This window comes from Mustela nigripes, chromosome 11, assembly GCF_022355385.1.
Source record: "Mustela nigripes isolate SB6536 chromosome 11, MUSNIG.SB6536, whole genome shotgun sequence".
NCBI lineage: Eukaryota > Metazoa > Chordata > Mammalia > Carnivora > Mustelidae > Mustela > Mustela nigripes.
Window position 1 is genome coordinate 35,003,662 of NC_081567.1, and position 72,089 is coordinate 35,075,750.

The following is a 72,089-nucleotide window of genomic DNA, read 5'->3' on the forward strand; positions in this document are numbered from 1 at the left end:
GACTCAGTTAGTTAAGCGTCTGCCTTCACCTCAGGTCATGACCCCAGGGTCCTGGGATCCCAGGTCCCTTCAGGCTCTTCTCTCTCTCTCAAATAAATAAATAAAATCTTTTTTAAAAAAAGCTATCTAGGAAACAGGGGCACCTGGGTGGCTCAGTGGGTTAAAGCCTCTGCCTTCAGCTATGGTCATGATCCCAGGGTCCTAGGATTGAGCCCCACATCAGGCTCTCTGCTCAACAGGGAGCCTGCTTCCTTCTCTCTCTCTGCCTGCTTCTCTGCCTACTTGTGATCTCTGTCTGTCAAATAAATAAATAAAATCTAAAAAAAAGTTATCTAGGAATTCACCTAACCAAAGAGGTAAAGGATCCGTACTCTAAAAAATATTAGAACGATAATGAAAGAAGTTGAGGAAGACACAAAGAAAAGGAAAAACATTCCATGCTCGTGGATTGGAAGAACAAATATTGTTAAAATGTTTATGCTATCCAGGGCAATCTACACATTCAATGCAATCCCTATCAAAACACCATCACATTTTTCATAGAGCTGGAACAGATAATCCTAAAATTTGTGTGGAACAAGAAAAGATCCCAAATAGCCAAAGGAATGTTGAAAAAGAAGACCAGAACAGGTGATATCACAATTCCAGACTTCAAGCTACATTACAAAGCTATAATCACCAAGACAGTCTGGTACTGGCTAAAAAACAGGGACGCCTGGGTGGCTCAGCTAACGATCCCAGGGTCGAGTCCCTCCTCAGGATCCTTGCTCAGCAGGGAGGCTGCTTCTCTCTCTGCCTGCTGCTCTATCTGCTTTTGTGTTCTCCCTCCCTCCCTCTCTCTCTCTGATAAATAAATAAATAAATAGATAAATAAATAAATAAAATCGTGATTTAAAAAAAAAAAAAACAGATACATAGAGCAATGGAACAGAACAGAGAACCCAGAAATGGATCATCAACTCTATGTTCAACTAATCTTTGACAAAGCAGGAAAGAATATCTAATGGAAAAAAGTCTCTTCAACAAATGGCATTGGACAAATTGGACAGCCACATGTAGAAGTATGAGATATATAGAGAGAGATATACATATATCATGAAGTATTTTATATATATGTGTGTGTGTGTATACACACACACACACGTATAAAATAGAATATTACTCAGGCATCAAAAAATTAAATCTTATCATTTGCAATGGCTTATAATATAGCTTGAAGTCTGGAATTGTGATGTCCCAGTTTCGGTGTGAGGAGATACCACCTCACACCAGTCAGAATAGCTAAATTAAACAACTCAGGAAACAATAAATGTTGACAAGGATGCAGAGAAAGGGGAACCCTCTTATACTGTTGGTGGGAATGCAAGCTGATACAGTCACTCTGGAAAATTTGGCTCATGTCATAATCCCAGGGTCCACATATCAAGTCATGCATTGAACTCCCTGCTCAGCAGGGAATCTGCTTCTCCTTCTGCCCTTCCCCCCTGCTCATGATCTCTCTCACTCACCCTCTTTCTATCTCAAATAAATAAATTAATTAATTAAAATCTTTTTTAAAAAGTTTAATATGTTCATTCACACAATATGATGCATTAACTCTGTAGAGAAAGAGATCTATAATATGTGGCTAAGTGAAAAAAAGGAAATGGCAGAACAATATAGAAGATATTCATGTGTTTCTGTAATTATGCATATGAGTGTTAAGTGGGCAAAGAAAAAAAATCTAGAAAGTCCCTACCAAATTGTTAGAGGGTGAAATTTCATGAAGAATAGAAAACTGCAAGTTTTCTCATGGCTTAGGTTTTTTTTTTAATTTTTACAAATTAACATGTAGTGCTCTTACAATGTGAAAAAAATGTGGTAAATTTACATTAAAAAATCACTGAATTATACACTTAAAATCGGTAAATTTTATGGTATATAAATTATGCCTCAATAAAGCTGCTTAAGAGAAAAAGAAGTTACATATTTGTTCAACATTCAACAATATTTATTGAACAACTACTATGTGTTAGGCATTCTTCAAGACTTTAGTGGAAAAATAATAAGAAAGATACAATTCTGACCATTAGGAAGCCTACATTCTAATGCAAAACATTTTACCATATTAAAATTATCTTCTTTTAGAATACTTTATTTGTAGTCTCAGGTACATAAGATATATAATGGAAAATAAATATATATCTTAGGCATAATACCATCCTTGGCATTCTAGGACATAAGAAGACACACGGATAATAGTAACATTTTACCCTTGAAAAGCACATCTAGGGGTGCCTGGGTGGCTCAGTGGGTTAAGCCGCTGCCTTCGGCTCAGGTCATGATCTCAGGGTCCTGGAATCGAGTCCCGCATCGGGCTCTCTGCTCGGCAGGGAGCCTGCTTCCTCCTCTCTCTCTCTCTCTGTCTGCCTCTCTGCCTACTTGTGATCTCTGTCTGTCAAATAAATAAATAAAAAATCTTTAAAAAAAAAAAAAAAAGAAAAGAAAAGCACATCTAAATTTCCAGGTGGTTTCCTACCCATCCCCTGACCAATTCAACAAGAATCCAGTAAGGAATCACTCCTGCTCACAACTAAGGAGACAAACACATCAAAGGTATATAGCTGAGATGAGAATGAAATTATGAGCCAACCAGATGTCACCAGGTACCACATAGTGAAATGCCAAGAGTGTGGCCCAGAAAGTAAGCCTCAGAAAGGTCACCATGGATGGAAGAGCCCCAGAAAGCTATAGAGGATGGGGGTCAGGGACTGAGGGGGATCTGTCCCAGAGGGAATGAAAAGGGACATCTATCCTGAGCCAAAACACATGAAGGGCCTCACATTTAGACTTTCAATATTATCTCCAAATGAGATTATATGGAAACACAAAGATCCATAGAAAATATTGAGAGAAAAATGATTCCATCATCCAACCTTAAGCTTGTGTCCCATTGCCAGACCACATTGTCTGAGGTAAACTATGAACTGAATTATTCTTATGAATCCTATAATTATACTAAAAAGAGAACAATTAAATTACATTTATTGTATGCATGTGTAAGTGTGCCAGAAGTTTAATTTGTCAAACATACATTTTTTAAATATACTACAGCTTTTTTTTTTTTTTTTTTTAGAGAGAGAGACAGCAAGAGAGGGAACACAAGCAGGGTGAGGGGCAGAGGGAGAAGCAGACTCTCCACTGAGCAGGGAGCTCAATGTGGGGCTGGTTCCCAGGACCCTAGGATCACGACCCAAGCCAAAGGCAGACACTTAACAACTGGGCCACCCAGGTTCCCCTACTACAGCTTTTCTAATCCCATTTTGGAATTCTTCCTTCCTTCCTTCTCTCCCCCATCCTTTCTTCTTTTTCTCCATCTTCTTTAACTTACTAGAATCCTCCAAGACTGGACATGGCCCAGACGTCTCTTTGTTCCTACAAGGAGCTCGGGACCTGAGCTGGTCCCTAAAGAGGTGAGAGCAACAAAATTTGCCTCCTCCCTGAGAGAACCTAGAGCCCTGGAGGCCTCTTGGATTTGTGGGGCTGGCAACCAAACCCTGAGGAGGCAGAGGAGGGGCAGACACAGTGAGGAGTCTTTTTCGTTGTCTATATAGTCAGGAAATTAGCAAACTTTTTCTGTAAAGGGCCAGAAAATACTTTGGGCTTTCAGACCTGATGGTCTTTGTCTCAACCACTCAAGTTGACATTGTATGTGAAAGCAGCCACAGACCACATGCAGATGAAGGGGCACAGCTGTGTCCAAATAAAACTTTATTAACAAAAACAGACTTTGGATCAGATTTGCCTCATAGACCACAGTTGCCAACCCTTGCAGTTAATGATAATATGAGCTTTCTATTGTGATTTGATTAAAGAAAACTTGCCCCTCCTGGCCACTTAGAAAACAATGGTGCTGGTTTATTCATACGCACCTGGAGGTCAGGCCATATCTATAAAGGAGGTGATAACAAAGGGAAGGTAATACAAATAGAAATGAAAATCTGGATGATCCTAGTGATAACATAAAGGCATCTTATATTAGTTTGATTAAATAATTATAGGTTAATGCTCCTCTCCTCCTGATACTCTTAATTGCTATATTCTATTGCACGTAAGACACCATCAGTTTAAAATGCAGTATTTTTTAGGAACCACCAAAAAAGATAAGACACTGACAATTAAACTATAACATGTCACCTGATTTTATATATATATGTCTTAGAACCACTGAAATAAAGTATGTTCTCCCTTGACTAACACAAATTTCATGACCTAGGATTATATCTCCTCTTTTAAACAGCTTTACTAAAATATAATTCATAAAAGTATACAATTCAATGGTTTTTAGTATAGTCACAGATTTATGTAAACAACATCACAATTAATTTTAGGATGTCTTCATTACCCCAGAAAGAAACCCCACCCCCCTTAGCCATCACTCTCTAATCCTCCCATATCCCCAACCTAAGCAATCACTAACCTACTTGCTATCCACCAACTGACAGATGATGGTATATCAAGACAAAGGAGTATTATTCAACAATAAAAAGAAATAAAATACGGTAGAAGCTACAACATGGATGAACCTTGACAACATGGCGTTGAGTGAAAGAAGTCACATGATTTACAATCCTATTTATATGACATGTTCAGAATGCATCTCCTTTTTTATGGATCCAATCCCAACTAGATGCTATAGTAAGTAACAGTTACAGACTCATAATATCACATACGTCAGTGATTGGTGTTCAGTGATCAGAATCAATCTGTAGACAGAGACAAGAAGATAAATGCAACAATAAACTCTTCAGGTGAGAGTAATAATAAGCAGACAGGGAGGGGGGATTGCAGGAGAGGTGGAAGGATTCTAATTTCTGTGTCTTGCCTCACAGAGTCAAAAAATACTGCCTACTGTTGATTAGTAAAGAAATAGAGTGTGTTATCTAAAGCTATAAAATTAATCATTAGGAGAGACAGAGATAAAAATGGGGGTGGGTGTAGGAGAACAGAGCATGAGCTAAGTCTACATCTTTCATTCCTATTTGTTTCAATCATTCCACAAATATTTATACTGACTTGAAGGCACAAGGGGCTGCGGGTCAATAAAATTTTTTAAGATGATGAAGAAATAAGAGTATGAGCACAGTTTAGACCCATGAGGGGACCTCCAGAATAAGTAAAACCAGTAGTGGTTAACAGCAGTTACTGAGGAGTAAGATGCAGGTTGGAGAATAAAGATGGGGGTGAGAGGGATATTTTACTTTTCATTTTTTTCTTCCTCTATATCATTTGAATTCTTATTACTACGCGTGGGTATTGTTTTTGTAACAAAAGAAACCATGTATCTATTCATATGTGTATTATTCAATATATATTATATAACATGGTGATGTGTAATTGTATACATTATTATATATTATACAATCATTAATTATAATATATAAAATATATCTATTTCTTTGAATATAAAAAGCTCTCCTGGCTTTTAAAAATCCCCTGTTTAAGAAGAAATGCTTCTGGGTGGGTAACAACCTAAGTGTTGTCATTTAACCCCTAAAACTTGTTTCACCCAAAGGTCGCCCAGGAGAAAGGTGGAAGAGATTTACAGGAGTCAGACACAAGAAAGACAAAGGGACTCCCATAGATACACTGATTCCAAGTCATTTTGATTAAGGCTGGTCCTGATTTGGGGCCAATGTGGATCTTCATTTTATAATCGGAAACCTAGAAATAGGTTCAGATTTTAAACCCTTCCTGTCTTAGGATCTGGCACTTTGGGGGGAAAGAAAATTCTCACTTGAAGGCTTAAAAGGCTTTTTGATAGAAGGGAGCAATTTGCAGACCCCTTGGAGAGATGGGGTGGCACCCAAAGTAGCCTTGCCTACCCGCCTGTGGGTCAATAGCTCCTCCCTTCCAGGTGGACAACTCTTTAGTGGCTGTTATGAGACATCACCTGACATGCTGAAAGCCTAAGCGGGGTTCCCGTAATTGCCTTAACTCTTTACCCCATCTTGCAACCATAGCCTTCAGCCACATGACTTTGTATTTCTCTCAATAAAGAGGTGAAGCCTATTTCCCCACCCACTGACATGTGCATGGCCATGTGACTGGCTTTGGCGAATGGCATGTCAGAGATCTGATGTTATTGAAGGCTTGAAAAGAGTTTATGTGATTGGGCTCTGTCATTACCATGAGAGGAATATGCCCAGTCTAACCCACTGGTCCCAAAATAAACGGGGAGACAAACAAAAGGTGTGGAACAAAACACATCCCCAAGCCAAGCCCTATCTGGATTATCCCACCCCCACTTGACCCTCAGACACAAGTAAGAGGAACTGGGTGGGACCTGGAATCAAAGCAGAACCTACCTCTTTCTCTTTGTGGGGCTGCACAATTTCATCTCTGTGTGTGTCATATCTCCCCCTCCAATTCCTGGTTGTGAATATCTGATTGGCCCAGTTTGAATTCAGTGGTCACTTGAGCCAATCACTTATGGCCAGGAGTGGGCTTTGGTGGCCAGCTGATAGCTCAGCAGGAACCTGGGACCAGCCAGAAATACACAAAGTTGGACACCTCCATATTGTATCTGCCATGTGCAGACCTGGGGCTTGGTGGCCCTCAAAAATTGTATATTAATTTGAATTAAATAGCCTAGAAAAAGCTCTGGCTCTGTGTCTGTGTGAATTATCAATTCTTTGCCATCAAAACTGAGATTTCCTTGAAGGCACTGTAATAGTTTGCCAGGGCTATCCTAACAAAACATTACAGACTGGGCAGCTTAAACAGCAGAAATTTATTTCTCACAGTTCTGGATGTCGGAAGTCCAAGATCAGGGTTCCAGCAAGGATGGTTTCTGGTGAGGTCTCTCTTCTTGTCTTGCAGTTGGCCACCTTCTCACTGTATCCTCAGATCATTTCTGTGTTCATCCCTGGTGCCCCTTCTGGGTCCAAATCTCCTCTTCTTTTACGGACACCACTCAGATTGGATTAGGACCTAATTTTAATTTAATTACCTCTTTAAAGACTCTCTCTCTAAATACAGTCACACTTAGAGGTACTGGGGGTTAGAGCTTAGGTGTGTAAGTTTGAGTGGGGGGGTGCAGTTCAGTCCATAGTAAGTACAAAGGGCTTTGGATTTAGCCTGAGGACCCACTACCCCCCAGGTGCCTGACTCCTAAGCAACATGGGCTGCATTTGGTTTAGAACATTCTGGTCCCCACACAGGCCCTTCTAACCTCTAAAAATCTCTCTGTCCCTTCCCCTAGGGATTCTCCCCATTGTTAAAAACAACCACCATCAGAAAGACAAAACCAGAGAAGATTAAACCATTCCTAAACTGTACATTCCCAGACCACAGACTTACAAGATGTTTTAACTATGGATAAGGCTGCGGTGGCTTTATGAGGGGTGCGAAGAAGAAAATGATCTTCTTGGATTTCATTTTCATTTTGGTTTAATGAGGTAAGAGACTCTCTTTTTGCAAAGTAGGGCAGCTCACTGCTAGACAAGGGATTTGGGTAGGGGGATGCTGCTCTGCTGTTTCCAAAGTTAGGAAGCTGGGCCCTTGGTATATAGTGGAGAGGTGGGGAGCGGGGTGGGAGGGGGGTGTTTGCCAATCAGAGTCCTAGGAACCGATTGAGAAGGCTGGGGCATTTCTCTCTGAGAGCTAAAATTAAGCAGCGGCAGCTGCAAAGTTAACATTTGCGAGTTTCAAAGCCAGGCAGTGTCAAGACTTGAATTAAACCAGTGAATGCTCTTTTAATTGGACCCAGCTTGAGACAATTCTGATCATTTCCTGGGACTGAACGCCCACATCCTGTTTTAAACTTGGATTCTTAAGAGAGTGGCCCTCAAACTTTAGACTGCTTAGGAATCACCTGGGAAGCTGTGGGACAGGCAGATTCCCCAGGTAATTCCTGGCCCAACCCACCCACCCCTGCAGATTCTGCCTGTTCCCAGAGCATGTCTTTCGCAAGTAATAGTAAACATTCTTCTCCTGGATCAGGACCCCACCCTCAAGCAATTTTGACTCCTCGCCCTCTTCTACCTTTCCTAGGACATGTAATCGCTACCATACCCCAGCAATCAATATCTCCCTGAACCAGAACGTTTGCTCTCCAGGGATTTTTGTTTGTTCATGCTGCATCCCAGTTCCTAGCACAGTACCTGGTACACAGTATTTGCTCAATATTAGTGAATGAATGAATGAATTAAAATCTTGGAGTCTGTGCTGTTCTTTCTGCTGAGATATAATATTAATCGTTTGGAGGCACAATATTAAAATGGAATTAGCAGATAGTGCCTAACAGGCAGAAAACTTTCTTGTATTTCCCCTCCCCCATTCCCTGCCGGGTATCACCATCATCAATCTGCCCAGCCCTGAATTAACAAACTGATACAAAACATTTCTCTTTTTAACAGAAATGGATTATCTCTGCTAAACAAACATGCCTATAGACCTCAGAGGAGTCCCAGCCCTCCAAAATCTAGCTTAGGGAAAGTGAAAGCTGTCTGCTTTCCATTTTCTGTGATCTAAAGTCTAGAGGAGGGATGGAAGGCATGGACAATAGGGGGTCTGACTGTTCACAGCCGATTTGGAATGCCAGAGACAGGGAAAGTCCCGTCCTATTTGTCCAGGACAAATAAATGCAAAAGAAACACTATTATTTCTAAGGTTCCTATAACTTCTCCCTATCCTCAAGGGTATGGATGGGGCTCAAAGTGATTGGAAGAGACTTGGAAAATTATTTTGTTATTTTTGGTGCTCATAAGACCTTTCTGTAATAAGCCCTCTCTGAGTCTGGTGGGAGAATGACCTGATTCCCATGTATATGCGAGTTTGATACTCTGCTAATCACATTCTCTGAATTTACATTACCCCAGGACCCTTGGGGCCCAGCTCAGGAGCAGGGTGAATCTTGGGAAACAGAAAAGGTTAAAAGGGTTCAGAGACGCTAGTACACACCAATTAGAATGGCTAAAATACAAAATACTGACTATACCAAGCACTGATCACGACGCAGAGCAACTCCAAGTCTCATGCATTGCTGATGGGAATGGAAAATGATGCAGCCATTCTGGAAAACAGTTTGCCATTTCTTTTTAATATATATTTTTTAAAGATTTTATTCATTTATTTGACAAAGAGAGATCACAAGTAGGCAGAGAGGCAGGCAGAGGGTGGGGGGAGCAGGCTCCCCGCCAAGCAGAGAGCCCGATGCGGGGCTCAATCCCAGGATCCTGGGATCATGACCTGAGCGGAAGGCAGAGGCTTACCCCACTGAGCCACCCAGGCGCCCCCAGTTTGCCATTTCTTATAGAGTTAAATAGACACTTATAATATGAACAGAAATTTCATCCATAGGTATTCACCCTAGAGAAATGAAAATTTATGTTTATGTTTATATAGGAACCTGAACATGAGTGAATGTTTAAAGCAGCTCTGTGCATAATTGCCAAAAACTACAATAAAACCCAGATGACCTTGAGCAGGTGAAGGCTAAACTGTGGTACATCCATACAAGGGAATAGAGTCAGCAATAAAAAAGAAGTATTGATACACAACAACTCATGATTCTCAAAGTCATTATGCTAAGGGAAAGAAGATAGTCTGGAAAGTTTACATACTGTATTTCATTTGTAGAACATTCTGGAAAAGACAAAACTATAGGGACAGAAATCAGGTGGTTGCCAAGGATGAGGGGTGGAAGGAGGGTGAGACTACAAAGGGATGGCACTAGGGAGTTTTGGCAGGTGTTAGAGCTGTTCTGTATCCTGATTGTGATGGTGGGTATATGAATCTATACATGTGTTCATAGAACCATTCATAGAACTGCACATCCCCAAAAAAGTCCATTTTACTGCATGTTAATTCTAAAATTAAATTTAAAATGAATGTGGCAGAAAATTTACTGATTTGGACTAAATTTAGTTTTCACACAACTGTGCAGGAGTAGGAGCTTGTCAAATAAAGTCAGTGCAGATACAAAGAATCAAGTGAGTCTCCCATTCCCACTTAGAGCCAGGGTTGCAACTATGCCTTTTACAACTGGTTGGGAAAACATGGGGGAGAAGAAGGGGAGAATACAAAGGGAGAAAAAGAGAAGATGTCCTAGAAAACTAGTGCTTCCCCAAGCTCAGTGGGCATGCAAATCAGCTGGTGGTCTTATTAAGATGCAGGTTCTGATAGGGAGGTCTTGGGCAGGGTTGTGAGTCTGCATTTCTAAGGAGCTCCCAGGTGATGCTGCTGCCATTGGTCCAGGACCCCAGGGTGAGGAGTCAGGTGCTGGGCAGGAAGACTTTGCACTTAGCAAAGAGATTCAACAATAAAGGGGTATATGTATGCAGATCTGCCTGGGCTTGCTGGTAAGTCTTGCCTGAGACAATGTATGTGAGAGCATTTTGAAAGCTTTTGAATGCTATACAAATGCAATGTGACAGGGTCATGAAACATAATGCAGTGTCGATCATCATCACAAAACTATGTACGTAAGGAAGGGGTTCAGACTAAACCCAACCCAAGCTCAGATTCCATCCTCCCTGACCCACGCCCCCTGTCCCACCACTTATCCCTTGTCTGAGTCACAAGGACCCTGGTGTTGGGCAGATTTTCGCAAATCCATCAGCAAGACTGTGCAGCATCAGGTTTTATGGAGAAATGTTGAAGCTCATCAGTTGGCTTCTGAAGCCCAGGTTGGCTTATTAACATACAAATAACTGAGTTTTCCTTTTCAGAGCTTCCAGCACAGCCATGCTAATGAAGCTATTGCTTTAAAAGTCCATCTCCTCTGAAATGTCTAATTAATCTGATCCTCGTGAAGGTGCACAGAACAATGCGTCTGCCGAGCCCAGCGGGGCAGAGAGAATGAGGCAAGGCTGCTGATGCGGGGCCAGATGTTTCAGATGCCGGGAGACCCAGACAATTAACATGAGCAAGGCAGGGAAAAAAGGGCTGTTCCAGCAGTGTTTTTCAAACTGCAGGCCATGACCCACTCGTGGGTCATGAAATCAATTCAGTGGGTCATGACCAGCAACTCTTTTTAATCAAAAGGAAAGATAGGAAGGGGAAAGAGAATAAAAGGGAAAAGATGTGAATTGCATACAGTAAAGGTAAGTATTGTGTGAAGTCAAACGCTATATATATATATTTCACACATACGTATAGACTGAGTCACCAAGAAAATGCATTTCTTATAACACACATATGCCACATATATATACCACTTTGTTGTACGCCAAGATTGCTCTAAGTGTTTTGAGAACATTAAACCATTTGATCCTTGTAGGACAGATATTCCTAATGAATCTTACGGTTCAGGAAACTGAAGCACAGAGAAGTCAAATGACTTGTCCAAGGACACACAACTAGGAAATGGCGATTGGTGTCTGTCTGATTTCAAAGCCTACAATCTTCAACAAAACTCCAGGTCTCACAGACCTCACACCCTCAAATGTTCAGAGGAGAGTGCCACCTACACAAACTGGAATAATAACAGCTAACAAAAATCACTGCCACGGGTGTGTGATTCCAACTCCAAATGTTCTGCACGAATTGTCACAGCTAACCCTCAAAATAAATAAAATGAGGCAGGCCCTGTTATCTGCATTTTTCCAGTTCACAAACTGAGGTTTGGAGAAAGAAAATGATTCATCCAAGGTGACGGAGCTCATAAGTGTTTGGGGCATCCAGGATCTCAGCTGATCCTTGAAGGATGGGGAAGATCTGGAGGCTCAAGTGTCCCCTTGCACATAAGCTCTAAGAAAATAAAAGCGCTTAAGCAGGAGCATTTCCAATGCACTAGGAGCCTCTTTGCTTGGGAGGGACAGATCAGTTCAAGCTGCTCCGGAGACCAGCACTGCTGGGGACATAAAGGACACTTCCGAAGAGAGGAGTAATGGCACAGAAAGAAATACTCAACCCAGACACTGATAGTGAGCGTCTCCCCCTCTCCCAGTTTCCAGCCCAGCACCCAGACCTAGGGCTCATCCTACTCCCAAACCCTACATGTGTGCACACACATGGAAGCTAGTACACCTCTGCTGTCCCCAGCCCTGGTGCACACACACTTGAATTAGAATTGTATCTGATGGGCAGTCTGAAAGACCTATCACCCATCCACATTTCTGGGGTGTTTTCTACTGCTTCTGGCTTCGCTTTTATCGTACTTTTTCTCAGAAACACCTAGAGCTGGAAGGAACCCAAAGTGCTCTTTGTTGTGAACAAAACCTGGTGTGAAAAATATAGTTAAGAGCTTGAGCTTTGCAATCTGACATGTTGGAGTTCAGGTCCCATTTATGGCCATGGGAAGCATGTGTTACTTAAGTCTCGGTGTGTTTATCTGTACAGTGGGGATAGCTCAGGACCTACAGTAGGCAGTGCAGATGACGGCGAAACGAGAAATTATATAAAGGGCTTAACAGGGTGGCTGGACACTGGTAGTGCTCAGTGGGCGATTAGTGATTAATGTAGCTATAAGAAAGTACAACAATGTATGAGATCCCTTCTCCCTCTCTACATGAAGGCAGGCCCAGAACCTTCTCCCCTGACTCATCACACAGAACCACAAAAGCAGCACATCATGCACATTCTCTCCTGCTGCCAGTGATCCGTATTTCCATTTACCCCAAACTCCACCAGTAGTCCCAGGTGGAGCAGAAGGATGGACTGTGATAGCCATTATCTATTACAGAATAATGAACCACCCCAGAACCTAGTGGCTTAAAAAACGTGATCTATTAGGGCACCTGGGTGGCTCAGTGGGTTAAGCTGCTGCCTTCGGCTCAGGTCATGATCTCAGGGTCCTGGGATCGAGTCCCGCATCGGGCTCTCTGCTCAGCAGGGAGCCTGCTTCCCTCTCTCTCTCTGCCTGCCTCTCTATCTACTTGTGATTTCTCTCTGTCAAATTAATAAATAAAATCTTTTTTAAAAATAATAAATAAATAAAAATTTAAAAAAATAAAATAAAATAAATTTTTTAAAACCTGCAATTTCTTTAAAAAAAAAAGTGATCTATTATTTCTATTGTGATTCTATTATTTCTCATCATTTGAACCCAGTGATCACCTGTGGTGATTTTGTGCCCTCCGCCCCATCCTGAAGACATTTGGCAATGTCTAAAGACATTTTTGGTTGAGGGTGTTACTGACATCCAGTGGGTAGGGGTAGGGAATGCTGCTCAACATCTTACAGTGCACAAGACAGCCCTCCTCCCCCAACAAGAAGGATATCTGACTCTAAATATCAACAATGCTGAGGTTGAGAAACTGTGCCTGCCAAAATACATCTGGTCTCCAGTGCTTAGAGCCACACAAGTTAAGTAAATGTCTCTAAGACCCAAGAAAGACACAGGCCAGCACAGAACCTAAAAATCAAAACCTCAGGGCACCTGGGTGGCTCAATGGGTTAAGCATCTGCCTTCAGCTTGGGTCATGATCCTGGAGACCTGAGATCGAGCCCGGTGTTGGGTTTCCTGCTCAACACAGAGTCTGCTTCTCTCTCTGCTCCTTCTTCTGCTCTCTCTTTCTCTCTCTCTCCCTCTCTCAAATAAATATATCAAATCTTTAAATAGAAATAATAAATAAGGGCGCCTGGGTGGCTCAGTGGGTTAGGCCGCTGCCTTCGGCTCAGGTCATGATCTCAGGATCCTGGGATCGAGTCCCGCATCGGGCTCTCTGCTCGGCAGGAAGCCTGCTTCCCTCTCTCTCTCTCTCTGCCTGCCTCTCTGCCTAATTGTGATCTCTCTCTGTCAAATAAATAAATAAAATCTTTAAAAAAATAAAAAAAAATAAAAAAAAAAGAAATAATAAATAAATAATAAATACCTATGCCCACAGATGGAAGGTCCCAGAAGCCATATCACTCTGCCACAGCAGAGGGCAGCTTGCAGCAGTGATAAGCCAGAGGCAGGGCAGACACTGAGCCAGCACCAGGGAGATTAAGAAAACAATGGGTTTAGCTGTACACATACATCCCAGAGCCCCATCATGGCTGAAGCTTCCCGGGGACTCCCTCGAGCTCCCTAACCCCCCTCTATCCAAAGCTCATAACATCAGTCTGTAGTCCTAATACACAGAGAAAGGCCAAAAGACCCCCCTGCAGACTCCAGGCTACTTTCTGATAGCCACACAAGGAGACCCCATGCCTATATCTGCCCAGAAACATTGTTTCTACATCCTCTGTAGAAAGATTCAGAACTAAGGTGTCTTAGGGGCACCTTTCTCTCTCCCAAGACACATCTCATAGACTCTGCAGCAAAAAGGACAGAAAGTCTAGTGTCTGAGATGTGATGAGTTTTATGGAGATTCTTGAGCCTTCTAAAAGACTTCTAGGGAAAAGAAAATAGTCTTTGGAGGGTCTTATTTTTTGGACCTACTGTTTTCTATTCTGGGCTTTTTATAAACCCAGAAAATCACTAAAACTGCTCAGCACACTTACTTCTGCTCTCTGCCTAAATATTAGAAGTTCTACATACACACCAATGTACTTCCCAAATCTGTGCCTTTCCCCAGAATGATGTGCGTGCCACCCAATCTTAGCTCATTCTTACTTATCCTTCAAAATACAGTGCAGGCACCATCTCCTCCAGAACCCTTCTTTGAACCCCAGAATGGGCCAAATGAGTTTCCTTTGTGTCCTCAGAAGCCCTGCAACACACCTATGACAGAGAGAGAACACTGTTAAGTGTTCATCAAATTCTATTTCCTCTTCCTCTTGGGTGCACAGCTAAACTACATTTCCCAGCCTCCCTTGCAGTGAAGTCATGTGACCACATTTGGGCCATTGAAAAGTGGGAAGAAGTAATGCACAGCCCCTGTTGAAAGATGATGGCCCATGAAAAGCTCCCATTCTTCCAGGTTCTCTTCCTCTGTCTGTTGGACAGATACAGAGAAAGCAGCAGAGAACACCAAGGCCCAGAGGATGATGTAGGCACAGAACAGAAGAAGCCTGGATCCCTGAAAGACTACATGGAAAGCCATTCAACCAATATCCACCATGAACTGTCTTGTGGGCAACAAACTTCTACTGTGAAATTTATAGAGATTTTAGAGTCATCATTATAGCAGTTAGTGTGGCTTTCCCCACCTGATACAATACCTGTCTTTGCACCTAATATAAAACACTGAATGGGTCCATCTCCCCAGCTGAGCTAGAAACTCAAGAACACAGTCCCTGTAGCCCCAGTGGTCCCTCTACCTCCAGCAGAGAACTTGACCCAGAACTGGTGCCCAATAAGAGTGTCTCCAAGAGAGATCCTAGGACTCCCAGATGGAAGATCAGAATCTAGGAATAAAAACAGCCCCAGCATGCCTGTAGTTAAAAAAGAAGGAAATGAAATGGCCAGTGGGAAAGCAGATGGTTAGAGCTTATCTGGAGAGATTTGTAAACCAGAGACAAATCAAGAGCAAACTCTGAGGGCAGTGGATTATTTAGGAGGGGCTGCCTGGCTCACAATAACTCTCTTTCTCTGGAAAAAATACCCTCAATCTACAAAGGTGGGTCTCTCTCTCTCTATTAAATGATATTTGTATTTCATGACCCTCTGCTCTCGCCACTAATTATATCTGTGGTGGATATTTAACCCAAACTAGACCAATCCATCTCTCCTTGGGAATCTAGAACTGGGATAAAAAGATGGCCAAAACATTTCAGCAGGGCAATGAAGACTGTGACCTGCAAATGTGGAAGCTGTGGACCCACACTCCTTCCCACAGACAGGGAACAGAGCAGCCAGTCTACAGAGAAGGAAGATAAAGCAGATATGCAGAGAGTGGCAGAAATGAGAGACGGAGAAGATGCCAGATCCCTGAACATTTTCTAATCCCCAGTCTGGTCCCTTCCAGAGGGCTACCTACATTCCAGCCCTGGATTCCAGGAGTGTGTATTTTTATTGCTGTGTAACAAGTTACTACAACTGCAATGGCTCAAAACAACATCCATTTATTTGCTCTAAGTCCTGTAGGTCAGAAGGCATGATGGGGCCCTCTGCTCAAGGTTGAAATCAAGGTGTTGGCCAGACTGAATTATTGTCTACAGGTGTGACAGAAAATCTACTTCCAAGCCCCTTCTTGTTCACAAAATTCAATTCCTTTTGGACTATCATGAGCCACTCTCAGCAAATACAGGTCACTTGTATTCCTTGCTATTAGACCACCTCCCTCTCAAGTCATCAACAGTGGGCCGGCCCAGTCCTTCTTGAGCTTCAAATCTCTGACCCGCCCTTCTGCAACCAGAGAAACTTTCTACTTTTAAAATGTTCATGAGGGGCACCTGGGTGGCTCAGTGGGTCAGGTCGTGGTCCTAGGGTCCTGGGATTGAGCCCCGAATCAGGCTCCCTGCTGAGCTTCCCTCTCTTTCTCTGTCTGCCTCTCTGCCTACTTGTGATCTCTGTCTGTCAAATAAATAAACAAACAAACAAAAAAAATCTTTAAAAGGTTCATGAGATAAGGCCCACCTGGGTAATTTCCCTATCTTAAGGTCAACTGATTTGGGACGTTAATTATGTCTACAATATCCCTTTACTATAGTAGCTGGATCTGCATTTGAATAACTGTCTACCATAATGGGGAGCTTCAGTCTCCCTGTGATAAATTCTCCTTTTCGGCCTAGGCCAAGACAAATAGCTTTCTATTATTTCCAACTAAATAATTCCAATAAATCCAGAGTGAAGGGTGGGGTCAGGGCCAGCTTACCCTGAATGGGAAAATGTGAGAGGCCAAATTCAGTAGTGCTGGCCATGTTTAGTATCAGTAGGTAAAAATAACCTGGTTAAAGTGTCTTAGCTGGAATCCAAACCTACAGATATATATGTGAATTTCCCAGAACATGACTCTGCTCTATTTTATAAGTGTTGAAGCCTAGGGCTACCTTCATAGACCAGCCCTCTCCTGTTTCTTATAAAGCCAGATTTAGAAACAGAAAGTAGAATAAAAGTTACTGAGCACCAGGAAGAGGGAGGAAAGGAAAGTTATTGCCTAACAGCTGTGGATAGTCTATTGAAGATGATGAAAAAAATTTTGGAAACATACAGTGGTGATGGATGTATAACAGTAGGAATGTACTTAATGTTACTTCACACTCAATAATGATTTAAATGGAAAATTTTATGCTATATATATCTTATCACAATTTTTTAAAGTTTAAAAAAAGGAAAGAACAATACGATATCTGACAAAGACAAGAGGAGAAGAGAAAGTATCCTTGAGGAAATCACACTTGGTTTGAGATTTAAAGAATGAAGAGGAATTAACTGGGTAGAGAGAGCATTCCTGGCAAAGGGTGGCATGTGCAAAGGCCCTGTGGTGCGGCAACTATGTTTCAGTCAGCCAGTATGGCTGGAACAGAAAAAACAAGGGAAAGTGTGGTGCAGATGAGATCTCTGATGGCTAAAGAAGGGTAGGACTGGAGACTACAGGGGCCAGGCAGCATCTATCACAAAATTCCACTTTGTCTACCAACAAGTGACTCTCCAAATTCAGGAGCATAAGTATTATGACGGCCTTCTTTCTACTCTGGCTTCAAGGGGTTTCTGAAGGTTCTAGATGATGTGAAAGCATAGTGTTGGACATCCCAGTGTGACCACTTTATGTGGTCTCAGGAGAAAGACAGGAGTTCCCACCCCTCTGCCTGACTACCAGAAGGAACACGCAGGACCACAGCTCAAGCAATTACCTTCCTGGTGCTCTTAAAGAACATGTTCACCACCAAAGCAAATTTTAAAAGCCTTAAATTAATTGCCTACAAAAGCACTCAGTGCACTTAACAAGCAGAGTCCCTGCTAAACAAATGTCAGACATAATTGTGACTCTTGTCCCCTGCCACCAGCCAGCCCCTGATGTGGAGGGGAGTCTTCCCAGCAGAAAACGCCTGCAGGGGCAATTCAGGACCCAGCTACACAGAGACCACACCCCAGGAGCTGCTCTGAAAAACTCCAGTCATCTCAACTCATGGGAACTGAGAAAAATCACAGCAGTACCCTTTAATACTGTTTATTTAGATCTTGGCAGAGAGGAATTCTAAGCACATCCCTCTGTCTCCATTTAATCACCAGTGATTACGCAGCCTCTGGGGCAATAATGGTGGAATTAAACACAGAAATGCTAATTCTGACTTAAGACATTTCACCTGGACAGATGGGTGGCCTTCTCCTTCTTTCTGCAGCAGACAGACCCCAATGAGAGTGGGGCCCATACAGTGCCTCCCACCTTACATCAGGGCCATTTGCCCCATCAGCCCCGGAGCTCACCAAACATTTCTATCTGTACATATCTTTTCATATATTTTCCCAATAATCCCATCATGATTCATGAGGCCTAAGAACTCAAATAAATTTCCAAGCAGATAAAACAGCATCTGATGCAAGCAGCTGGTTCCTCAAAATGGTTGGCATGAGAGAGGGCATCTCGCAGAGGCCCACGGTACCCTTTCCAGAGCCACAGCATAACGACTTTTGTGGGCCTGAGCTACTCTGGTCTTCACAGGCTACTTTTCTCTATCAAATCGAAGCAAAACAAATAAACAAACAAACAAACAAAAACAATATATATAAATGTTTTATATTAATTAGATTATGTGTATTAGATATATAGATTTTTGATCTATTGACATAAAGACAAATATATCACTATTATATATTGAAATATTTCTTCAACCTAAAATTTCCTTTTACTTCTTCTGATTTTAAAACAAATTAGAGCATTTTCAGTAGCCGTAGGCCCTGGGCCTGCTGTGCCTAGTAAAGAAGACAGCCCCAGTGCTTCCTTTCTCCAGATGCTCCAGGAAACAGGAGAAGGATGCTCAAGTGCTCTAAAGGCAAAGCCAGCACACACTATGGGTGGGGGCTCTGCTGCTCTGCCTCCCCGCAGTCCCCCTGGAGCACCCTGAGCTGTGCCACCCCAAATATCCCTAACAAACAACAGGTACATACCCACTTACAGGCAGATTTTCTCTAGGGCCAGAAATTACATGTTCTCAAGTCAGAGTATATTAGACCCCAACTCCATCCAGTACCAAGTAAGTGACCTCACCCAAGTGACTCTAACTCTCTCACCAGGCCATGGTGAGAGTGGGGAGAATAAGGTACCTGCCTCACCAAATTGCCAGGAAGACTTAATGAGATAACACTGGGAAAGTGCTCCATGACTGATAGATGGCTTTGTGTAATTAGTGGTCGTGTTGTATTCTTAGGTCATGGACCCCTCTTGATAATCTGATCGGGAACTCTAACCTCACCCACAGAAAGGATATCCAAAATTTTCCACACATTCCAGGGGAGCCTAGACCATCACCTCCTACCCCCCAGTCTCTAAAACCTACCAACCTATGGATCATCTTCGACTCCAAGGGGCCCAGGTGAAAAAGTCCATATTCATATGACCCTATTGGCTCTGTAGCAAAGGGCTTGAGGAACAAGGTAAGCCCAGTTGAGACTCATGTCCACCCTAATCTCCCCTAAAACGAGAGTGGCACTAATACAAAGAGTCACAGTGCTATGCAGACAGCCGTGTCCAGGGCAGCCTTGTCACCTGATCCTTGCTCCCCTCCTCAACTGAATGACCTGGGGCCACCCCAGAAGGCTGCACAGAGGGGGAGGGGGCCATGCACTGCAGTGAATGGAGCAACAGACATGCACTCAAATCACACCACTTAGCTGTGCAGGACTTTGAACAACTAGCATCACCACCAGCCTTCATTCCCTCATCTCTAAAGTAGAGACATGGTATCCATCCTTCAGGGTGGCTGTGAAAACAAAATTAAATCACTTATGGAAAGCAACCAGCCAGGTACCTGGCACAAAATGGAAGCATGTGTCCTTGCTGGGCCAGCCATGCTACCTGACACACTTGGGGGGAGAGTCACTAAACAGCAATCAACACAAAAATGCCTGCTACTCCTTGTGCCAGAGCATGCTAAATGTAGTCACCCGCATGAGAAGCAGCAAGACTGGATCCAATCCTACGGCTTGCAATGTCTGCCTTTTTGCTTCTCTGTTCCAGGCTTGCACTGGAAATACTCTCTGATTTTTCTGTCCAAGGGATCTAATGAAGTTCGACACATATCTGCTGGTCACATGGGCCCTTCCTCATGGAGCTCAGTGTCAGGCCCTATAAAGGATGACATGTCCCTCTCTGACCCCCAGAGCCTTCCAGGGGGATCTAATGTACCCCATGTCATCTATAATTTAAGTCAGGTCTTCCCAACCTGGAGAAAATCCATTCCTACTTTCAACAGCCCTGGAATACGACTGTCTGTATGTTCTAAGATGTGTCTCAAAGACCTTCTCCTCCCACCCAAGTAAGTTCCAATCATAACTTATGGCCCAAATTTAATCAGAATCTCCCCAACATGATTTCTATGTTAGTTATGTCTACCTGGTTATTTTTATATAATAAAATAACCAACTGGCCATTTGTGTAATTCATGTGGGGCTAATTCATGTAGCCGCCCACCCCCAACACTGACTCAATATCTCACTTACTCAATAGGTGTCAGGCACCATCCTAGGCACTGGGAAATCCAAAAAGTAACCGAATATGGTTCCTTCCTTTGCAGGCTCACAGTTTACCAGGGAGGACAGATGTGTCCACAAGTTATTACAGTGCTTGGGTCAGGAGCACATGAGTCTAGAGGAGGAACCATATCAGAGCGACTTCCTGTGAACAACTGGGGCTCGCCAGGGCTGTATCTGGATCGGTTAACAAGGAGGGGCCAATATCTCTGTCATTATTCCCAGTTAAAGGGGTAGCTTGTCTATATGAGTTCCTTCTGAAAAATAATGCAAACCACCAAAGAGTTTATAAAAGTGGTTTTAACAGCAGCAGAGCTATGTATGAGAGTTGAAGTGGCTCTAGACCCTCACCAGCACTTGGTCTTGTCAGTTGGTGCTTTTCATTTTAACCATTGTATGTATGCGTGGAGGTTTTAACCTGCATTTTCCTAATGAGTAATCATGTGGGACACCTTTTCATACATACTTACTACGACTTGGTTATCTTTTTTATGAAATGCCTAGTCAACTCTGTGCCTATTTTTTGGCTGTGGATTATTAGTCTTTTTCCAAGTGATTTATGGGAGTTGGTTACATATCTTAGATATGAATCTTTCGTCAGATAAATATATGACAATGGTTATGCTCTCTTTATGCCTGCCTGTTTGCTCTCTTAAAGATGTCATTTGATGAAAATAGGTTCTTAATTTCCTTAAGGCCCAATTATCAACTTTTCTTATGGTTAGTGTGCTTTGTTCTAAGAAATCTTTGCCTACCCCAAGGTCATGAAAATATTATGCTATCTATCAAAAATATTATTTTTTAACCTTTCACAGTAAGATCTAAAATCTACCTAGAACTGATTTTTTTAAGACTTTATTTATTTATTTGACAGACAGAGATCACAAGTAGGCAGAGAGAAAGGCCGAGAGAGAGGAGGAAGCAGGCTCCCTGCTGAGCAGAGAGCCCGATGCAGGGCTCAATCCCAGGACCCTGAGATCATGACCTGAGCCTAAGGCAGAGGCTTTAACCCACTTAGCCACCCGGGCACCCTAGAATTGATTTCTGGCTTATGATTTATGTGAGGTAAGAGTCAAAATTAAATTTTTTTCCCATAGAGATCATCAGTGGACGCTAGGTCATTTACTGACAAGTAACCCCTCCTGCCTGTAGAGCCTCTTTTATATTTAAAAAATAATAATAATAAAAAGTCTGTGTGAGAAAAAATAAAAATGCAAACTCCAGATATTTAAAAAGAAATGATGATGGTGTCACAACCAAAAATTAATTTCTCAAGTCTGTCAAGATCCTACTATTCATAGACAGTGTCACTCCAGGTGAGCACGAACCCCCCCCCCCATTCGTGGATCTTATAAGTCAAAGATTTATTCTAAGTTTATAGCAGTATGTGGTGTGGTCTCTGACCACACATCTCTAGCCCAGCCAAAGTGACCCTGACGGGTACAGTTAACCCCCACAGTGGTGCGGAAACAGACTCAAAGATGCTGAATAGCATACCCATGTCCCTGTACTTGGAAAACAGCAAAGCTAGAATTCTAACAGACATCTGCCTAATCCCAAAGTGCACACTTTTCATCTCTACACTCTGCTGCCCATCCCTGGGCAGACTGAGAAAGAGTCTAGAGGAGGAGATATTAAAGCTGAACCTTAAGAGAAAAATAGGAACAGTACATCCATGGTTTTCTGCTCAAAGTAAGCAGAGAGGAACCAGCAGCTCACTCAAAATCACAGGGCCAGAAGGAGAAGTTCCAGCTTTAGCTGAAATATGAAAACGGCTCAAAAAAAGATGCCTAAGATACATCTAAAAAAGGCAGGCAGGTACACAAAGTCTTTAGGAATCAGATGAAATGGGGTTTTATATGACTGTGCATATCTATACACATATGGTATAATCTAAGAGAACTACCTTTCTTAGGTTCCATCATTTCATAAAGTCACATCCCCATACATAATAATTAACAAACATTGGATGATATTACCAAATGTGAGATGGTTCAGACACCTAAAAAGCATAACAAAGCATTATGAACCCCTAGGTAAACTTCAGGATGAATTAACAGTGATGCTACTCACTGTGGAGTGCATACACTAAATTCTATCTAGTTTTGTCTGAGAATGCAGTCATCAATCACTAGCTATATCTAAGTGAAAAATAATATACAAAGAGAGACAGAAATACAGAACCTGAGAGACATTTTTTCACCCTACGTGGGACATGTGGTTCAAAATTGCAATAAAGTACATGTTCATCTCCTCCTAAAAACCCACTAACATAATAGTGATGGAATTTAAAAAGCCAGACACTCGTAAGAATTAGAAGAAAAAGAACCCCCATTAAAGACAGATTTTAATAAATCCCTGGAGCATGTTTGAGGAGGTGATACCAGGAAACAGGGTGGAGGAAACCAGCCAAGACAACATGAGAAATGAGAGGGAATGGCCAAGGAGGAAGCTAATTGGCCTTCAAGCAGCCCAGAGAGCCATAAGCCCTGAAAATGCCAAGCACAGAGAGACCCCCGACATCCAGCAGGGAAGTCCCAGGATTATAGCTGTGCAGTATAGACTGGACCAATAGGGATCAAAAAGGGTGAGAAAGAAAAGAAAGAGGAGAAGAAAGAGAGAGAGAGAAAGGGGGAGAGAGAGAGACGGAAGGAGAGAAGGAAGGAGGAAAGACAGGGAAGGGAAAAAGGAAGGAAGGAAGGGAGGAACAGAGAGGGTAAAGGGAAAGCAGGGGAGAGGAGGGAATGAAGAAAGGTAAGGAAGGAAGGGGAGAAGACCTTGACCATATATTTAAAATAAGAAAAATCTTGAAAAAAATTTAAGCCACAAAGAAGGCAAATAGTTTGGGAGGTGGGGTACTGTAAACTCCAGAAAAAAAATAACAAGAAATGAAATGTCATCTTAGTACTATTGGCTTTGAAAAGAATATTATTGGGGCATCTGGGTGGCTCAGTCAGTTAAATGTCTGTCTTTGGCTCAGGTCATGATCCTAGGGTCCTGGAATGGAGCCCTGCATCAAGCTCCCTGCTCGGCAGGAAGTCTGCTTCTCCCTCTCCTTCTGCCACTACTCCTGCTTGGGCTCTCATTCTCTCTGTCAAATAAATAAATAAAATCGTAAAAGAAAAGAAAAGAATAATATTTACATAGCCAAAATAATGTAAGTTCTATTTGTTAATTTTACTAAACAAAGTAAAAATAACAATCCATCACAGCTGGGGAAGGGAAGGTATGAGATGGAAATGAGGTTACACCTCACCTATCGCACTCAGAAACCTGAGTTGATAATGACTGAAATTTATCAATCAAGAACCAGTGATACATACACATTTTCTGAGCCACGGTGATTAGATCACTAGGGGCCTGAAGCTAAGGAAGTTCAAATTTACTGCCTCTAGGAAGTAAACAAAAGAGAGTAAATTTTTTTTCCATTATAAGCTTTTCAGTACTACAAGATTTTTTTTTAACCACAAGAATTATCTTTTTTTTTTTTTTTTTTAGATTTTATTATTTGACAGACAGATCACAAGTAGGCAGAGAGGTAAGCAGAGAGAGAGAGGCGAAAGCAGGCTCCCCGTTGAGCAGACAGCCCACTGCGGGGCTCGATCCCAGGACCCTGAGATCATGACCTGAGCCGAAGGCAGAGGATTAACCCACTGAGCCACCCAAGTGCCCCAAGAATTATCATTTTAAATTACATGTATTTTAGGGCGCCTGGGTGGCTCAGTGGGTTAAGCCGCTGCCTTCGGCTCAGGTCATGATCTCAGGGTCCTGGGATCGAGTCCCACATCGGACTCTCTGCTCAGCAGGGAGCCTGTTTCCTCCTCTCTCTCTCTCTCTGCCTACTTGTGATCTCTCTCTGTCAAATAAATAAATAAAATCTTTAAAAAAAAAATTACATGTATTTTAAAACCCTTAGGCACATGTGTATGTGCACATGTATGCCTGACTCTCTGTATCTGAGATCAGATATGTGTTGGCAAGTGTATCAAGAAGTCTGAAATAAAACATTCCATACTATTAACAGGGGTGGTGATGCTATCCTCAGAAAAGGGTGAGCTAAGGAGATAAAGGAGCATTCCTTTCTCTTCTACATACGTCTCTGTTCTTTTAATTTGTTTTACCACAATCGTGAGTTACTTTTGTGATTTTTTAAATGTCAGGTAGGAGGAGGACAGGGAGAAAAATCGGGAGTCTGGAAGCTATCACGCAGATGGATGTGAGGCAGATTTAAAAGAAGAGAGAAAAGGTCTGCACACCTGAGTGCCCAGAAAAGTCTCCTGATCTGAGCGCAGAAATGGGACTTGTCAAATGCCACCCTCAACCCTGCCAGGCATGAAATGCAAGCAGAGTAATGACAGTGACTAGCTTGGGGACCCACCAACTGAAATTTAATAAGCAAGTAACCAATTCCTTTGCCAAGCCCCAGGAACAGCCAGTTTTTTTCACTGAGAAGCTTAAGTGGAAGTGAAAATACTAATTTCATATTTCTGCTCCAACTAGCCAACTGAGATTGCCAAAGTTTTGCTGAGATGCCAGCCTTGGGAGAGGCAAAATAAGCCTCTGATTCTAGAAATGATGTCTCTTGCTCTACACCAAATTATTCTTGCAAACCCTGATGATAGCAGAGAACAGAGAAGAGATTAAAGCTTGTTCCAGTCCAGCAGTGATCTGATACTTTGCCTTGAAGTCTTACAGAGAGCAGAGCAGACACAGGGGCTACAGCAGACACAAAAATAAAGGAATCCAGATGTGGGGTAAAGCAGAGAAGGCACGCTCTCTAGAAAACAACCCTTACCTTCCTCTGCCAATCATTGCTGTGCACCTAACGTAATCTTTTATGATAAATCTCTGACTGTCAGAATTCTACAAGATTCCTCCACTCGAAAAAGATGTATGCTGGGGCTGGTGGGTGGCGCAGTCAGTTAAGTGTCCGACTATTGGTCTTGAGATACAGCCCCATGCTGGGCTCCATGCTGAGCATGGAATCTGCCAAGGTTTCTCTGCCCATGTTTGTGCGCTTTCTTGTGTGCTCTTTCTCTATTTCTCTCACTCTCATTCTAAAATAAATAGATAAATCTGAAAAGGAAAGGAATAAAAAAAAAGAAAAGGAACGGAAAGGAGGAGAAAAGAAAGGGAAAAGGTGTGTGTGGGATGCTCACAGAAGGCAGTATTCAAATCAACAAAGGTTCTAATTCATCTTTACTCATCATGCTACAACTTAAGTGTAACTCACTTTTTAAAATGGTAAATGGCTTCGCATCACTAAGAGATAGAGCATGAGGCAGATATGTACATACAGTTAACAATAACAGCAAATACTCAGCACTTACTGCATGCCAGGCATTATTCTCAGCACCCTAAATATACTAATTCAATTCTACTTTATAATAACCCTATGAAGTAGGGCATATCATTATCTTTTTTATACATGAGAAAAATAAGACACAGAGAGGCTAAGTAATTTTCCCAAGATCACACAGCTAAGAAAGGGTAGAACTGTGATTTGAAACCAAGCAGCTTGACTCCAGAGTCTGTGTTCTGCCACTCAGCACCTCCACTTGCATGTTTAATAGGTATCTCAGACTTAATATGTCCTAAATGAACCCTTAAAGAAAAAAAGAAAAAAACTTATTTCTCCCTAAATCCCTAAAAAAGAAAAAAACTTATTTCTCCCTAAATCTTCCTTATCTCAAGTATAAGAGCTCCTTAATTGCTTAGGCCCAAAACCTTAGAGGCAACCTTGACTCCTCTTTTATTACCAGCACTACTCCACAACAAATCCGTCAGGAAATCCCACATCCAAAATCTACCATCAAAATACATTTTACCACTTCAGGATCTTACCACGGCACACCATCTCTACTGGCCTAAGCTACCGTCATCTCTCTCCTGGGTTTCTACAAGAGCCTCTTCATTGATTTCCCTGTCAACGCTGCCACTTTACATTATTCTTAATCCCAAAGTGGAAGTCAAATCATGCCACTCCTCTGTTCAAACCCCCCAAGCTAAAGTTATTTCAGTGGCTTACAAGTCCCTTGGCAGCCTTTCTCCTATTCTCCTCACCGAATACTTGCTCTTTTTTTTTTTTTTTTTTATTCCTACTGCAGCCACACTAGCTCTGTTGCTCTCCTTGAACACAACCCACAGGCTCCCAACTCAGGGCCTTTGAATCTGCTGATCCTCTACTCATAATGTCTTTCCTTGAGCATCGACGTGTCACAATCCCCCAACTCCTCCATTTTAGGAGATCATCCTTTCAACACTGACCATCCTATTGGCATTGAAACCCCTCAGCCCTACAACCTACTTTCTACCTGATCTACTTTATTTTTCTCTAGCACACCTATCTCCTAGAATAGTACCTGTTGCAGAGTAGGTGCCCAATAAATAAATCTTTAGTTGATGAATAAATAGATCATTTCTGATACCATATCTCATATTTTTTAGGATGTTGGTAGGTGCTATCAAAAGAAAGTTAACTAAATTATGCATATTTCTTTTTTAAAAAAATTTTATTCATTTGACAGAGAGAGAGAAAGTCTACAAACAAGGGGAGTGGCAGGCAGAGAAGCAGGCTCCCCACTGAGTAGAGAGCCTTATGCGTGACTCAATCCCAGGACCCTGGGATCATAACATGAGCCCAGGGCAGATGCTTAATCAATTGAGCCACCCAGATGCCCCAATTATGCACATTTCTCCACAACAGTAATACAGAGATCCTTTAGTGATTCGAGTGCATAGCATTTCCTATATTTATTTGGCCTCAAAACTCTTTTGTCATATTAGTGTTTCCTGGAAAATTCTAGGCTAAAGTGACACAAGTGTACCTAACTAAGGTAAGTAGTAGGGAAAGGGGAAGAATTCTAGTGAGGGAAGGAAAAGATATTTCTGTTGATATATCAGCTCCAACTCACTGACAAGGATTTCCTAGAGAGCTCAGGGCAATCATCACTCAGGCCCAGCCCACTTAGAAGCCCACCCGGAGAACACCACATAAACTGCAGGTAGATTAAAACCTACCTGTGAAAAGCAAAACTTCTCCAGATCAATAAGCAAAGACAACTCACTGAAAAGCAGAAAGAATACAAAGAGGCAAATTTCATAAAACCAGATCTAAGTTGCCAATAACCTCCTTAAGAAGTACAAACTCACTAGGAAGAGGGGAAATGCAAATGAAAACATTTCTCTATATTGTTTGAGAAGATCCCTTCATCTGGCTAACTTCCACCCCTCCTCCAGGTCTCAGATGAAATTCCTCTTCCACAGAGATGTTATTTTCTTTGTAGCTCTTATCACCAGTTATGATGGATTTATATATGCATTTGTGAATTAAGTTCTGTCTTCCATATAAGCCCATGAGCTCCATGAAGGGAGCAACAATGTCTGGTTTATTCACCACTACGTTCCAAGACTTAGAAGAGTGGCTGGCAACAGTAGGTGCTGAATAAATATTTGTTCAGTGAGTGAGTGAATGAATGAATGAATGAATGAATAAAGCACAGTTAGTTCTTTGCAGGACCCTAGGATAGAATTTCACATCCATGGCACATCACCAAGACAGACTAATCTCCGTGTGGAAATGGACTAATGGGCACAGTTTCTGCCTGTCCCTCATACTGTCACAATCAAGTTCAAAGAGTGAGAGGAAGTTTGGAAGGGCTGTTCCAAACACCACACACCTATCTGGAGATAAATGCAGGAGGATTACCTAACACCTTTCCACGGGAGTATCACTGGGGAGCTTGCTGATTTAATGTTCCTAAAAGGTGTAGCAGAGGATGCTACCAACGTGTAAATTCTCCAGAAACTTAAGCCTTTAAATTCTACTGCACAGGAGCTGTCAGAAAGCAATATTTTGTGAGCTACAGATTCCAATAAAACTCACTCTGAGATGATGAAGCCTTCCTTGGTAGCCTAAGGGCTGATATATGAATAATCTGCCAGCATTATGCTGTGTCACTTAAATATTACTTTGGAGATTTGTCAGGAGAAAATTTAAGTAAAATTAAAGTTCAAATGGAAATGAAAAATTAAGGTACGATCAAAGCTATAAACTCATATTGAATTAAAAAAAACTGTAGTGAAAAGTCCCATTTAAGATTTCCTGTTTTGTATTTATGGATCCAAACTGAGGTATTCCCACTGTGCCTTGTTTAAAGGCTGATATGCAGGGTTTGGGCCTCCCCCCTCTTATTTAGATTCTGAACCTAGCTCCAGGGGAAAAACAGCCTCTCAGTTTCTACGGGCAATCCAATTTTAATCATTTTTGCTTTATTGGAATTTTCATAGGAGTCCAGGTACAAGAGATTCAGAATTAATCTAAGTCATAAACAAAGCAAAAAGGGGGAGGAATGGAGTGAATGATAATTTAACACCTATAAGGCATGGCTCCTTTTTCCTCAAATATGCACCATGGTGTGGGATAGGAGAGGGGACCAAAGTACTGTTTAGAATCAAGCCCCTCAAAGTCAGAAGCATGTCTGAAGTTTATTTAAAACACTGGTGTCTATGACTCCCACAATAAGCTTTTCTCCAGGGTTTCAGAATGTTCCCTGCCACTTATCAAACTGAGAGAACCAGCTGTAATGGAGAGAGAGGTGACAGCAAGCAGAAGTCTGGAAGCCCCTGGAGAGAGACACAGCTTGACCATGGAACTGAATTGCAAACTCCAAAAGACCAGCATGTACCACAGACTTAAGCCCTGTGCGGCCTGTCTGCATATAATCCTCTGCCAACGTGACTCATGTGCTACAGCCTGACAGCAAATCCCAGAGAGAGCAGGGATGATACCCAATGTGTCTGTCCTGTAAAGATCCGTCAACACAATGATGATCATATTAATGAAACTAGTGAAGTATCCTCTCTAGTCTAGACCAGCAGCCTCTCTGAGTCTAAGCTAAGACAGTTTTTTCTTGAATCAAAAATAATAAATACATTTTCTAACTTTAAGTTTTCTATATCAACCAAAAGGATACTTCAAAACTCACACACAGAATACTGAAAAAAAAAATTTTCTATTAATCCAAAGGAAGATGGAAAGGAGAAATAGAGAAACAAAGGATGAAAGATACAAATAGAAAATAAAACCAAAGATAATAGACTTAAACCCAACTCTATCAGTAACTATATTAAATGTAAATGGCCTAAACATTTCTTGTAAAGGGTATAGCTTAATAGATCAAACCAGAAAGCAAGATTAACTATATGCTATTTATAAGAAATACAAGCAAGAGACTGAGAAACAATGTGCAAAATATAAGCCATAGTCATTCTGTAATCCTATCTCCAAAGTAACATCCCATCACTTTTTTCCATATTCCTATTCATTGAAAGTAATTCACAAGCTTAGCCAACACTCAAGTGGAGGAAATTTAAAAAGATGTGAACACCAAGAGGCAGAGACAATTGGGAACCATTTTAGAAGCTATCTAGCACAAATAAATCTAGCAAGAATGATCAAGGGGAAAAAAAGACAACACAAATTACCAGTATCAGGAATTGAAGAGTTAATATCAGTATACAGCATGTAAGTATTCAAAGGATAATAAGGAGATAAAATTAACAACATTGTGTCAACAAATTCAACAAACTAAATGGAATGGACACATTTCTTGAAAGACACAAGTACCAAAACTGAAAAAAGAGAAAGAAGAAATAGAAAATAATAATAGCCCTGTATCTGTTAAACAAATTGAATCCATAATTTAGTATTTCCCCCAAAGAAAACCCTAGTGTCTTCAATAGTAAATTCTAGCAAACATTTAAGAAAGGAATAACATACATAAATATTGTCCACACTTTCAAACACTTCCTTCAGAAAATAATAGAAGAAAGAACACTTCCAACTCATTTTATGGAGCCAACCATATACAAACAAACAAAAATCATCCACCAATATCATTCATAAACTTCAATGCAAAAAATCCTTAATAAAATATTTGCAAATCCAATCCAGCAACATATAAAAAGGATAATACAGCACAACTAAATGAAATTTACCTCAGGAATGTAAAGTTGGTTCAATATATTTTAAAAATTAATTTAATTCATCTCATTAAGAAAAAAAGGAGAAAACCATATGATTTTCTCAATAGATGCAGGGAAGGCATTTGACAAAATTTAACACCCATTTCTAGATACAAGGTTAATAAGTAAGTCAATTAAAATTTTTATATACTAGCAATGAACAAATGGAAAATAAAATTTTTAAATAATATCATTTAAAATAGTATCAAAAGACATCAGATAACTAGGAAGAAACATTTACTCTGAAAACTAGTTTTAAAAATACCTGAATAAATGCTTAGATATAACAGATTTATCATGGATTAGAAGATTCAATATTGTTAAAACATCAGCCTTCCCCAATTGATTTACAGATGCAATGCATTCCCAAGTATAATTTCAACAGAGTCTCTTGTAAACATCAATAGTTTCATTCTAAAAGGTATAGAGAAATGCAAGGAACCTGGAAGAACAAAAACAATCTTGAAAAAGGAGATTGAAGTTGGGATACTTACACTTACACTTCCTGATTTCAAGACTTAATAGGAAGCCATAGTAACCAAGATAGTCTGGTATTGGCATAAACATGGACAACAGATCAATGGAATAAATTAAAGAGTTCAGAAATAGACTCACACAAATATGGTCAATTGATTTTTGACAAATCAATTCAATGAGGAAAGGAAAGCCTTCTTAACAACTGGTGGTGAACAACTAGATATCTATACGAGAATAAAAGAAACTCTGACTTCTACTTCACACCATACACAAAAATCAATTTGAGGTGGATCAAAGACCTAAAGAAAGCTGAAACCATTAAATTTCTATGAAAAAAAAAAAAAATCCACAAGGGAATATCCTCAAACCTTAGGACAAGCAAAGTTTCTTAGAACCCAAAAAGTACTACCAAAAAGAAAAAAAAAAAAAGGTAAGTTGGGACTTCATTAAAATTTTTAAATGGCTGCTTACCAAAACATGCCATCAAGAAAATGAAAAAGAAAAATTTGCAATACTTGCATCTTACAAAGGACTGTCATCCAAATATGTAAAGAACCCCTACAAATCAATAATAAAACAATAAACAATCCAGTTAAGAAATGGACAACTTGGACATAAACTTTTCAAAGGAAGATAAGCAAGTAATCTATAAACCCATGAAAAACTGTTTGACATCATTTGGTCATTAGGAAACACAAACTGAAACCAAAATGAAATACCATTTCACCTTATCTGAAATGACTCTAATAAAAAATAATGACGAAAACAGATACGGTGAGGTTGTAGAACAGCTGACTCTCCTACATTGCTTATGAGAATGAAAATGGTATAACCAATTTGGAAAACTGTTTGGCAGTTTCTTATAAAGAAATACATACCTACTCTATGATCCAGCAGTTCTACTCCTAAGTATTTACTGAAGAGCATGCAAATATGTGTCCACACCAAGATGTGAAAATAATTTTACACAGAAGTTTTATTCAAAATAACCAAAAACTGGAAACAAATGCCCATCTACTAGTGGATGAATAAACAAGTGATGGACTATTCATACAATGGACTAATACCCATCAATGAAAGATAAAAGGGAAGAATTACTGATATACACAACAAGGACCGATCTCTAAAACATTATGCTGCGTGAAAAAAGCAAGGGGGAAGAAAAGGAGAATGTACTGTTTGAGTGCATTTCTATGGAGCCCAAGAACTTGCAAACTTAATCTATGGTGATGAAAATTGGAACAGTGATTGCCCCTAGGACATGAGAAGACTGGGTGGACAAGGACACAAGAGGACTTCCCAGAGTGATGGAAACATTCTACATCTTGTTTGCAATGATGGTTATATGGATGTTCACAATTGTCAAAACTCATCAAATGAATACTTAGGATCTGTGCACTTTCCTGCAAGTTAAAAAAAAAAAATCATATAGAATACCCAACTCCAGATTTCTCAAACCAGTGCAATCTGCACTCTGCAAATATTGAATTTTTCAACACTCTCACTCTGAGTCTCTCCCAAGAAGTCAACCCCTGGCATACCTTGTAGTCTTCACGAATGTTTTCAGCCAATTGTGTAGGACCAAACTCTCACAAGTGATAACAAAGGTCTTTACTTTTGGACACTCTAAAAATCCAAACTCCATCATTTTGCAACTTACTTATTACTAACACTCCTCCAAGATTTGATGTTACTATTGCTTCAAAATTAAATACACTGCCTGTATTACACCTCTCACTACTAAGGTTACAAACCAGCCACCTACATGTGTTTTGTTTGAACCACACAGTTTTTATTTGAACCAACATGCCATAATTAGAAAATGTCACACAAAATCCAAACTTCCAGATTTTCTTAAACCATCAGTAGATCCAGCAACAATCAACTGGTGCTAAAATATGGTAGCCCTCTTTTCAAAGGGCAGCTGATCACTCTTTTTACATAAATGGATTTCTTTTTAAAGAAACCATTTACTGTTATGCCTACAAAACATATATATTTAATGGCAACATAATGGTATTTATTTCTAGCTGGAACTTGGCTACAGAGAAGTCTGGGCTGCACTATGCTCTTTATGTTTAAAAGGGAGAACAAAGCATTTAAGACATATTAGCGCCTAATAGAGTTTGTTCTTGATATAGTTATAAAGGTGAGAGAGGATTTAAAAGGGACTAGTTTTATCACATTGCAACTTAACTATTATTTAATGCCAAGTGTGTGTAGCACCTATAAGCAGCTCCTGGTCCACCTAAAGTCTCCTTGCATGCAACCCATAACATTTATCCTGAAGTGAGAAACACTAGCTTTAAGTCCAGGTTGCTCTCTTGAACTGTGAGCTTGTTGAGGACCAGGGATTATGTGTCTTACTGATTTTTACATCCCTGGAACTAAGCACAATATCTGACCCAGAGAATTAACATATTTACATATAACATTATTTGCATATTTGCATATTATTAACATATTTTTTCATTGGCTACCGTCTATACAAACATCTGTTGAGTGGAAAACTGGAATGCAGTGGAGATGCAGACTTTTAAAACAGGATGGGGACTGTCTTCTACTCTTCTAATAGAGAACTTTATGTGGAAAAAACACCAAAATTATAGAGGCCACCAGGCAGGTAATCCTTCTAAGATATCTTGAACTTGGATAAAAACACTGCTTTATAAAATGTTACACCCAACTTAAACATCCAGCTAATTAAGTGCATGCTTCAGACAAGCCAAACGGGTTAAAGGATATGGGGCCCAGATTTAGATCTCCAAGGTGAGATAAAGGAGTTATCTGTGAGAACAGCGTAAGAACATTCCAGAAGGAACTCCAAGCCTTTCATAGCCAGGAGACCAAAGACAAGTAATGACCTCATAATATTATTAGCAATGGTAATAGTGATGACGATAATAAGTAAAAATGAAGTTAATATTTAGTAAGCCTTTATCTGCACCAAGTGCTTTTCATGCAGACTCTCATTTAATATTCACAATAATCCTATGAAATAGGAAGCATAATTATTTCCATGTTATATATAGAAAACTACACCAGACTCTCACCTGCTGGTATTCAAACATTTGTATAATCCTGTCTATGAGTGTAGTTAGGGCCTGTGACTTGCTTCTAACCAACAGAATATGGCAAAAGGGATGGAATGTTTATGATGATTAGATAAGACTATAAACTTGTCTTGCTAAAAGACTGGCTGATTTTGGAGACGCATGCTGCCATGTTGTAAGCTATCATTCTGCAGAGGCCCGTGGCAAGGAGTTGAGAGAAGACTCCAGCCAAGAACCAGCAAGAAATTGAGGGCTCTGAGTCTGGCAGCATGCAAGGAACTGAACACTGCCAACAACCACATGAGCTCAGAACCAGGCCCATCACAACTTGAGCCTCTAGATGAGAATGCAGCCCAGCCAACACCTTGAATTGCAGCCTTGTGAGATCCTGAGCAGAGGACCAAGTTAAACTGTACCTGTACTTCTGACCCACAGAAACTATGCCCTAATAAGTGTGTGCTGTTTTAAGCCACTAACTTTATGGTAACATTATTATAAAATAATAGACAACTAATAATAAAAACTGAGCATTACATAATTTATATAACTAAGGAAGGCATAGGACTTGAATTTGAACCTTGATTTCAGAATTGTGCTCTCAGCCTCCCCAAGAGAAAGTTATGCAGGGCTGTTATCACTCTCCTCTTTCTGACTAGGAGTTTCCTATACACAGGTCAAATGCATGAGCCTAGTAACCTGTGCTAAATGTATTTGTGATGAGTGAGGGAACATCGTGTCCTCTTCTGCTGCACTGAGAGCTCCACAAGAGAAGGACTTATCTTGTGTCTTATCCATGCTACATCTGCAGGGCAATAGCTAGCAGCTGATGTACAGAGGGGACTGACTGTGAATTAATAGACAGAGTAAACAACAGAGAACTTGAGTGTGCAAAAACAGTTCTCAGATCATCATGCACATTAACAGTCACCTGCAGTGCTTGTTAGGTATGTGCAGTCCTGGGCCCTATCTTTATGATTCTTATTTGATAGGTCAGACTTGGAGATAGAGAAGGCACACAATTAACAAGGATCCAAGGTCATCTTTAGACTACATTGTAAAAATTATCCACCCCACCTGAAATGTGCAGAAAAATGGAAAGGAAGAGCGTGATGGAGGCTAAAAGTGAGCACAGGTAAGACATGAAAGGGACAATTCCAGGAGGAGTACCTTAAGCAAAAGTTCTCAGTCCTGTCTAGATACTGGAATCGCCCAGGAAGTTTTTTAAAATCAAAATTCAAGCTCCACACCACAGACCAATCATTTCTGAACCTCTGTGCTTGGAACATGGGCATCAGTATTTTTTTTTAACTGAAGTAAAATTTACATAACAAAAAGTCACCATTTTAAAGCATATATACAATTCAGCATCATATAGTATATTTACAGTGTTGTGCAACCTTCACCTCCACCTCCATCCTAGTTCCAAAACATTTCCACTAATGCTAAAAGGAAACCTCACACCCATTAGGCAGTCAGTCCCCAACCTGCCAGCCCCAGCAACCTGCTTTCTTCTTTCTGTTGCAAAGGATTTGCCTAGTCTAGATATTTCATATGAATGGAATAACACAATATATAGAATAGCCAAAGGATGGAAACAACCTAAACATTCATCAGCAAATGAAAGGATAAACTAAATGTGGCATGCCCATACAATAGAATATTACTTGGCCATAAAAAGGAATGAGGTAGTGATAAAAGCTGCCATGGGGATGAAGCATAAAAATATCATACAGAATGAAAGAAAGCCATAGCATTTTGTAATTATCTGGAGGCTTCCAAGGTGCAGCCACAGTTGACACCCACTGGTCTAAGCACTAGGTGTAGCCTGACTTAAATAAGACAGGGAGGGACGTTTCATCAAAGATGATCATTTGTGGATGCCTAGCAAAGGTAGGGATGGGGATCAGGCATGACCAAAGCAGCCTCAAACGCAGCACATGGTTACACAACTTAGCTCTTCTTGACCCTCAGCCAACTGATGTGTTTCATGGCTTCTCCATCTCTAAGACACAGGAGGCCAAAGAACCCAGGGAGCAGTTATTTGAAACTTTCCTTTGATGTATACAGAGACCAGCCTTGTTACTGCCATGGGCCCAACTTGCCAAATGCCATCTGAAATTTGACTTGCCACTTCCAGAAAACCCACAACTCTGCCCCAAAGTCAAAGTGGGACACCTCCCAAGAGTTCATTTGAGAGGAATGAACTTCCAAAAAGTACTCTGGTTGTGCATATCAAACTAGAATCATTCCTGCTAGCCCCTTCCCAATCAGGGGAAGTGACTGTATTGGTGCTCCACAGTTTGTCTGCATCGGATTTTAATGGAAATTGTGGTTATGTCACTCACAGGAAAAACAAATCACAGCCCACACTGGAGCTATGGTTTAATAACATGGCTGAGTGTTAGTTCAGGCTTTCCATGGCTAGATTAAACCTGGGAAAATCAGCAGTGAAGCTCCCAGCAACATTTCTTCTAAATGATTTGGGGGGAAACCAACAGAGATGCCCTTAACTTTGCCTTCCCTGCACAAAGGGGCTCAGTGGGCAATGCCAAATATGCTTATTGCTGAGGTCTTTTGAATCAAAACAAACTGAGCATCAACTGTCCTTCTGCCCCAGGCCAGAAGTAGATTTAGACCAAAATAATAACACTGGCACAAATCTAAATAGACTGAACTCCCCCACAGCAATCCAGATTATTTTAATATGCATTCTCGGCAGCATTCTGTATTTCTCACAAAAGCAAATGAACATCCCCTTGCAATGAATTAAAACAAAGAATTAATAAGTTCAGGACATGAGTGGGGGGGTGGGAGCTGCTGACTGTACAAGAACATACTGCAGATGGCATTTCAAAGTCTAGACATCTCCATCATAAATGCTAACACTCCTGTTCGCAAAGAGACCTCAAGTAATCTCAGACTGGAGAACCCACCTGGAGGTTTGTTTGTTTCAAGCTTTTTTGCTCCCACCCTTCCTCCCCAGACCTCCAGCCTATCCCACCCACATTCAATGACCAAGTCTTGTTGATTTTACCAACTAAATCTCTCTGGAATCCACTCACTGCTCTGCCACCCTCTGACATCATCATAAACCAAGCCACCAATGTCTCCACTTGTTTGTCTGTAAACACTTCCTAACTGGTCTCCCCATTTCTCCTGCTCTTTTTTACAATATGTATTCCACACAGTGACCAAAGTAATGTTTTCAGAATGCGCATCTAAACAGATCACGCTCTTTCAATGGCTCCCTATTCCTTTGTGGGTTAACAATTATAAGAGCTCCTCTTTCCTGAGCATGGATTATCTTACTTCATCCTTATGATGGCCCTTTATCTCACCCAAGAGAGGTTAAGTGGAATGCTCAAGACAACACAGCTAACTAGTATAAAGTTTCAATGCCTTAACAGAAGACCTGTGTGATCCAGCCCCTCCCTTCTCCAACCTCACTTTCTCATGCTGTCACTTGCTTTCCAGGTTCTAGCCACACCAACCTCTTTTTTTTTTTTTTTAAGATTTTATTTATTTATTTGACAGACAGAGATCACAAGTAGGCAGAGAGGCAGGCAGAGAGAGAGAGAGGAGAGCAGGCTCCCTGAGGAGCAGAGAGCCCGACTCAGGGCTTGATCCCAAGACCCCAGGATCATGACCTGAGCTGAAGGCAGAGGTTTTAACCCACTGAGCCATCTAGGCGCCCCACACACCAACCTCTTTGAAGTCTCGCAAATTTACTGCATTCCTTTTGACCTCAGAGCCTTACATGTGCTGTTCCTCGCCCTGAAATGCTGTTCCCACACTTCTTTATCTGGTCAACACATGCCCACCCTCCACGTCTCCCCTTAAGTGTCTTCTCACCAAGAAAGACTTTCTGTTTTTAATAAAACAGCTTTATTGCGATATGATGCAAATCCCACACAATTCGCCCACTTAAAGTGTAAAATTCAATCATTTGGGGCCTCTGGGTGGCTCAGACCATTGAGTGCCTACCTTCAGTGCAGGTCATGATCCCAGAGTCCTAGGATCAAGCCCTGCATCAGGCTCCCTGCTCTGCAGGGGGCCTGCTTCTCCCTCTCCCTCTGCCTGTCACTCCCCCTACTTGTGCACGCCCCCTCTCTCTGTCAAATAAATAAATAAATAAATGTTCAAAATAAATAAATAAATAAAATTCAGTGATTTTTTTTAGTATATTCACAGATATTTAGTATATTCACAGAGTTGGGTAACCATCACCACAATCAATTTTAGAACTGATTCATCCCCCCCGCTAGAGGAAGCCCCATATTCACTAGCAGTCATCTCCCATTTCCCTCTCTCCCCAGCCCCTGGCCATGACTAATGTTTCTGTTCCTAATGGATTTGCCTGTTGTGGACATTACATACAAATGGAACTATAAAACATATGGTCTTTTGTGTCTGGCCTCTTTCACTCAGCATAATGCTTTCAAGTCCCTTCATGTTGCAGCTTACATCAGGGTGTTATTCCCTTTTATGGACAAATGAGAGTCCATCATAGGGACAGACCACATTCTATTTATCCGTTCTTCAGTTGATAAACATTTGTGTTATTCCCACTTTTTAACTATTACGGACAGTGCTGATATAACATGTGTGTACCCATGTTGTGTAGGTATGTTTTCATTCCTCTTAGGTATATACTTAGGAGCAGTGTCATATGATCATTCAAAATTCAACCTTTTGAGGAACTTCTGTTTAAGGAAGGCTTTCCCAACCTTCCAAGACTGAGGTTCCCTCTCCTCGTTTGTATATTCTCTTCACGCCCTTTACATCTTTCAGAGCAGTCATGACAAACATATCAATGACCCAGTTAACTCTGGGTTAAAGCCCCTAATCCCCTCTAGACCATAGTGTCCCATAGAAATACCATGTGGCCACACATTTACTTTCACATTTCTGTAGAGGTCACATTTTTTTTTTAAAGTAGAACAGGTGAGGATAATTTTAATAGTATCATTTATTTAATAAATTTATCCAAAATCACATTTCAGTATGCATTACATATTTTTAAAAACATTAATGAAACACCTTACATTATTTTTTATATTAGGTCTTCAAAATCTGGTGTGTATTTTTTTAGACTTCCTGCATAATCTCAATTCCTACTCACATTTCAAGGGCTCAAACCACACACGGCTCTGTCAGTTAAGCAGCTGCCTTGGGCTCAGGTCATGATCCTGGAGTCCTGGGATCAAGCCCCACACTGAGCTCTCTATTCAGCAGGGAGTCTGCTTTTCCCTCTGCCCCTCACCCCATTTGTGTTCTCATTCTCTCTCTCTCTCAATCTCAAATAAATAAGTTAAATCTTAAAACAAAACAACCACACATGGCTAGTTCCTAGTGATGGGTGATGCAGCTCTAAACTGGGTGATGCAGCTCTAAACTGGGTGATGCAGCTCTAAACTGTTCACTCCCTGAGGGCAGGAACCCTGCCTACTTTTGCCAATCACTGGATTCTCAGCCCCTGGTACAGAGGTTGGATGTGACAGGTATCCCATGAATGTCTTCTGAATACTGAATAAATGAATCCACCCCAACCTCCAATCCTCCAAAAATACTTTCAAAAATTCAACATGCACATAGATCCACCTGGTGTCTTCCAGGAACTTGAATTTGTTAAGAAAAGGGAATGAATCTGGTTTTTTAAAAAAGGAAATGAAACGTGGGACTCCTGTATGCAATAGTATGGGTTACAAGGACTTTCTATTCTTCAGGCAAATGGTGTCTTTGTTGAAGTCAGAACCACTGTAACAGAGTTTTTAAATGTGACACTCTTTCATTTTATGATGTATGATCTACTTTGAAAGCTTAAAGTAGCTATCTAGGGAAGCCTGTTTAATATCTTCACTTTTTTTAGAATGTTTGCTAATACTATTATAAAGGGAAGTAGCTCCAACAAGTGGGTGCACACGTACATACATACACACACACATGCACACACCTCAGCTCATGAGTCCTGGGGCAAATGAACCTAACAGCAGCTTTTTAACAGCCTGCCCTCTTTCCGTTGAAGAAATAATAACCAGCGAGTAAATGTCTGAATATATTCAACCATTCCCACTCTCTACAAAGTTCAAAAGTACAACTGATTTACTTTCAGGGCTGGTTGAAACCAGCTTTGTCAAAATTATTCAGGAGTGGGGGCACCTGGGTGGCTCAGGGGGTTAAAGCCTCTGCCTTCAGCTCAGGTCATGATCCCAGGGTCCTGGGATCAAGCCCCGCATCGGGCTCTTTGCTCAGCAGGGAGCCTGCTTCCTCCTCTCTCTCTGCCTGTCTCTCTGCCTACTTGGGATCTCTCTCTGTTAAATAAATAAAATCTTTAAAAAAAAAAAAAAAAAAAAAAAAAAAAAAAAAATTATTCAGGAGTGGACTGAAACCAAGCATTGCTCCTCAAGGACTCAGGACAAGCCAAGTCAGCCATGGTCAGTGCAGAGCTGGCCATACAAGATTATACCTAGACCTGCAAGACAACAATGCCCTCCCATGGTCCCTCTCCACCCAGGTCCCTACTGCCTGGGCTGCAGCCAGAAGTATTCAGGCACAGGTGCATTAAGTAAGTATTGCTGAATTTTTTTGGTGGTTAGAGGGTTGTAGTCAATTACAGTGCATTAATGGGCCCACTTCTTCACGTTGCCCTCTATCCAAGCCCTTTCACATATGACTTTACAGTTCTTCCCACTAAACAGTCAAGAGAGGACTTTTCCAGCCCTTGATGTTGGGTTTAGTCATGTGCCTTGCCTTAGCCAATGGAATGTTGGTCTGTTATGAGACCAAAGCTTGAAAAGAAGGTGCTCAGTCCTTCTTGCATTCTTCCGCTTCTGCCAGCACAATGAGAACATACTCAGGTGAGCCTACTGGTCTCAGAAGAAGATAAGAAGCACTAGGCACAGAGCAGAGTTTCCCAGATGTACCCCACATAGATCAACCAACCCTCAGCTAATCAGCCCAAAAATCAACAAAAATAGATAGTTGTTGTATTAAGTGACCAATTTGGGGTGGCTTGTCACACAGTACTTTTGTGGCAACAGCTAACCAATACAAGAGTCACTGTTCTTTATCTCTATAACCTTTAAAAAGCTTGAACAAACAGCTGTATGAGGAGCCTCCATTTATCTTTATTTATAACAAAGTGAATTGGAGAACTAGTCTGGCCCTGACAATTATCAGTCACCTGGCCAGAAACTGGCTTTTCTTTTCTTCTTCCTTATCAACAGAACCCCTATTTTACTCAGGTGCTGAGTTGCCTTGTCTCTTAGGAAGTGTTGGCCCAGCCCCAGGAAATGGTTTAAGCAGGGTTTGGCAAATTATAGCCCAAGGACCAAATCTGGTCCACTGACTATTTTTCTAAGGAAAGTTTTATTGGAACAAAGCAATGCCCATTTATTTATGCACTGTCTATGGCTGTTTTCACACTACAATGGCAGAGTTAAGCAGCTGTAACAGAGGTTATCCAGACCAAAAAGCATGAAATGTTACTATTTCTTACCCAAAAAGTTTGTCATTCCCTAGTCTAAGGCTTAGATTCTAAACTAACCATGTTCCCCAAATCCCCTTTGCCCTCATTGTTTTAGGACTGGTCCTGAGACTCCATTCTGATTCTTCTCTTCAGGGACTCCCCTCCTCCACTTCCTGTCAGCCCAGGACAGATGTGGCTGAGATGTAGGAACTCTGCTGGGATTTGTAGCAGAGACTTCAGTATAGAAATGTTCGAGGAGACCCTCTGCCCCTTCCCTCTTGCCTTGGAGTGTTGTCATGTGAGGACTTCGTATTTGGATTGTGGCAGCCTCCATGACCATAAGGACAAAAGCAAGAGCATCACAGAAAAATCACCAAGAAATTCATCATCTCAGCCAAACCCTAGAATTTAGCAAACCCTAGAATCAGCTATCTCTGGTCTTAGAGCATGAGACAATGAACGCTTGTTGTTCAAAATGTCTGGTTGGTCCCTTGGTGGCTGATATTGCCAGAGACAGGTTTTGCCTAATCTATTTGCCCCAAAAAGCCTAGAGCCCATGCAAGGAACCAAGAAGGCAAACCCCACCATCGCAATTTAGGTAAAGTAACCCATCCCCTAATACCTGACTTGGCCTGGTAGAGTCAGCATTTCCTCAGTCTTGCCAACCACATCAACTTGTCCTCTCAGAAAAGGAGTGGGGAGAAATATGGAAACTCCTGTCCCAGTTCATGTCCAAGGGATCAGAAGTGATTCTGGAACTCCCTTCCCCTATGTGTCAAAGAGGGGAAATCAAGGACAGTTCCAGGCAGGAGAAATGCGGCAATGGAGGTGGTATTTATGGAGTTTGGGTCTGTGGACCCAGTTGAAGCTGCATTCCTAGACATTAGGTTTAAGAATGGAAATTGGAGTCATGTCTTCTAACATCTCCTTCCCTCCCAACCAGAAGGAATAAATGTTGCTCTACCATGCCTGGGTATAAGAAATGTCACATTCCTATTTCTGTAACTCCAGTTAAATCTGCTCTGAGTCCCTGTATGCCTGGCAGGTGGGGAATTCAATCTTGTCATTATCAGGGCTTCTTACCCTTCTGCATGAGTTTACATAAGAACTCCTATCCAGGAAGTAGGAGATATGTAGAAAAATGCAGGGGTGGAGCAAAGTGAGAGAGATCAGTGAGTTGACCAAGACCAAGTAGGGAGTGATGTGACCCTCTCCATGTCCCCAAATCTCTAACAAAGTCAACAAAACACATCAATGCTTAGTGTGAATGGTTTATGCTGATGGAAATCAAACCAGAAACCAAGTTTCTGATTAGCAAAGGTGGGGGACAGAGCAGCAAACATGGACTCCAGTACCCAGGAGACTGGGAAGGCTCTGTGATACTGAGCCTTCACCCCAGTCTCAACAGAAATGTAAGGGATTGACACATCCATGAACCACAGAATTTGATCACTTAAGAGCACTGATTCCTGAATCAATGCCCCTAGGGCATCTCCCAGATTCATCACTTCCCTCTGAGGCTATCAACAACATACTTCTCTAAAACCTCAGTTCCTCATCTCTAAAGCAGAGGTTATATTATCTACCTTCTCAGGAAGTTATTGTGAGATTAAGAGATGATGATAGGAAAGCTATTCAGCACAGCACCTAGGACACAGCAAGCTCTCCCTAAATATGAGCCATCTCCACCTTGACCTCTAGACCTCAGAGAGAATCCCCATGGACACAGTGGGCCCTAAATCAGGCCAAGTAGCAGAATCTCTTGGGAATACTCAAGCACTGCCCAAGACCTACTGAGTCAGAATCACTGGAGATGGGGCCCAGGAATCTGTATTTTTAGAGTCCATCAGGTGATCAACAGAAGAGCAACTTGTACTTTTTTCACATTTCTTTTACATTTTTTTTTACATTTCAATCATTTTTAACATATTCACAGATACATACAACCATCACCACAGTCAACTTTAGAATAATATTTCATCACCTAAAAAAGAAGTTCCATACTGTTTAGCTATTAACCCACCCCTGATCTCCACACCCCAGGCCTAGGCAACCAGTAACCTACTTTTGCCTCTATAGATTTCCCTATTCTAGACTTTCATATTAATGGAATCATATAATATTTGACCATTTATTGTCTGGCTTCCCTCGGCATAATGTTTTCATGGTTCATCCATGATGTGTCAGGTATCAGAACTTCACTTTTTGTTACAGCCAAATAATATTCAGCTGTGTGGGTATACCATATTTTGTGTATCTATTCATCTGTTGATAGGATTTGAATTATGTCTACCTTATGATACTACTCTAAACATTCATGTATTTGTATGGACCTCTGTTTTCATTTCTGCACAGACATATCTCCAAGGAAGATATACAAATGGCCAATGATGCTCAACATCATCTGCCATTGGAAAAAATGCAAGTCAGAACCATAATGAGATACCACTTCATACCTACAAGGATGACTAGAATCAAAAAGTTAGGCAACAGCATGGGTGGGTGAGGATGTATAGAAACTGGAACACACACACTGCTGTTTGGGAATGTCAAATGGTGCAGTCACTTTGGAAAACAGTCTGGCAGTTAAATATTGAGTTACCATATGACCTAGCAATTCTACTTGTAAGTGTAGAGCAAAGTGGGCTCTTCTAATCTGTGGGAAATGAACTATTAGTACTTAGCAAGAACAAGGGGGGGGCGGACAGAAATGGGAGGTACAAACACAGCCTTCACAACAGGAGCTCATTGCTATTTGCCTTTCCTGGTGAGAACATCTCACTTTGATAAATGATTCTGGGGTTAAGACACAATTATTCATAAAATGTGCCCTCTCAATGACTTCATCAGTTAATCACCAAAAAAACCACCCTCTTTCTAACCCTGAGGAAGATGTGCTGGAATGGACTTGGTAAGCTGCGTTAAGTTTAATCTCTGTACTTTATGATAGATGGAGGGGATTTCTAAGAGTAATGTTGACTACTGAATTTTTTATTTTGTCCTCATTGACTTTAGAACCTCCTGCATAAGGCCTATCTTTCCTGTACTTTTTATTGCTTCTAAATAAATTTCTAGTTCAACAGACTCTAGAGATGGTGTGCTAAGAAACAAATCTCTCTCAAAAAAATGCTAAAAATATGAGCATAGTTATATTGTAGAGTTAACACAAATTGTATTAGTATATATGGAACACAATACATTTTCATGCGTGATGAAAAAGAGTGTCTTTCATTCTTACATAGAATGCAGAATGAGGCCTATCAAGGTACTTGTCCAGCAAGATCTTGGGTTCAGATCTGATTTGTGTTAGCATAGTCATCTTTGATGAAGTCCATGTCTCAACCATCTTCTTATCCTCCTCTCTTGGCAAGTTCTAGGTACACAGTGGTACCATACATGTTTGTTGAATGAGCAGGTGAGAGTGGCAACCAGCAGTTCTGGAAGTGCAAGGAGGATTCCAGAAACTGTGGGTAGTTATCTCCAAGACATTGTGGCCAAATTTCTCAGTGTCACCATGATTTCTCCATCTCAACTCAAACCCCATGTGTGGTCTTTGTTACAGAATTCATGTTTATATGGACACAGGTGTGTGCTGGATCCTGAGCTGCATGGATTCACAGAGTTAAGCATTTAGATCCATTTAGAAAAATCCATTTAGAAAAGCTCCATGCTTGGTATTTCACTTGTGTTATTGCTCCTGCCTTCAGGAGGAGGCTTCCTCCTTCTGTGTAACTTAGATAAGCCCAGTGTGTGCACACATGTGCCCTCCTCTCCCTGGCTGACACTCTGAAAGGGTCACCTTGGGGGCTCCTCATGGTCATCCGACAACAGTTCAAATTAAGGTGATCAGTCTCTGTGCCAATCGTTTGATTCCACAAATCATTCCTCTTATGACTGATTTATAATGTTTTATTGAATTGTAACATACACATAGAAGTATACATACAAAAGGGTACACACATGAGAGGACAACTGAATAAATTTCTTAACAACCTGAATCTACTCATAAAACTAACACCCAGATCCAGAACAGAACATTAAAACCCCTCCTAGGACCCTCACCTCATTTTTAGTCACTACTCATCCCAACTGCCAACTGCCTCAACTTGCCTCACCTGATTCTGTTTTACGTTAGGCAGTGATTTTCAAATGGGGACAGTTTTGTCCCCCAGAGAAACATCTGTCAATATCTGGGGAAATTTTTCCCCCAAGTTGGGGAAAGTATCTTACTGGCAGCTAATGGGTAGAGTCCAGGGATGCTGCTCAACATCCTACAGTGCACAGGGCAGTGCCCCAAAAGGAAAATAACCAGCCAAAAATGTCAATAGTGTCTCTGCTGAGAAACACCGACGTAAAGAGACCCCCTACACCATCTATTGTTTTGTGCTTGTGATCAATTTTAACCCTTTGATTCTCATCCTTTAACGGAAAGCAAAAAAGTCATTGGGGGGTACCTGTGTGGCTCAGTCAGTTAAGTATCTGACTCGTGATTTTGTCCCAGGTCATGATCTCAGGATCCTGATCTCAGCTGCTTAAGATTCTCTCTCCCTCTGCCCCACCCCACCCCCTGATCTCATACTCTCTTTCTCTTTCTCTCAAGGAAAAAAAAAAAAAAGAAAGAAAGAAAGTCATTTGGAAACAGGTAGAATCCCAGAGAAATAAAAAATCCAGGGATGCCCACAAACATGGTGCCTTTTGAATTGAGATTTGATTTCAATTCTTTCCTTTCTGACTTTTGAGTGACTTTTGTAAAAATGGTATCCATTGGTCGGGGTGCCTGGATGGCTCAGCAGGTTAAAGCCTCTGTCTTTGGCTCAGGTCATGATCCCAGGATCCTGGGATCGAGCCCCATATCAAGCCCCTCATTGAGCCCCACATCGGGCTCTCTGCTCAGCAGGGAGCCTGCTTTCTTCTCTCTCTCTGCCTGCCTCTTTGTCTACTTGTGATCTCTGTCTGTCAAATAAATAAATAAAATCTTTTTTGAAAAATGGTATCCATTGGGGCTCAAAGGCCTAAGATTCCCACAAAACTGAAATTCACATAGGAATTTTACACACACTCACACAGGTACACATGGCATTTACATTCAGACACCCACCCACAGGCACACACACCCAGAGACATACACATGGTCCCATGAAAAGAAGAAATGCACCCTTCATTCCAGGGAGGCATTTACTTGTTTAATTCAGACTCCAATGGTCAAGCTGTTGCTAAGCCCAGCTCTCCCTCTTCCCCCTCTAGGAAAGAGAGATGGATTTTTTTTTTCTTTACTCAAGAATATAGATTTAAAAAACAAATACTTCTGCATCTCAAAGCAGGCTGTACTTCCTGAGCTGCACATATTGATCAGCATTTTATTGTCAATTTTCTTTTAGTTGAAGTGGGAGAAAAATATAATCTAATTATGTGTTTAGTGACAGTTGGGAATCAGTCACACTAAATCCAACAGAGTGTGTTTGCGTGATTGAGGTGTTTAATTTGGGGACAAGGAAGCAGAAGCATTGGTCGTGTTTTAATGTAATTAGTACAGAATACCCCTAACGGGCTGAAATATCACAACAGCACGAAGCTCATTCTGAAGCAAGAAGGGATTCTACCTCTAGAACTGAGTCAGGCAGGTTTGTAGCTGCAAGCACCATTTAAGCTGTAACGTTTTATCAAAGTCTCTTCAAGAGCCCATGGAATGTAGACTAGGAAAGACTAAAATACTCCACATCTTGGCTGTACTTCCATAAAGGGAAATAACCCGGCCCTTCGGATATCCTACACTGTGGCTCTCTAAGCTGCTGATTCCCAGATTTTTTTTATTTCATAAACCAGTATTTTTTTTTTTTAATTTGGGAACCAACATAAGGTTACCTTTTGAGGGGAAGGGAGTTAAGAAAGGACTTTTGTTATAAATGTGTGTGTGTGTGTGTGTGTGTGTGTGTGTATAAAATATATCTCTCACCATAATCAGTCAAGCTAAATTAGGTTTTGCTGCAATAACAAGCAAGTCCTAAGGAGTCATTTTTCTCACTTACGGTACATGTACATTGCATATCACAGAGTAGGGAGTGAAGGAGGCTCTGTTTCCACATTATACTTACCCTAGGGCTTAAGCTAATGGAGGTTCTGGGCAGCAGAGGGAAGATGGTGCTGGAAGACCATGCACTAGGAATTAATTTCTCCAGGCCAGAAGCGAAACACTGGTTTTTATTCAGTAGATGAGTGTCTCTATCTCCAAACTCATCCCTAGTTACTCACATACACTTTCACAGGGGATCAGATAGCACCTATGCCACAGGAGAAATCAAAATGGCCTCCATGGCAGTGTTAACGGTAAGTGAAAACTTGAGTTCAATTAGCTGAGGACCACACTAAAGCATTTCCCAGGAAAGCTTTTGGCAGCTCCACACATTCATAACCCTGCTGCATTTCAGGGCAAGGCCTCTTCTTAAGCTGAACTGGCTTCCATTAGAGTAAATCACATTGACTCACAGCAAATGCAGATGAAGGACAAAAGGTTCTTCTAACAAAGATTCACCTCTCTCTCTCTCATGCACATACACACACACACACATACACACACACACACACATCCCTCAAGGCTGACCCCATTCAGCAAGCACTGCCCCTTCATTGAGCACCTGGAAATCTTGGTTCACTCATCCAAACATGAGCAAGAGATGACCCTGATATCAAGGAGCTTACAGTCCAAAGGGAAGAAACAGACTTGAGCACAGGTGAAGGTAATACAAGATGGAAGAAAAGCGACAAACTTAAAATTTGAGCTAAGTATGCACTGAGGACTTTTCTGAACTGGGTCCCTGAGCCAGAGTCAGGCCAGCTACATGAGAGTCACCGGGGGGCTTTTGTAAACACAGATCCCAGCTGAGTCCCTAAACACCAGTATTTCTGGAAAAGAACCCCAGAAATTGGTATATTTAATAAATACCCTCCTGTGGGTGATTCTGATGCTCTAAGGGTTGAAGAAATAAGGAACTATGGAAAACACCAAAGAAGGCGCTAAAATAAACCCATTAATGTTGACTACTGTGTTGACTGCAGTGTCAGCATCCTGTGTGTATGAACCCAATACTTAGAGTAACCCTGCAAGGGAAACATTTGTGAGGCTTAACTGTGGGCTTTGTTGGTAAAGAGCTAAGCACCTAGGATACTGGAATCCTACTCTGCTGGTCACCCTCCCCGCACAAGAGCTAGGCAAGAGTCCTCTTCCAAGTTTTAGTACAATGTGTCTTATTTTCCAAGGTCACTTGGCAATGTCAAATAACCTGCTCAGGTTATCAAAGCCTGCAACTGACAAAATCCTAGGTTCAGACCCAAATCTGCCTGACTCCAAAGATGTTTCCACTTGCTTCAACCCTGGAGCCATCCTGGTTGTGGAGATGACAAAATCCACCGACATCCATGGTTTTTAGATATTGATTTGTTTTTAGATATTGTCTAAGGACACTCTTCAGATATTTAGATAAGGGCTGTTTCTGAAAGAACCTGAAGTTGTTCTGCCATTTAAGACCCTCCACAGCCAGAGAGCCAGGAGTCCTGGGTCCTGATCCTATCTCTGCACCTGCCTTAGTTTTCCTTGTGTGTAAAACACCAGCAACAACCTTTGACAAATTCCCTCCCCCAGCAGAGATATAGAGGAAGGGTTAACTCCATTGGTATTTTGAATAGATGGCTTCAGGGTCAACGATGATTTCACAGGATAGAAAATATCACAGTCACAGAACACTCTGCATTCAAATAGAGTGTTTTCATTTTCAAAAGGCCCTCTATTGCTGTCTAATCTTATTCTCCTGACATTCCCTGTCCACTGTCATTGCCAGCCCATTCCCCTACCTAATAGCCATTCCTAGATCTTGTGGACTTCCAACAGAGGGTACAGGAGGGCTGGGCCATACATCTCTGCCAGTAGGGACCAGGACCCAACCCTGTAAGACCTGGTTATGTGGCCACACACCATCTGGGATCTCCATGCGAGATGCAAATTCCTACCTATCCTGCAAGTCTCAGCTGACATAGCAAATCCTCAGAGAACATTTCCCTGAACCTCTAAGATTGGGCCAGAGTCCCTCATAATGTCTGGCCTTCCCCTGCTACAGAATTTATCATCCTACACGTTTTATGGTATTGAAATACATATCCGCCTTATGCTCACCATGTTATCTGCAGCACCTACAAAGATTAATAATAAATGGTAAAACATAATGTCCATTGAGTATGAATGATACACTTTTTATGTGGCATCTTATTTAATCCTCAGTATATCTGCAGTAGTAGGAGCTAAATTTTTTTTTTTAAGATTTTTATTTATTTGTCAGAGAGCCAGAGAGAGTACAGGCAGGCAGAGTGGCAGGGAGAGGGAGAGGGAGAAGCAGGCTCCCCGCGGAGCAAGGAGCCCGATGTTGGACTCCATCCCAGGACGCTAGGATCATGACCTGAGCCAAAGGTAGACACTTAACCAACTGAGCCACCCAGGCATCCCAGTAGTGGAAGGTATTAAAAATCAATTTGCAAATGAGAAAACTGAGCCAAAGAAAAGTTATATAACTTGCCAGAGGAGCCAGCTAGGAGGTGGTGGGACTCAGTTTGAGACATGGAGTCAGATTTCAGAGCCTGTCTCAATCACTAGAGTCGGTGTCTTCCAAGAATCTATTAGATAGTTAATAACCCTTTGTTGAACAAATGAATGGAGGTACAAGTGAATGGATGGATGGATGGATGGACGGATGGGTGGATGGACAGATGGATGAGTGGATGGATGGGTGGGTGAACAGATGGGTGGATGGGATCGTGGGCATTTGTGGGATAGATGGACAGATAAATGGATGGGTGGGTAGATGGACGATGGAAGGGAGGGACCTGAGCAGCATTATTTGCCATTTTTCAGGGTCCTCTAAAAAACCAAAGGAGCTCTTCCCACCTTTGGTGGGTGGGTGAGAGGGCTTGCCCATAAAATACCCCTCATTTTGGATAGTTCCCAGCTTTAGTCATTACTCTCTGAACACTCCCTTTATTGACTAGGAAACTCAAAACTTGCGTAGATAATTAATGCAAATTATATCTATAACTGAAGGGTGTTGAGCTGATAACAATTGGGTAATCAATAATCAATAACTTGGCTATGTCATACTGCTACCATTCCAGGCAAGTTCCACCAAAGGGTATTTTAATCTCTCCATCAAATCAGGTAGGCTCACCAAGTCTTCCCCAACTATGAGGAGAAGGAGGGGCTTATCAAATACTCACAGTTCACCCTGGCTACCTGGCCTGACCCTCAGTTCTGAGACTCCTTCAGTCCTCCAGGTCAGCCCTTATTCCACCCTTTGGATTGACTCAAGTGACTGACTACCTGCCCATCAGGTATCTTCACCTTTCAAGGCTTTCCTTCAGTCTGGCCTTCACCAAAGACTGGAATCATTGTTGACAAAATCCAAGTCAACCTAGATAAGGAATGGGTATAAGGGTCAGGCCTCAGTTCATGGAATCAAGTTCTAACCCAACTTAAAGAGGGAAAAGAATCTAAACAGCTATCAGGAGAGGCAATGTGGACTTTACATAACTGAAGCTGGAGAAGATCAGGGGGCCTTAAAAGACCACAAACTAAATATGACATAAACTATTCTTTACAAAATTATAAACATCCATTCTCCCATACTGGATAACTATGCTTCAGATATTAATAAGGCCATTGCAAAAGACAAGTCAGAAAAATGGAACATTTTTCTGTGACTGTATAATACCAGGCAAATTATGTAATTTTCCTGATCTTCCATTCCCACATCTATAAAATGGGTATGCTATCAAACTCTATCTGAACATATGCTAAACACCAGAGACAATGTGAATCAAAACTACACATGGCCCCTGCCCCCATGCTGATTATACTGTAGAAGGGGTCAATTATCCATCAAAAGATCATGCCCCCCCCCCCCCAAAAATAGGTGACTATAGTTGGGCCTGGACCTACAAGAGAAAGGCATTTAATACTATGAGAACAGATGTCAGGAATTTGCTGTGACTCAGTCAGTGTAGCCAGGCTTCCCCTGAGAAAGTGGTAAGTCAGCCTGCAGATGAGATGTTTACCAGGTGAAGGAAAGGGGCAGAAAGAGGTTCCCAGGCAGAGAGCAGGATGTGCAAGCCGCTGTGGCAGAAAAGAGTCTTACAACTACAGGAGTTTGAAAGAGACTAGAGAGAGGAAATAAACATGCAGATAATCATAGCACCAGGCTCATGAGAAGTTGCAAGGAAACTGAGACCCTGTCTGCAACAAATTCAATAAATGACTAAACAGTGATTTCTTCTAAAACAGGAAGGATAAGGTTTCTTGGCGGTGTTTCCCATGAAAGCCTTCTATGGAGTCAGAGGCCACATTGAACATCCTCCTTGACAGTCCCCCAGCCAGCTGGACACAAATGCACCCTTGGGTTTGTGATACCTGGGGCAGGGCCCAGGAGGAGTTCAGTCAAGAGCAAATATCAAAAACCACACAGAATCTGCGAAAGGGGAAGAAGCAGTTTTCAAAACTATGGCTGGTTTCTACTGAGAGTCTTTCAGATGGAAATTAAGCAGCTCTTCACCAGCGCCGGAGAGAAGAGCCTCTTGCTGCCTGAGAGAAAGAGCTGATGAATCAGGCACACTGGCGGATCAATCAGTCCGCGCGTGTGAACAAGTTTATGGTGGAAATGAAGGGCTTTATTTGTTTGGCAAAACACGATGTGGTTTAATCGCCAGGAGGGAGGAGTGTCTGAAGCGGCAACACAGCGGCTGTTGGCTAGGGCTTTCTAGAAGGGGGAGGTGGTGAGGATGAGGGCTTCCGTTTCATCTGCAGCCCCTTGCAGAGGGAGCTGGGGAAAGCTTTGCAGCCATCTGCACGCTGTTTGCATCTCGTCTGGCTGGGCAGCTGTGCTCCAAACAAGGGTGGATGGGGCAGCTCTTGCCACTGTGTTTGGAGAGAGATGGGATGGAAACCAAGGAAGGTAACAGGGAGACAGACGCTAGGGAGCACTGTCTAGACCTGGGGGCTCGAGTACCCAACCCATCAGCCTCTAGGCCACTAAAACAGCCAGGGAGGGCCTTCTCAATTGGTCCCCACCCTTGTGCCTATAGACAGTCCCTCAATGGAGACACACCAACACAAACTGACAACCTCCACACAGAATTGCCAGATGTAGCAAGTAAAAAGACAGAACACCAGTTAAACTTGCATTTTGGATAAATAATGAGTTATTTTTATGTCCCAAATGTTGCACTGGGATATACCTATACTAAAAAATTTGTTAACTGAGAGTCAAGTTTAACTGGCAAACCTAGTCCAACACAAACACAACCTAAGACTTGGAAACTTACAGAAAAATACACACACACACATACACACACACACACACACACACACACACACGCAGCGTCCAAAGTGAAGGAGAAAAAGCAAGGGCCAAAATGGGATTCCCTACCCCTCCACACCTCCCTGTCTTTTGTCCCTGAGCTCAGAACAAGCCAAGTCCCTGCTGACTTGGGGTCACTTGGCATCCAGGTCCAAGTTAGGAAGGGAGGTGCCCTTATACAGTAGGATGCTGACCAGACCTGCCCAGGCCCCAGCTTTTGGGTTCTGGCCTAAACACACAGCAAACTCCTATGGTCCTTGGGAAATATGGGAAAGGGGCAGGGTGCTCTAAGACTGGAGATTCATCCTGGAATCCTCCAGCTGGGGACCTAGTGGGAGCTCTGTTTCCTTCGGTCTGCTCTCACTGCCTCTGCCCCAATCTCTGTCCCTACCATTCAGTCACTGGCTGAGCATTTTCTGAGCAGCTACTAAAGGCCTGGTGCTAGACTTGGTACTGAAGATACAGCCCTTGGTCAAAACACAGTCTGGCTTACTCAACACTCAGCAGTGACCCCCAGCACTTCCTTGAATGTGGACAACAAGCTAAGCATGTGGAAGTAATGGTTACTTCACTGAGTCCTCCTAGCAGCCCAGGGTGGCAGCATTATTATTATATTATTATCACCGCTTGCCTTTGAGGAAACTGAGGCCAGAGAGCTCAAGGACACACAGTTGGGGAGTGGCTAGGCCTGAAAGAATCAAATGCCAACTTTGGAGCTTGCAGCAACATCACCAAGAACTTTTGGGAAAATGAGATTTCCCTCCAGTGTGAGGCCACCTGCCAGAGTTGGAAGCCAGAGTCCCTGCTGGGGGTGGCATCAGAGTGTGGACTGACTACATGAAAGTGAGACAGAGAATACCATTCTGGCCAATGCCCTTAGGCTTTGGGGATGATCCTGTAGAGGATGGCACCATGGAGAGCCTTAGGGAGCTGACGGTAGGGGAACATACTCAACCAGGATGCAACCACAGCACTGATTGCCCTCTGACCTGAATATCCTGTTCCAAGGAACATATCACAGAAAACACAGGCACAGAACATCCAATGATATGTGCTGGAATATTCATCACAATACCGTTTGCAACAGGGAAGAAGTAGAAATCATTCAGAGATCTATCACTATAGGGTTGGCCTAAAGAAAGTACAGTGCACCCAATGGCCACAGCAGCCATATCCACAATCTCCAAACTGTGGGAGAAGCCAAGATGCCCTGCAACAGATGAATGAATAAAGAAGACGTGGTCCATATATACAATGGAGTATTAGCCATCAGAAAGGATGAATATCCAACTTCTGCATCAACACGGATGGGACTGGAGGAGATGATGCTAAGTGAAATAAGTCAAGCAGAGAAAGTCAATTACCATATGGTTTCACTTATTTGTGGAACATAAGGAATAGCACGGAGGACGTTAGAAGAAGGAAGGGAAAAGTGAAGGGGGAAGGACCAGAGGGGGAGATGAACCATAAGAGACTGCAGACTCCGAGAAACAACCTGAGGGTTTTAGAGGGGAGGGTGGATAGGTTCACCCGGTGATGGGTATTAAGGAGGGCATGTATTGCATGGAGCACTGGGTGTCCTACGTGAACAATGAATCTTGGAACACCACATCAAAAACTAATGATGTACGGTATGGTGACTAACATAACATAATAAAAAGAAAGAAAGGCAACACGGTGCATCCACACAGTAGAATAACTGTTCTGAAAAGAAGGTGGAGTCCATATTCCAACATGAATGATGTCCATGATATACATCATTGAGTTAAAAGGAGGCTTTTCCAAACAATAAATATAGCATTATCCTATTGTTATTTTTAAAGAGATTAAAATTAAACAATGTGTGTGCAGATATACATGTTTACATACATGCAGAGAAAGGTGTGGAAGGATATACCTCAACCTCTCCTAGTGTCAACTTCTGAGAAGCAAGATCGAAGAGAAACAGACAAAGCAGGAATTTTGTTTTTTGTTTTCTACATAGCGGTATTGTTTAAATCCTTTACAATGAGCAAATAATAATTTGCATTTTTAATAAACAGAACAAAAGCCAAAAAATTATACTCATATAATGTAGACTCTTTCATCCAGCCTGATTCCCATACACCAGGGCTTACAACTCCATCAGGTAGACACAGAACACAGAAGCAAAAAGAAAAATGAAGAAGGCAGTAGATTTTCCCTCCTAGGTACCTTCCAATTCAAGTGAACAGGTTTCCAAGTCATAAAGTCTTCCTCATCCTGACACACAAGACACAAGACCCAAGGCAAAGACACAAGCCCTGTCCAGGTTTCTCCAGGGCAGAGGTCTGAGACACAAGGCGGGTCTGCACACAGTCAGGGGTGGAAACCAGAAAAGGAGGAAGCACAGAGCCAAGGAGACCCTCAGGGTAGCCCCTGCATTCATTCCCAAAGACTGCGAGACCTGGAGTTTCACAGAGCCCCCAAAAGTCTGTTTCTATGACACCCTGGAACACAGTGAGAGGAGTAAGGGAGAAGGAAAACAAGCAAAATTCAAAAAGCCCTGACCCACTTGGACCACTTGCTAAAGGTGTCCGCTCTTCTCTCTGTTTTGGAAATTCCAGCTTTCTCCTTTGTGCCCTTAAGGTCCATACTCTGCATACAAGCTCTCCTTTTCTCCTGTTTGCCTCTACCACCCTTTTGGAGCCTCTTCCCAGCAGCTTTTCCCAGGCCTCCTCACGCTCTGGGGCTGCACTCTTAGATCTCCAACCTGCCTGGGACCCCGACTCTCCAGCCGGTGAGGTACAGGGTGTCAGATGTAGCCAAAATTCTTTGGAGAAGCAAAGGCAGGAGCCCTATCTGTTGTGAGTAACCTGACAACTTCCTGCTGGTTCTGAAAAGATGGGAAAAGACCAGCCCCTCTCAGCAGCCTCTGGAGACCTGTGCTGATGGTCAGACGTCCCGTCCCCTCCACATGCAGTTGCCTGCAAGGAGGGCCATGTAGGAAGCCATGTGTTACTCCAAGAGAACAAAAAAAAAAAAAAAAAAAAGGAAATTAAATGCACCATCTGCTTATTAGTGAGAGGTTTTGAGCAGATACTTGAACATGTATGCCCAGGCATTATAAAACTTCGGGAGGAAATGTTAATTTCAACATAACCTGAGTTCTTGCACTTGCAAAAACCACCTTTTTTTCTCTCTCTTCTTGGTGATTTGGAGGCTCTGTACCCCAGACTCATAGCACCAAGGTGGTTGACCTCACTGGATCTGGGCAGCTGTGCAAAGTGGGACCCCAAACACGTGCTAGGGACCCATCTCAGGGAAATTTTTAGGAAGGGAACAAATCACTATTCCCCACTTCCTTTTTTGGTCTCCCCCGTTCAAAAACTGCATGATGCTAGCCTGGTGCCCTGTTAGAGGGGTGAGGAAAGCCCATTCAGACCCCCAGTCCTGTCTCTCACACCAAAGACCCATAAAGTGGAGAGTGGGGGACCTGTCACCTCCTCCTTTGGAGTCCTGCAAGTTGAGTGCTTTTACTGCAACCCCTCATCAGATCTGCATACATTTCAAGGGCAACTGTGCTCACACTCTCATGGGACACCTGAGACTCTCAGGATAACTATTTTTGGCTTTGTGAGCCACACAGTCTCTCCCAACTACTCAACTCTCCCATTAGAGCAGGAAAGCAGCCACAAACAATATGTACATGAATGGGGGCAGCTGGGTACCGATAAAAATTTATTTATAATCACCAGCAGGGGGCCAGCCTTGGCCCAGGGACCAGAATCTGTCTCTACCACAAGAGTAGGGTCTCCAAGAGAACAGGAACCCATCTTGTAGATCAGCACCTAGACCAGCACCTGGCACATAGGAGCTGCTCAAATACTTGGAGAAGGAATAAAAAGAGCCCTCGGTATTGAGAGGTGGCACCATCTTATGCCAAGAAACACTTGCCAGGACAGGGCTCTCCACCAAGGCTGGGGCCTTTTCCAAGGGAATGTGGGAAAGTGACGGTTGAGTATTGCAAGGAGGACAGAAAGTTTTGGAGTCATGCTCATGAGCTATAGTTTTGCAAGGAAGTCAAGACCATGAGTGTCCCGTATTTCAGTGCACACACCCCAGCTGAGGGTTGAAATGCCCAGACTTAGGAAGAATCCTGGTACAACCTACAACCAGTCCATGAGCATGACATATTAAATCCAACAGGCTCTATTCAACACAACCAACCTTCACCCTTCTCTCCTCCTGTCTGTGAAGCCACATGTCCTCTCCCTGATGCACCTCTGATCCCTCTCACGGATTCTTCTCCTCTCATTATTAAGATTTCCTTGGACTTACACCAAAGCCCCTCCGTTCCCCCTCCACTGTTTCTCCAGTCAACCTGAGGTGTTCCCATGGCCCCAAGTACCATCTACACTGATGATTCTCAAATCTGAACCTCCAGTCCCAGGCCTATCTATCCTGTTACACATTGTCACCTGGGCCTGAAAGCAAACTCAGTCAGAGCCCAAAATCAAATTCCAAGTCTTCCCTGCCATTTGAAAGGTCATTCTGAAGGTCAACCCGACCCTCCTTCTTTCTCATTGCCATGCCAGATTGATACTTGAGTCCCTACTGTGTCTCATAAGCTTTCCTCTGTTCAGGCATTCAACTCCACCCATTATCATCACCACTATCCCAGCCACCACATCCCTGGCAGAGACCCCTGTCCCAACCCTAAACTGGTCTCCCTCCTGCTCCTTCAGCTTCAAATCATGTTCCCAAGAATACAAAGGGACAACAACTATCTCAGTGAAATGAAAAGAATCACGAGGATATTGGCTGGCATTCTGTGTCTTTCCAGCTGAGAAACCCAAACCACACTCCAGTTTGCCAGCCCTGGGGTTAAATATTTCTAAAACGATTAAAGCTAAGGGCTAGACAGCTCACAGTCCAAAACTACTTCAGGCACAGAGGTACCTGTCTCCCCACAGTGGTCTGAACTATCCAGTATGTGGCCTATACCCCTCTGTTCTCACTGAAAGAAATGTCTTCTTCCTCTGTGGAGGACCCTCCACCAACCTGCACCTCACTTTTGGCCCTCGGAGGACGAGCGAACCTCCTATAGTTTCTCACTTGCACGCTGCAATCCTCAGACGCTTGCCTCACAAATTGTAGGAGAGCCCATGCAGCACTGTGTTCCAGTGGGTGGCCATGTCTTCATGTCAGCTTGAGAGATCGTTGCCAGGGAAATATCTATATCTCGGCAGAGAGAGCTTCAGTCCTGTGGAGTCCAGCTGTGTTCAAATGGGAATCCAGAAACCCAGATGTTGGTCCAAAAGCCCTGTTATGGCAAGCCAGCTTTGGAATTCTCCAGCGTGGGAGTAAACTGAGAGCCACCTGCTGTCTACCCACACCCCTGCTTCCTGGAATCCGGGAACCGGAGAACCAAGGAGAAAACTAGAGGGAAACCTAAGGTTTAGGTTTTCTTGCACCTCTCCAAATGGGTAAGGGGATGGAAGACAGAATCTGACTCATCCAAATAAGTAAAAATGGAATTGACTATTTGTTTTGTGCTTTTCTGTCTAAATCCTATGCTAAGCCTTTTCCATTTATTATCTTGGAATTATATTAAATGCCCACACAACCTTCCACTGAAGTTTATCTCACAATCTTCACTTTATAGATGAGGAAACTGAGGCCCATGGAGGTTATATATAAATTTCCCAAGGCTACATAGCTCATAAGTGGTACAGCACAATCCAAACTTAACAGCTATTCTCTGAAACATTTTTGTAAGTATAAACCAGTGGCTTTCAGACAAGGTGATTTCATCTGCATCCTCCCCAAAACCTAGACATTTGGCAATGTCTGGGAACCATATTCAGTTGTCACACTGGTGATGGAGAGGCAGCATTAATGGTATCCAGTGGCTATAGGTCAGGGATGCTGCTAAGGACAGCTCCCCCCAACAGAGGATGATCTGGCCCCAAATGTCACTAGTGGGAAAGTTGAGATACCCAGGTGTGGACCTTCACCAGTGAGAAGGGAAAGACCTGCAGTCTGGACTCCCCTCTATAGGGGGCCTCCTGCTGATGATAAACTCCCTATTTATGTCTCAGCCCTAGGGACTCTTGAATGGGGATTTCATCAGGGGATTTCAGCTCTGCCCAGCACAACCCAGAAGTCTATGCCCAGCTTCCCGATCTTGAGCAAAACTGAACAAACAGCTAATGTTGGTAACCAATTACCTAGAAGAGATCCTTCTCTCCCCCCAGGAAGAGCCGCAGGCTAGACTCACCCCAGGGTAACTTTAAAGGAGTCAATAAAGGCTCTGGGAGGATTGGTTCTTTGATGCCTTCTCAGCAGCCCTGGTGCTGAAGGGGGCAAAAGGAGTCTGTGAAACTTTTGATCCCTGGTAGGGGATCAGCCCTCACCAGGCTCATGCCCTCCTCCAACGGTACCTCCAACAGGAGTCTGCACTAAGATAGCTCCTGGGGTCTCATTTTATCTCCTAAAAACACCCCATAGCAACCACTAAAGGAAGCAGCCCCTTCCCCTTAAAGGAAAGAGCCACGCCTGGGAGCCACTCACAGGGACCACCAATCACACGTAAACCTCAGCCATCCGAAGCACCAAACCCAGTGAAGGGAAAAGTTATTTTATCTTTTGAAAATGTCTAAATACACCATGGACAGGGAGGTGATGCCTATACAGCTTCTGCAGAGAAAAGCCCCAAATGATCCGTACCTAAAAATAATCTGCTATTAAAGAACAAGGATTTTTTTTTTAATATTTTAGCCAAGCTAATGGTCTACAGACAAAATTTCATGAAAAAGCTCTCCATTCCTCTTGATCCATTTGGACATGGTCTGTGAGTGAAAAAATGGGGTCTCCTCAAAGAAATAGGGGCTGCTGCTCTGAAACTGCTCCCTGGGTTCTTTAAAGAAAATATTCCTATAGACACTACAAAGGAGGAGAAATCTATCTGATGGGCACTCTGACCAGCACAAGCTTGGCCAACCTTTAAACTTAAAAACCAAGATACCATTGTTGTGAAGGGCCACTTCCCCCAGAAGATCCAGATGTCCCCAAAAGTAGGAAATTGGATTCAGAATTCAGGAAAGAAGGAGGGTTTCTGTCCGGTTATGACATAACCCTTCAAACCATGAGATCCCCATTTCCCTTTGTGAACCAAAAAGTTCAATGGGGTTTCTGCCTTTTAAAAATTTCATCACCAGGGCGCCTGGGTGGCTCAGTGGGTTAAGCCTCTGCCTTCGGTTCGGGTCATGATCTCAGGGTCCTGGGATCAAGCCCCGAATCGGGCTCCCTGCTCTGCGGGGAACCTCCTTCCCCCTCTCTCTCTGCCTGCCTCTCTGCCTACTTGTGATCTCTGTCTGTCAAATAAATAAATAAAATCTTTAAAAAAAAAAAAATTTCATCACCTGCCCATAATTCCTTAACCATCAGAAAGCATTTAGTATGGAGAGTCTGGCCTAAGACCTTCATCTCTTGTGATGCACCCCCAGAACCAAAGACAATAGCAAGTGAGCCGCACGGGGTAACTTTCAGTACTAAATCACACTTATTGAACACATAGTATGGTGCCAGGCTTAATGTTAAGTGCTTCCTATAGATAAACTTTACTTAATCTCCGGGATAATAACCCCATGAAACAAAGCCTATTGACATATCCATTTCACCAATGAGGACACGAAGTCTCAGAGAGATTAAGTAACTTGCTCTGAGTCACCCAGCAAAGGAAGACCAGAGCCAAGATTCAAACTCACATTCTTACCTCCTACTGCAGTTGGTCACTTCTTTGCATTCTCATATCGTGGTCTTTGGCAAAGTTCCAAGTAATGAGGGAAGAAGTGATAGAGAGAGGAGTTTCTGAAAGTAAAAGTTTCATAGCACCACACTGCCCCCAAAATCATGTTTCTGACCCAAGGTCTCTCCTCTCACCACACTGCGACACATCCCTCTCACTCTTTCCACGATGTGTCCCAATAAACCTTCCATAAGGATCATCCTTCTCCTGGCAGCTCAGAGAGAAATTCACCAGGTTTTAGTGTCCGGGTGGCCCACAGTCCGAACACCAGCACAACCACAGGGAGGTGAAGTGTCTAAAGCAGAGCCTGGGAGCAGCCCCACTCGGGGTCGGCTGAGCTTTGATGCAGCCTGGAGAACGGAGGCAGGCTGCAGCTGCCTAAGTGGATTTGGGAGAAAGAATGGGAACTCTCTCCTGGGGCTCACCAGCCACTAATCAAATTTTTAAGACAAGCTCAGCCAAGCAAATGGTCAAGAATAAAAACATTTGGAAGAAACAAAAAGGTCAACGGCATTATCCATTAAAAACTCTCAAGATGGGAGCCCTTGCCATGGGGACGGCTATCCAGCCAGCCCTCATCTGCCCTCCAGACTCCTGTGCTCCCCAAATGTAAGGTCAGCCGGGTCACAACTGGAAGATTCAAGAGAGGAAGCAGAAAGAGGGAACCAAGAGGTCAAGCTGGCCACTGAGCTCTATCTCACACAAGCCCAGTGACTCACATAACCATGCACATATGCAAAAAACACCCTCACACGTATCCTCAGCCAGCAGGGACCGCAGCCAGGTAGCACCTAAGGGGATGCACAGAACTTTGTCTCTCTTTCCCTCTCAGAAAGAATAAGGAGAGAGTGACTTGGGGGATGGAAGCCACCTGCCTTCTCTCTCAACTCTCACTGCCCAACCAGAATGGAGAGCAATGACAGAAGATGCAGGGCAGGTGAGGCGCATGGGGTGAGCTGCTGGCAGGGCCGGGTTTGGCAGAACCTGTGCTAAGGTTCTAGCTACTTCCCACCTAAGCCCCTTACCAGGTGAGAGAAACACAACAGGCAAAGTCCCAGAGAGACACCTAAAAGAGCACTGCCCAGGAGGGAGCTGAAGGTCGAGGGCTGGTGAGAGCCCAGCTTCACCTCACCTCGTTCCCCTTCTGGGGACCCCCAGGACACAGAGCTTTCTCTTCCCCTTTTTGGCTAACCGCAGAACCCACGGGTCTCCCAGCCAGATACGACGACAACGTCGTGGGAGAATCAGCGAGCCAATGCTACACAAACAAGGAGGGGGTTGCCACCAACATGCAAGCATCTAGTTTCTCAGGAGGTCCCCACGAGCTGTCAAACCGCGCCTGCCCGCAGGAGTTGCTGCCCAATTATCAACTTGGACCTGACCGCCGACGGGGAGCATCCTGCCCACCCCACCCCACCTCTAGCCCCAGTCCCTCCTGCACCCCCGCTCACTTACACCTCTGCCTTCGCCACCTGTCTGGGTGCCGGTCTCTTCCCTGCCCAGACGTGGCGCGTCTTCTCCTTCCTCCTGCGCTGCGCTTCCTCCCTCCAGCCCCAGCTTCAATCTCTTCTCCTCCGGAGGGGCATCCTCCTCCTCCTCCCTCCTCTGCCGGCCATCCCTGCCTCGGAGCTTGCCCGAGTCTTCGGGGCTGCCAGAAGGGCTGGCCATGGCTCCAGGGGGCTCTGTCTGCACTTGGGGGAAGAGAAAGGACTCGGCAGTCTCCCGAACCCAGCGGCCTGTCGGTGGGAGATCGGGCTTCTGAGCGCGGGCTCGGTGGGTTCGCGCGGCTCGGCTCGGAGCTGGGCTTCTCCGTGGACCACTCCTGTCTCTCTGCCGCCCCCTTCTGGCTGCTCACGCATACCGCAGGCACGCGTGGAAGAGGCCTGCGCTCCTCTCACCTGCCAGGGTCCAGAGCTGCTCTGGCAAAGCCCTGCTTCCAAGTTGCACCCGCATGGTCTCCCTGACCAAGGAAGGGAGAGAGAAGGTACAGACAGGGATCCACTTTTCCAATACCCTACAAGGTCGGACGCCTTGGTCTTTGGTACTCTTCTGCATCTTGATTGATTTAGAGGCTGCTCAGAACAGATCAAGAATTTGGCCTGGAGGGTGACCAGCTTAATGCAAAGACACCAGCTTCAAAAGCTATGCTGACCTATCAAGGATATTTATTGAGCATCACTATGGGCCAAGCACTGCCCTGGGGGAGGGGATTATAACAGTGACCACGGCAGGCATTGTCTCTGCCCAGGTGGAGCCCAGTGCTGGGGGTGGGAGGTGATTGATTGATTAACATCGTCAGTGGGGCAAAGGGCTGTGACACAGGACTGCTGGGAACAAGGGAACCTAAAACAAAAGCGTCTCAGAAGGCCTGGGGCTGGGAAAGGGGCAGAGGAAATGAACACTGACTGGAACTACACCAGATGAACAGTCCTCAGCCAGGTAAAGGATGTTCCAGCAAAGGGAATGGAATGTGCAAACGTCCAGAGGCTGGGAGGAAGGCAGCAAGAAGCCTGTGCGGCTGCAGCAGGATGGGTGAGGGAAGAGAGGTATGGTGGAAAGAGAGGTTGCCAGCGACCAGGCACGCAAAGCTGAACCAGGTAGAAGACCACAGCAGTGACTCAACACAGCAGCAGGGTTGACGCACAAAGGGAGGAGACTCTGAGAAACATTTTGCGATGATGGGTTGATAAATCTAAGGGTGCTCAACGGGCCCTTAAGATCAATGTGCAGCTCTCCTCGGCTGTGCTGGTTGGACCAGGAGGAATTTTCTGAACAATTAAGTGTTAACACTGTGTCCAGGAAAGGCTGGGTGAGTGTCGGACTTCTATGTTCCCTGAGCTTCCTCAACAAAGCACAGAAATGATGCTGCAATTTGCTTCTTCAATTTTTCTGCTGCTAAGCCCCTTTAGGCAGTCATTGCCTCTGCCTTATTCAGGACTTCATTCTGAAAAGCCGTCAAGGTAAGCGGCCCATAGTAAGTATTCAGGAAACATTCGTTGCATGAGTAAATGGATCTGCTCCCGCCCAGGGTTCTCTGCATCCTACATCTTCCCTTCCCCTTCTTGGCCCAGCCCCTTCTTTTCTTTCCCATCTCTTCCCTCCCCACCAGCACAAATAATTCTAATAAAGATGGGTGGGCTTTGAGGCCCTCTTCTACTACCTTCCATCTAAGTCTCACAACAACCTTGTTATTAACCCCAATGTACAGAGGTCAAGACAGAGGTATAAAGAGGGTAAACAACATGCCCAAGGCACATTATAGTGGGAACTGCTGCCACTGAACTGGGAAACCTAAATGCACTGGGGTTATTGGATCCCAATGTGGCAGAAACCCAGTGGCAGCACTCAACAGCCAAAGGCAAAGTGGGCATGGTTACCATGGACTGTGCAGTCAAAGCAGAAATCAGGATACTCCCACGTGCACAGAACGCTGACATTGGCAAAATGGTCATGGTATTCCTAGAAGTGAAAAAAATGGGAAGCCTACTGACCAGGATGAGCAGAATTCCAGATCAAGTGAACAAAAGTCTAACTTGAATCGTAAAAGCAGAGTCATGACCTCCCTCAATCAGTTCCCAGACTTGAGCCAGTTTACAAATGCAGGGAGGCTGGGTCCCTTTGAGGATGTATCTTGGTACACTGCCAAAAATTGTATAATGTTCATCTTTTTCCCAGCCTTCCCCAAAAGTACCTATGGCCTTTTCCCAGAATGACTGCATGGGGAAAAGGAAAAAAAAATCAGACATTTATAGGATCACTAGATATTGACTCTAAAACAACACAAATCCCAGGAGACCCAAAACATCAGTGGCATCCACCAGAGTAAGGCTTATATAGGTCAGATGACCATGGAGTTTCAGCTCCACTATCTCACAGCGAGTCCAGTGGGACTCCAAACCTATTCTGTGGTTATTATACTACGATAGACCTGGGATTTAAACCTAGGATGTCCAACTGAAAGACTGTGCTCTTAACCACAAAGCAGTCTGGCATTTCTAGGAAGAAACTATAATTCACGACTCTGGTCTCCACACTTCCAGCTTGCCGTAAGGTCATAGTGTCAACCCCATTTTCCGAACCATTTGAAACTAGGCAGACAAATTATGGACAATCAAAAGGTTACGGGGCCTGACATCAAAAGAAAGGGCATGCGTTTACCAAGCCAGTGGGCCTAGATGCCCCAGGGACCACACTTCAACTTTCCAGGAACTTGACTAGATCTGATGATGATCAATGCGAGGCAAAGGCCAGAACACAGGTAAGTTCATTTACACTGACCTGGGAAAGTGTCTGGCCTCAGGCAAAGACAAGTCAGCATACACAGAAGTGCAAGGGATGAGGGCAAAGGCCCCAACAACACTGGCTATAGAACCTAAGCCTGCTGTGGTCAGCCAGCTCCAGCCAGACGAAGGAAAGCAGAGTGGTGATGGAGAAGCTCCTTTGGTGGGTCTCAAAGATGTTCAGATTCTCACCTTTCCACAGTGGGGCTTAAGGGTAAGTTAGCTCAGCTGGGCTCTGGGGACAGAGTTTAATTGGGATTCTGGCCTCACTCTTAGCTGCATAACCTTATGCAGGGAAACTGACCTTTGGGAGCTTCAGTTTCCTCATCTGTAAAATGGGCATAACAGTTCCTCATGGAGATGAATGGTGAATTGAACAAAATTATGCCCACAAAGCTCTTAGCATGACACATAATAAGGACTCAAAATCAAGGTGTATTACCTGAAACTAATGTAACATTATATGTCAACTCAAATTTTTAAAAATTTTTAAAGAAAAGAAAGTGTGTCTACTTTTAACCACCATTAACTCATTTGCTGTTCTTATAGGGAAGGCAAGTCTGGCCCTGAAGTTGGAGCGTCCTAAGGCTTCAGACATGATGGTTGAGAAGAGGGAGACTGAGTAAGGATGAGACTGACAGCCAGAGTCAGGGAGTCAAAGGCAAGAGCCAGGCGGCAGGGGGACAGCCACCTCCCACACTTGAGCCATGCTGGTCAAAGAAGCCCAGAGCCTGACATCTTAAACTGGTCATGAATTAGGGCATGAAGAATGTAAACCCTATAGCTACCCTACTAAAATCCCTCCTGTAAACTTCTAACCATTTGGGAGGTGGAGGGAGGAATTCAGTTGTTAGGACCACCATCTTCCCACTAATGCCCACCTTGGGGGCCAGGACTCTATCAAAGTGAGACAAGCATCACCTAAGCTCTCACCCATCTAAGCTATCCAGGCACTGACACCTCCCCCACCCATAGGGGCAGATCTCTGCCTCCACAATATTGCTGCTTCCTCGCCAATGAGAAACCCCAGCAGGAAGTACTAACCCCTCCAAACCTATAACTTTTTCAGGCAACTGCACCACAAGCCATGTAACTCCTTATGCCACCTACACACCACTTACAGTATAACCACTGGCTATCACCCATGACCCCCAGGGTCAGCCATGATTCCCAATGTACTAAACCAAAGAGTCAAGATTTGTGCTGCTTTGCACAACTGCTGAGAATCCCATAAAGGCTATCTTACTTCTCATCAGGATCACTAGGGACAGGATGGCTTTCTCCTCCCAGACTGTACTCTCAGGTGGCCATGTAACCTTGCTTATAGTGTCTCAACTTCAACTTCATTTGGAACGTGTGAGTATCTGTGTGTCTTGCAGCTGTAAACTACACAGGGACCCAGAGCAACCAGGGCCATTAACAAGCTTTGCATCTGCCCCACTATGAGGCTATAACCCTGCTGGTGGTTTATTCTTACTTTTACATTTTCTTTTTATATTATCAAAGATGCAAATGATATTCCAACAAGTCACCAGATTTCAAAATAGTGACTTTTTGCCCATCTCTTGTGGGTTTTTTTCTCCTCCTCCCAAGGATCATTGCAATACAGCTCTTCGTCTACTTAAACAATCCACAAACAGGGCTTCTGAGGGTGTCTCCAGGACTCCCCAGCACCCAAATTTTTCTCTCCTCAGTTCTGAACCACATTAGTGAGAAGGCATCTGCCAGGACAAGAGTACAAACATCAGACATCAGTGTTTATCTATGTCATTCCTGCCAGCCCTTCCTTGAGGCATCTTGGGTATATGAATATTTGTCTTGATGATCCAAATCTCCCCTCCTCTTGTTCTTACTAGATGGGTACACATGGGACGCCTGGGTGGTTCAGTGGGTTAAAGCCTCTGCCTTCAGCTTGGGTCATGATCCCGGGGTCCTGGGATCAAACCCCACATCGGGCTCTCTGCCTGATGGGGAGCCTGCTTCCTCCTCTCTCTCTGCCTGCCTCTCTGCCTGTCAAATAAATAAATAAAATCTTTTTTAAAAAAAATTTTTTTTAAATGGGTATGTACTGTGTCCCCTTGCTTCTGCCATGAAGTGCCAATTATTTTAAGAAACTTTAAATATACACATAACACTTAGAACAAAGACAAATCCCTGCCTTCTCCTTGGTACAACTGCACCATAAATTGCAGAGTTTAGAGAAGACAGCATTAGAGGCAGGGCCCATGTAGCCTGTGTGCACAAGAGATAGCACTGGGAAAGGAGGAAGGCAGGACCGCCCCCCCCCATTCCCAACACCATCATCTTGAGCCAGGAGACTGACCAAACAAGGCCACAGGGCAGTGATGGGAGTACGTACAATGAGTCCTGGAGTAGGTAGACATCCCAAGTTCAGAAGCTTCTGGACAGACCCTCCAGTCAAGTCTAGGGCCCTCAGACTCTCGACATCTCACGATCACCAGAGCTTGATGCATAAGGTCTTATTTTTGTGTGTCACCTTTATTTCCCAGAAAATTCTCTGACATTCATTGTGTGAAGGGGAGATTAAGAGGAGTTTTTGTGGGCAATGGGATAAAAACCCATAATAGCTCAAAATTACAGGTGCGGTATTTCCATTTTTCTGAGAGAAAGATATAATTATGTATTCAAATTTACAAACGGTTCCATGATCCCCAAAAGAGGCAAGAACCACCAAGCTGTGCATTTGCTCGGATAGTTAAGATGGTTTGATCTTAAATATGACCAAGAAAAGGAGAAAGGGGTAAATGTCATTATTTGGATGCCTCTACCCTATAAGACATTTCATGTAAAGCATCTCATTTCTTTCTCATACTAACTATATGAAGTAATTATTAGAAGCAGCCTTACTTTTCAGATAAGAAGACTGAGGACAGAGAATACAAGTTACTTCTATACGCTCTCCAGATGATAAGAGCCATAGTAATATTAGCAAAATAACAAGGGCTGCTGATTTTGAGTGCTTACTAGGCGTCAGGCACTGTTCTAAACACTATATGTATGTTAGCTAATTAAATCCGCATTGTAGCCCATTTGAGATGGATATTATCATCCTTACCATTACTGTCCCCATTTTACAGATGAAGAAGCTAAAGGTTTGAGAAGTTACACAACCAATCCAAGGTCACCCAACTAGTCAGAAATGGAGCTGGGACTTGCACTTCAATTGTCTGCCTTGAGCCCATGCTCTTAACTTCTCAGTGACATCACCTCCTAGAACTTTCTGGCAATCACTAAAAGATCAGACTGATTGGCCTGCTTAGGACCAGCAAAGACCACAATGTGTCCTGCAGTAACTCTAGGGTTAACATTAGCAACAGCCTCATCCTTAATTTTCTCTCATGTTCAAACACCACTTACCACCCAGGAGCCTCCATACCTATATTCATAACAAAACAAAAGGTGAGGAAAGCCCGCCCAAGACCACACTAATTGAAGGAAATAAGATTTGAACCCAGGTATGTCTGTCTCCTGAGCCTGAGCTTTAAGCCATGATGCAGCTCTGGGACCAACAACATCTTATCTTCCTGCATGGAAAGCCCTGGGCTTGGTGGAGGGCTTTGAGGTTCCTGGAAAGTCCCTGCGAGGCACAGAAGGTAAACAGCAAGTCCCTGATTACCTCAGAAGATTATACCAGAGAAAACCAATCAGTAACCACATGGGTTGGGAGATGCCCCTGATTACCCAAATAGAGTAAGAAATTCCCCCATCCCTTGGGCTGAGTAAGAGTCAAATATTCCTGAGACAGAACAGAAGTGTTTCTCATCTTTCCTTCCACAGAGCTGCCAACCCTCAGCAAAAGTCCCAGTGGGCAAAGTCACCTGTGTTTGTGTCCCAGCACTATTGCCATGCTGTTCTATGGGCAGGAGTAATGATGAGGGAGCAGGAGGCTGGCTGAAGACAAAGCAAAAGCTGGCACCTTGCACCCCCCCTCTCACCCGCTCCCCTCCGTAATATGTGTAGCATTCCTCAGGCACCCCTGACTGCCATAAAATGATAAATAGTTAAATTGCAGGGATCACAGTCCTGCAGGACAGGAATCTCCCTTGCTCTACAGATGTCCTAGAGATCTACAAACAGGGAGGTTACCTTATCAATAGCACAAATTTCCAGAGGCAAATAACTCTCAGTTCCTGAAGCCCTAATGTCTCCCTCCCCACCATAAACTGGAGGAGGCTGAGGTAGAAGGGAATGTAAATGATAGCAGGATCATAACACCCCACCAAGAATCTCCCTTCCCTTCACACACCCCCACAACGGCAAGGTATATAACCTGCCATCCCTCAAAACCGGGGCAGCAGCTCTTTCTGCCCACAGGTCCTGTCCCCATGCTTTAATAAACCACCATTTTGCACCAAAGATGTCTCAAGAATTCTTTCTTGGTCATCGGCTCCAGACCTCAGCCCACTGAACCTCACCTAGGTTCTAGAACTTCATCAGAAAGATTATTTTCTAAGCGGTGCCTCTAATGATGAGTAGAATCCATCAGAAATAATCACCCCTGTTCTTACATATATGTACACACACACACACACTTAAGGATCCTGGGGAAGTGAATGGAAATGCTTGCAAAAAAAGTATGTGTTGTTTCCCCATCATGGACCTATGGCATTTGACCTCTCAGCTAGGTAGGAGTCATTCCACAGCTATTGATATGCAAACAACATTTTCTGGTCTATATAACATTCTTTCTCTCTCCACCCACCCCCTCCCACACACACTACTATTGCCTCACTTCCTTCTAGTTTTGTCAACACATAATCCCCAGTAACCAGAGCCACACACCCCTTTCCTCACTGGTTGGGTCACCGATTTCAAATCCCTCACAGAAGGGACTTCAGATTTCTGACTCCCACTCCCTCCCCATCCATTCCTCTCACTTCCTCTTCCTCCTCTTTACTCTTCCTTCCCTCCCCCTCTCAACCCCCCCTTCCCTTTCCTTCTCTACCTTCTCTACCTTCTACCTAGGTACCTTCTACCTCTACCCCCTTCCACCTAACACTGTTCAAGCACACCTGTGATGATGTCAAAGTTGTGCCCAAGGAGAGAAGTTTCTATGACAGATACAGGGACACAGTCCAGCTGGCGGAGAAAACACAGCTTGTCCAGGTCCCAGGCACAGGCACCACCTGGGGATACGTTGTCTCAGCTCTGATATCTAACTGATTTGGGCACTAGGCCCTCTAGAAGGGACAAAAGGGTTAAATACTGAGGTCCACACTACACTTACCCATCCCAGGATGCACTAAAACTTCAAACATGACATTTTAATCTTGGTCCAGACCAGGGAAAAATTCTGCGGGAATAAATGAGCTAAGAAGTAAAGATTCTGGTTCTCTCACCACCCATACTTGCTACCATCTCTTAGTTGGTACTAAGGAAGGAGAGTCTGTGTTGTGTATACCCAACTGCGTTGTAACAGGCTTTGTGCGTACTTTGTGTGCTGTAGTGGAGGCAGGGAAGGTTAGGAAAAAAGTACAGTGTCTGTGAATAACCCTAGCAATAGGATGGGATGGAGGCCAGATCAGTCTGAGAGGAAAGGAAAAAAAAAACAAAACACCAGCAGATGTTATACAGCTGGGAAGAGGTTCATTACCCTGTGCAAATACTTTTAAAAGAGTAACATTTTTTAGCAATTTATATTGCCAGGCACTGCCAATTGCTTTGTATACACCATGCCATCCAATCATGATAATTCTATGAGGTAGGCACAATTCCCATTATAGAGATGAGAACCCTGAGCCTCAGAGACCCTGAGAAACTTCATCAGAGTCACACAGTCAGTAAGTGACAGACACAGCGTGAACATAAAGAAGTAAAGAGGAACCAGGTTTAAAGCAAAAACCAGTCCAATGCAGAGAAGTTCAATGACTTACAGTTTAGCAAGCTTAGAGATTATTTTTTCCCCTATCTCCCGATCTCCACAAAAAAATTTCATGAAGACAATGCTGATGAGTCCTTCTGTGCTCCAAGAAAAAGGAGTTCCAAGAAAAAGGAAAGTGACTAAATCAAAGCGTAAGTGTTTTTAGTTGGATAAGTGATAGACCTCACTGTCAGCGTGCATATTTTAAGGCAAATCATTAAGGCTGAGATGCAAACAGCACTGGACAAGGGAGTTGGGAGACTTGAATTTGAATTCTTAATAACTTGCTTCAGTTTTCCAGGTCTAAGTCTCCCTCCATGCCACCCTCTCTCCAGCTGCAAAAAAGGACCGGCTCTGACCAAGTTATCTGATGATTTTATGATTCTTCCAATAATAGCAGCTGATGTTCCCAAAAGCTGCTTCATAACAAAGCCCCCTCCCCTACCAGAGCCAAAAAAAAAAAAAAAAAAGGCAACGGACCTTCTCTCCGTACCCAGGAGCTTAAGGAGCAGGGCGTCCCCAGCAACCAATGGGGGTCAGGTCAGACTTCAGTCCCCTAGGAAAATACTCAACTGAGTCTGCCCAGAGTGCCAAATACCCCCCCTCCAAGTTCCCTCTGAAGCCAGTCACACATCTGCCCCCTTTCAGGTGTTAATCCATCAGCTGGGTTTCCTGGGGAAACAGAACTCATTCTTAAGCTCTCTTTTATGGCTTTTACCCAGAATTGATTTGAATAAATCAGTCTAATGCTTTCTCTACAATGGAACCAATTGTAAAAGAGCTTTATTTGCTCAGCTTTGAAAGCAGGTTGGAGCTGACTTTTTCCCATTCCAGGGCTGATGGGAAAAAAAAAAAAAAAAAAAAGGGAAAAAGAAAAGAAACATGCAAAGTGAATTTGACAAAGGGGGATTCCTCGAAAGGTGGAGACCTGAAGCCCTCCCAGGATTCCCCAGCAAACGGGTCCCCTGCAGGACCCACCCTTGCAGAAGGAAGACTCAGTACAGTGCCTGACACATTTAGAAGTGACTAAATGGGATTTATCTGCTCCTAATGCTAATGTCTTGAGATGCTACCTGCTGTGTTCACCTACAGGCTTGAGAAAGCAAGCCTTCCCTGAAACCCTATTTCCCTGGTTCCTCCGATTTCACATCACTCAAAAGGACACAGGAAGTGCTAATATCCATTGAGTTCTGCCAATGTGCCGGGCACTATACTGAGTCTCAAAGGCAGCTCCAGTTCAACAACTCCCAGTAACCAGGTT